The 72,089-nt window shown below is 29.4% G+C and overlaps 5 protein-coding genes and 1 pseudogene across 8 annotated transcripts in view; 5 read left to right on the plus strand and 1 right to left on the minus strand.

Moving 5' to 3' along the window:
- The window catches only part of LOC114177566 (HMG1/2-like protein), a 1,512-nt gene extending 652 nt beyond the window's left edge, over positions 1-860 (minus strand). Inside the window, exons 1-4 of the mRNA XM_028062960.1 lie at positions 591-860; positions 386-487; positions 223-280; positions 81-125 (exon numbers count right to left, since the gene is read on the minus strand). Of these exons, the coding sequence (XP_027918761.1) occupies positions 81-125; positions 223-280; positions 386-487; positions 591-631 (246 nt within the window). The 5' untranslated portion in view covers positions 632-860. The remainder of the gene's footprint in view (positions 1-80; positions 126-222; positions 281-385; positions 488-590) is intronic.
- Positions 861-6,519: 5,659 nt separating this feature from the next.
- LOC114179628 lies at positions 6,520-17,792 on the plus strand. Of its 2 annotated transcripts, none has more exons than XM_028066042.1 (9): positions 6,520-6,700; positions 8,698-8,734; positions 9,192-9,364; positions 10,667-10,746; positions 11,566-11,636; positions 13,466-13,524; positions 13,611-13,692; positions 14,617-14,666; positions 17,385-17,792. In XM_028066042.1, exons 3-9 carry the CDS (start codon positions 9,254-9,256, stop codon positions 17,457-17,459), a joined length of 528 nt encoding a protein of 175 aa, XP_027921843.1. In that variant the 5' UTR covers positions 6,520-6,700; positions 8,698-8,734; positions 9,192-9,253; the 3' UTR covers positions 17,460-17,792. The 2 variants fall into 2 exon arrangements, with proteins under 2 accessions (XP_027921843.1, XP_027921844.1); XM_028066043.1 differs by having other exon boundaries at positions 6,537-6,685.
- Positions 17,793-32,058: 14,266 nt separating this feature from the next.
- Positions 32,059-34,169, plus strand: LOC114178255 (heterogeneous nuclear ribonucleoprotein H3). 2 transcript variants are annotated; one of them, XM_028064063.1, is made up of 2 exons: positions 32,059-32,300; positions 33,231-34,169. In XM_028064063.1, the coding sequence occupies exons 1-2, from the start codon at positions 32,288-32,290 to the stop codon at positions 33,917-33,919; spliced, it is 702 nt and encodes a 233-aa protein (XP_027919864.1). In that variant the 5' UTR covers positions 32,059-32,287; the 3' UTR covers positions 33,920-34,169. The 2 variants fall into 2 exon arrangements, with proteins under 2 accessions (XP_027919864.1, XP_027919862.1); XM_028064061.1 differs by having other exon boundaries at positions 33,142-34,161.
- A 15,132-nt stretch (positions 34,170-49,301) lies between these two features.
- Positions 49,302-53,504, plus strand: LOC114179359 (probable serine/threonine-protein kinase PIX13). Its single transcript, XM_028065681.1, has 6 exons — positions 49,302-49,580; positions 49,659-50,005; positions 51,524-51,659; positions 51,747-51,889; positions 52,355-52,478; positions 52,770-53,504. The coding sequence occupies exons 1-6, from the start codon at positions 49,523-49,525 to the stop codon at positions 53,156-53,158; spliced, it is 1,197 nt and encodes a 398-aa protein (XP_027921482.1). The 5' UTR covers positions 49,302-49,522; the 3' UTR covers positions 53,159-53,504.
- Positions 53,505-58,548: 5,044 nt separating this feature from the next.
- Positions 58,549-61,546, plus strand: LOC114176729 (probable serine/threonine-protein kinase PIX13). Of its 2 annotated transcripts, XM_028061864.1 has the most exons (7): positions 58,549-58,689; positions 58,828-59,222; positions 59,538-59,673; positions 59,762-59,904; positions 60,244-60,367; positions 60,856-60,951; positions 61,169-61,546. In XM_028061864.1, the coding sequence occupies exons 1-7, from the start codon at positions 58,623-58,625 to the stop codon at positions 61,447-61,449; spliced, it is 1,242 nt and encodes a 413-aa protein (XP_027917665.1). In that variant the 5' UTR covers positions 58,549-58,622; the 3' UTR covers positions 61,450-61,546. The 2 variants fall into 2 exon arrangements, with proteins under 2 accessions (XP_027917665.1, XP_027917664.1); XM_028061863.1 differs by having other exon boundaries at positions 58,552-59,222.
- Positions 61,547-65,218: 3,672 nt separating this feature from the next.
- LOC114175736 lies at positions 65,219-68,625 on the plus strand (annotated as a pseudogene).
- Positions 68,626-72,089: the final 3,464 nt, after the last annotated feature.

A 72,089-nucleotide genomic window follows, 5' to 3' on the forward strand; every position in this document is an offset into this window, starting at 1 on the left:
CTTTGCATAATTATTAATTAGCGGTCCCAACCATTGCAGGCAAACAATCAACAAAATTCTCTTCAGAAATAAAGACTCACCGCGTCAGACAGAGATTTCCATTTGTCACCACCAGCTTTGCCAACCTAAATAGTTATTAAATAAGATGCACATAAGAAGTTAAAAATCAAGGAAAAATCAGTCATCTTCTAGTAACAAAACAGAAAAAACAAGGAAACTCACAACAGCAACAGATTTGTTGTTTGGGTGTTCCTTCTTGAACTGCTCTCTGAACTCAGACCTAAAACAATCAGAAAAACCTCAAGTTAGTATCACAAAAAAAAATACATCACAAATCAACACCGAACAAAATAAATCTATGAACAAAATTCAAAGAAAACCGCACATGAAAACGAAGAAAGCACTTGGAGGTCTCTTCGGCTTGTTAGGATCCTTAGCAGCCTTCTTCGATTGTTTCCTACCAGCGCCAGCGCCCTTGCGCTTCAACCTAAACGCATAGCAACAAACATTAAATCACAGAAAAAAAATCCAAAATAAGATCTAAAAAACCAGATCTCAAGCACAACAAGGAATAATCAACAACACGATACCTGTTATCAGCAGCTTTAGTATCAGCTTTGACTTTCGGCATGGCGAAAATTGATAGAAACGGAGAGTCTCGGTGTGGAATTAGCGAAGAGCGAAAGGAAGGGTTTCAAAGAGAGAGATGAAAAAGTGAAAGTGCACGTTGTGCTGTGAGGTTTGGGCGCGATGGGAGGGGATAAGAAGGGTTGTGGGGAGGGGCAGTGTAGAGAAAACGCAAGTGAAAATCGAATCGCGAAAAAATTGAAGTTGGGGTTTTACGCGGGATTTCGACGATCTTTTGCCACGTCAACGATCCGTGTGCTGCAAAATCATTCGCTCCCAACAACACCTTGAAATCAATGTGTTTCCTTTGTGTGTGTGATTTGGAGAGGAGAGGGGTTGCTTTAGAGTTTTAGCACTGTGCACTGTGTTTTGAGAATTTATTGGCACGCGTCACTGATTTATTATAATGACTATTTTACCCTCGTATCGGTCTGCAATATTACCAAGATGCCACGGGAATACGAGTATCACGCCACGTGAAGTTTGGAATGAGATATTTTGGGCTTCGCAGGGGTATGTTTGTAAAATCATGTTTCTTGTTTATAAAAAACAAATACTGATAAATTCATTATTAGATGGTTAATGATTGATGATTTGTATGTTCTGAATGAATTTCCACACTATTAAATGTAAAATAAAAAATATCAAAATATATAAAATAAGTAATGATTAAATTTCAAAAGCAATTATTATTAATTTAAATTAATGATTTGGTAACAGAACTTTTTAATTATTTAAAGAAATAATCACATAAAATAGAAAAAAATATATATTTAGTTTAATGTATGAATTATTATGTTACTATTCTTTGCACTAATCAGTGTCTTAAAATGAAACTTTCAACAAAAGTAATTTTTATTTATTTTATAACAATTAAATTCATAACAAATTAGTAGGAATACATGCACAATGCATGTAGATCCACATCTTTAACATCGAATAAAATAATTATTGGGAGAGGGAATAATTATAGGTAGATGTAGCTTATACATTTGTGTGTGAGGGAAGCATTATATTTTAATGATCTTCTATCTATTAGATAAGGTAAATTGATGAACGAACATGTGCCCTAAAATTTAATTATATTTCTTTGCTTATTATAATAAATTATAAATAAATATTTTAAATTATAAATTTTAATTATATTCTTTAATTTATGATGAATATTTTATACTATATATAATGTTACAGTTAACTACTGATCATTCATTTCTTAAAATAAAAAGAAATTAAGTTTTAGAATTAAATATATTGAAAAGGATAGATTAAAATAGACAACATAATAACATATCTGGAAATATTCTCATGAAAAAGTGTTAGTGCAAAATAAGTTCTAAATTAAGAAAACTGTAAAAAATAATTAAAATACAATCCATAATATGTGTGACTTATATAAATATATTTGTTTGGAATGCAATTTGTTTTAAGTAATTTGTTTGCATTTATTTGTATTCATCATTATCGATCTTATATATTATTTAGGTAAAAACAATTTTATATCTTATAGACAAATTATTATTATTTTTTAGATAAGATCAAAGGAAAACAAACAAATGTATCCCACCATGATATATTTAATTTTTTTAAGTTAGTATTTAAATTATCAAGACGTTATATGTTTTGATGTCATCTTTATATTTAAAGTTGTGACTATATTTTTATTAAATACCAATCACACCAAAAATTAATTTAGTATATGAGATACAACAAATATTTTAATTAATAATTTCATATTCTAACGGATCTGTGCATTAATAAATTTACAAAAATACTATATATTAAAACATTGAATATTAATGTTTTACGAGATATCAAACAATAATAAATAACTTATCATGTATTTAATATTAATAAAAAAAAATTGAAGAATTTCAAATCAACATGCCATCAACAAATTATTTTATTTTTTATTTTAACAAAAATTAAATATAAAAATTAAAAAGTAATTTAATAAAAAACAAAACTAATATCAACATTAAAAAAAAGAAGTAACTCACCACATTTTGTACAACAACTTATAAACATTTAAAATATTTTATTTTATATAATTAAATTTTAGTATTACGAGATATATTCAATATAGTATGTAACGAATAATATATTTAGTTATATTATTTTATAAGATGAATAAAATTACATAAATAAAAGTAAAAAAAGTTAATATATTTTATTTATAGAAAAAATATAATACATTCTTGTTTTAAAGTTTCAAAAACTCATAATATAAAAATGTTGGTTGCAAATGATCTATAAATCTAATATCATACAAATTTAAGCTTACAACGTTCTAAATTATAGTTCTTTAGAAAAAAGGTTTTCTTAAATATATTTTTTTAGAGTTAATCATGTTTTCAAACTTGATATTGTCATGCTAAAATAGTTTTAAAAAAATGTTTTCTAAATATCTATATATTTAATTCTTAATTAGAAGTAAGAGTAAGAACTTATATTATCTTGTAAATGGAAAACATGTCATAATATTAAATTAATGAGTTTGAGAATTATTTTGGTAACTTCATCTTCAATAAAATGCAAGTCAATTTTCAAATGTGTAGTTCTCTCTTGATAGTTAGAATTTGAAGCAATTTAAATGATAACCTTATTATCATAATAAACTAAAACAAAAGTAGAGGTGATGTGAAAGTTAAGAGATTCTTTAATAAGTCATTTTACTTGAAATGATTATCAAAACTTTTATATTCAAGTTTTGTGTCAATTAAAATTTGAAGCAAATATTTAAGTGACATCCAACGACACTTTTAGATGTGTGTCTGGCGGGGCATCGCAGACTAAAACTTTCTCTTTGTATTTTAATTGAGCAATTTGATTCTTTTTTAGTTACTTCCCATTGAATAAACTTCATAAATTTATAATATATAAATATTATAGTTAAAGAAGTGTCTAATCTAATCAATCAAATATCTCATAGAGGAGTTCTTATCAATAACAAAAACTCAGTTCTACAAAGACAAACACAATCTATACTACCAATTGAAATAAAGTTACAAATCTTTTGAAACCAAACACTCAACAAATAAGAATTCACACATAAAAGATATAACACAGCTCAAGTGAATGACAAGTTTATTCCTCTAGGTTTCAAATAGTATTTTCTTTACCTCTTTGCAGTTTATACCCAAATTCAACTTGTCAAATATACCACTTCAAACCCATAAAGACCTAGTTATCATTCATTAAGACCAACACCAACAATTAATGTTTTCTCATATACAACTCAATTGACATAATCAATTCATCTAAACGCAACATACATGGTTTCGACCCAGCTAATGCGCATCATACAACACATTCAATTCAACCAAATTACAAAATTTCCATAGTCATAAACCAAAGCACAATAGGTTTCAAATAAATAGCTTCTATTATTTTGGTTAAACTGTATTTGCTCTTATAGATGCTCGTCAGAGCTCCATTTCATACATAAAAACCTAACTTGACAACAAATACCCCAATTAGATACCTGAACATATTATTTAGATCATAAAACAATAGAGATTCACCAAGAGCACCTCTAAGACACATGTATAGCCCTAAAACCCACATACAACTCAAAGAACGAAATTGTCTCAAAAGGGGTAAATAGAAAACTTACTTTATCTGACTATTTGATAAGATGAATGAGTTGTGTTCCTCACCACGATTACTTTATCTGACTATTGGATAAGATGAATGAGTTGAGTTCCTCACCATGATTGATCTTGCCATCTTTAATCTTCAAGATGTAAAGGTGGAGAATAAGAATCTAGAGAGAAGGCAAAGGAAAATTTAGAATAAATTTGTAGAGAGATGATGGTTTTATAAAAGTGAATTTAAGTTATTTATTAGAAATCTATTTATAAATAAATATTTTTTATTAAAATATTAAAATATTATTATTTTTATATAAAAACTATTACTACTCTTAAATATTTTTTAAGTTCTCACAACTATATTTAAATTATCAAAACGTGTCTAACATTAATCCAAAAGAGTATTAAGTCGGCAAAATGAAAACTAAATATATTTATTATTAAGTATCTTTATTATTTATTTATAGATCAAACTATTACACAAGTGTACACCTTTTTTTTATAAGAAAATATGTTTTTTCTTTAATTTTATTTTCTCATTTTTTATGTAATTTTTCTTACAGATCTAATAATTAATAATTAAGATAAACAACATCTAATAATTAAAATAAAAAGAAGTGCAATTAACTCACATTTATATTTCTTATTTTCTTTAAGTATGAGAGAAAATAAATGAGAAATGAGAACATAAATAATAAATATTTTTTTTCTTTAGAAACAAAAGTAAACAATTGAGGGTGAGTGATGAGAATAATATGTGAAAAATAAAATAAAAAACATCTTAATAATATTTTTTGGGTTAAATATGTTTTTGGTCTCTTAAGTCTTAATAGAATTTGGAATTAGTCTATTTTCAAATTTTTTTACCAATTTAGTCATTTATCTTTAGAAATGTGTGAATTTAATTCTTTTAATCAAAATTCATTAAGTTTATGTTATGTTTCAAACACATTTCATAATAATATTTGATACATTTTCGCTTCAATATTAACTCAAATATTACTATGAAACGCATTTGTAACGTCAACTAAACTTAATAAAATTTGGTTAAAATGACTAAATTCACATATTTATAAAGTTTGAGGACTACATTACACTAAAAGTTTGAGGAGAAACTAATTTCAATTTTCACTTAAAGTTAAGAGACCAAAAACATATTTAACATTTTTTTGTTCATTATTATATTTAACTTTGTATTTTTATTTATTGACATTAAAAGTGTTGTGTTTTATAAAAATAAGTATTTAATTTAATTTTCACAAATTTTAAATAATTACATACAATTAAAAAAATTTAAACTACATATAATTTTAAAAAATTCAATTTTTTTACCACTATATATAATTTAAAATATATAATTTAAAATTTTTAAATTTTTTAAATGCATAAAATAAAAAAAAAAAGTTTGAGGATACCATGACCTCCTTGCCTCTTTTAAGATCTGCCACTACCTCCTTGATATTATGACAAATTGAAATCTGAATTTTTGTTTTCTTACAAAGTTCATTTTAATTCTCCTTTTTCTTCTGTTAGATAGATGTCTAAGTAGTCTGTAAATTAGTCGAATGATTGCGTGAAAACAAAGTTTGCATTATGTATTATATTTATAGTATTGTGATGATGGGGAGTGGGTACAACTGTTGTGATGCATTTACACTTATCTCGTTAAGTGAGTTCACGACTTCAATAAACTGAAATTGCCAATGAAGCCCACGATTTCATATTCAAATCGTTAAAAGTGGAAACAACTTCACTTTTAATGCATTTACGCAAGAGTCGCTAACTTCTGATATAACTTCATAATTATATTTTTAATTATCCTAATTTAAGTATTAACTAAACTTAATCCAGCCGACATGAAGTTAATTAATATTTTAATGAAGTCATACACGCTTTTGAAGAATTTTTCAAATCGAAGTCGTGCACACTTCGAACGATAATTTATTACGTAATTATTTTAAAATAAAATTCGTAATTTTGAAAGAAAATTAACCCACATTTGTAAATTTTATGTAAGGAGTAAAATAATAATATTAGTTCCCCATTTAATATGTGAGATAATCAAAATTTATAATTGTTTTTTTTTTAAATCCATACAATTCTTTTAAATATTATGTTTTCATGTTCTATAAATCGTTTAAATTCTAAAATACATTTTTTGTAATTTTTTAACAAATATTATATTTAAAAATGCATTTCATGTACGGTCTTCTCTTCTTACAAATCACTTTTAAAATATAAGTATGTAGAAAAATCTTTTATTGTTTTCTATTTATTTATTTATTTTTCATTTAAGTAAGAAAAAAAAAAGGAAAAAAGCAAGAAAAAAAAGTGAAATCTTGTACTGGGTACGCATTGTTCCAGAAGATTTGCAGGCTGATATAGTATTCAGATTTTGGGTGAGGGTGACCACGGAACCGTAGTCTTCCTCTCGCCATTGAAGCACATTCATCGATCTCGAAAAACATGTATAGTCTCTTAGGGTGTGTAAACCTACCTTCCTTCATCTTTCTCATTACTCGTTCTTCAAATTTCTTTCCCCTTTTGTTAATTTCTGGGGTCTTATTTTTGTGCGGGTGTGCTTATGATTATATATCGTGTGTGTGCTTATTTTTGTTCAGCGTTTTTAAGAGATATTTGCTATCATTATATGGTGATTGGGGTTGATCATTGTATGGAGTTATATTTGATTTCGATGTGTGCGCTTGGCTAGGTTGGGTTTGCCAAACAACATATTACCAGGTTTTAGGCCAGTCACCAAAATGCTTTCTGATTTCGCTCTCTACTTTGTGTGTATAGCATGCCTAATTTTCTTTTAACCTTGTGGCTGTGGTCAATTATGTATTGTTACAGCCCCGTAGCCTTTTGATTATATTTTAGTTCTTATAGTTTGTTAGTCTAGCATTAGGTGTATTGATTCACTAGTATTAACTTTTAACCATGAACTACTTTTGATTGTAATTTGTATGACTTTTCTAGCTTTGATGCTGTTTATACATGTCCTGCTTAATGGATTCTGTGCTGGATAAGAATATGTGGTGTTGCTATAGGAAAATTATCCAAGTATTTAGCCAAAAAGACTTAAAAAAATAATTTCACCCACGAAATTATAAGTTCCAAATACTCAGGAGATTAAACTCATAATGATAACTCTCCCATAATTCTTGTTGGTGTTGAAGATATTCTTTAAAGACATGTAGAGCCTGCTCAGCTTTGGGGCTTTTTAGTGCTGAAGTTTTTGGTTAATATTGTTGTCAATGCTACTGTCACGGTTTATTTCATCTATGAAGGTAGAAGAAAGAAAAGGACACTTCCTCTCCCATTGCTACTGTTCTTAATTAGCAGTGTTATTATTGAGATTCAATTATGCTTGAAAAAGGCTATATTCAAGCTCATGACAACTTCCAGTGAATTAGATTTTCTAAAATGAAATGCAGAAGACTTTAGATTACTTATTTATTCTCAACACAACCAAATTTAGAGATCAACACAATACAAAAGATTAAACAATAACTGAAGTTGAAGATAATATAACATTTGGAACCAGTAGGTTCTAGGCTATTACTTTAATTAAATAAATAAATCAGACCAAAACAAAAGTACTAATTAAGGTAAATGTCTAAATCACAATCTCTGTTTAGAAGAGCGTAGTTTTGGATGGGTATGAGGTTTGCTCAAATAGACAAAGGACGGTGGAATCCAATCCATACTTCGTAGTGAGCAGTGGGACAGATAGCCCTTATGGATATATGCTAGTGGCTTCTAGGCCCCTCCCTTTCTTGCGGTTTGTCTCGGGGACTCACCATTGACATCAACATTGAAATCATTAATTTTTTTGCTGGACTCACCATTGTCAATTGTTGTTGGTCAAAGAGGGGATGGTTCACAAACGAGCTATTTGTAGTCTTTATGGAGAAGCAATGTACTTAAGAGACACTTCTAATATAACTCCACAAATTGGAATCTTTAACCAAAATAAAAATGCACTTGAAATATAATTCTTCAAATAGGAACCACAATACCTAATTTTATATCATTACATGCTGTGAAAAGAACTAATTTTGTGAGTCTGTCAATCATCCATGGCTCCATTTTCATTGACTATAGTATTAATAACACATTTTCTATTAAAATTAATAATAAAATGTTATTTTATTGATTAAAATTTATTAAATTTATTGTTTATGCAACTTTTAAGAATGATAACTTCATGGTTTTATGTATGATATAAATTTTTTTAGCTATTACATTAGGGTCTTATATGATATGTCATGCATCACTAATTTATATAATATTCTTTCTGTTTATCTTATTCTATCATTATGATATGTAATAAATTATGTCCAAGAGTGATAAACACAAAAATTATTGTTGTGCAAATTGTTCTATGAATTAGTCTCCAAATAACATTTGTCATTTTTAATGACTTCGTTTTATGACTTTTTCCTCATTCTAACATAAACACTTGCTTTTGCCACAGCCCTAATCCTAATGCTCTTTGGTACCGCTGTTCCTAGGTATGATTTATCCGTTTTTTTCCAATTCTCTCAAGTACTGTCTTCTCTCTTAAATTTTGATTTTCAGTTTTGTATTTGTAACTTATTTGGAAATTTTGTTCACTAGAGTCAATTTTTTTTTTATTTTAGATTTATTCTCTTCTGTTTTTTTTCTGCATCTTTTTTGTGGGAATGGTGATGCCTATTATTTTCATCAGTGCTTTCTTCTTGGTTTTGATTTGGTTGTTACATATTTTTTTCTGTATTTACATTCAACGTGTTACTATATCATTTTGTAAATTCCTTTTTCTGCCCTCCCCTTCAATGTATTTTTAATAATTGCTTATGAATCTTGTGACTTTTGGACAAGAATTTTTGATTGATAGGTACTTGGTTTGATTTTTTTGTCTAAGTTTTTATCTTTGTGTGTATATATTCAGACTGCCATCTGGTTCAACCACTCTCTTATACTTTACAGGTTTGTGTTGGTTTGGTCTGTTTTCATAGCATCAATTTTTGAGCCTTTAAATTGAAGTGAGGATGGTAGACAAAGCAAGTGAAGAACATCAGACGTCACTAGCAGCTCCTTTCATATTTTTTGTTGTTCTAGCTTTTCACTTTGCTTCTCAGCGGATTGATCAATTCAAGAAGGTTATCTCCCTCTTTCATCTTTTCCTTTTTCATTATTCTAACAATTTAAAGGGATTCAGTTAGTGATGCTAGTATTGTTTGCTTTTGGATGTTTGGTTTGGGATATATCTGATTTGGCTTACATTTGCTTAATTGGAGCTTTGGTTATTTTATTTTTATGCTATTTCTTGATATGGTAATTGATATCCTTTTCACAATTATAATAGGATTCTGGGAACAGTTTGTTTATATGCACTCCTTATGTTTAAGTTTAACATTTTAAGAAGAATAGTTTTCGCATTTCAAAACTCTTTTGATTCCATGCTTTTATGCAGTTGTTTCCTTGAAAAAAATGTATAGGATGGGTAACTAGGTTCTGAATTTTCATGTTTGGTTTACTGATTTACCTTGTTTAGAGAAAATGAATAGTATGTCACGAAACCAGAAAAAAAATAAAATAATGGTACATGGCACAAAGCCAGAATACTCACAAAGGATGCAGAAGATGAATAAGATGGTGTCAGCAAATAGAATACCTTCAGCCCCCAGAGCTCTTGGTCCCAAGTTTGGTGATGTAATATACACAATTGCCTCTGTTACCCTTGTCTATCTCATGCTCCCATTAATCATTGATTTATTTCCTATTAACAAATGCCGCAGTGTATTTAACTGTCTTCTCCATGGACGTGCTGTTACATATCCCCTCCGCTCTTTTAGAGGAAACAGTCCAAACTCTGGGTTGGGCCATTGTGATTTTGGTCCAGCATTTGCTAATGAAACCTATAGTGGATCAGGATGACCCTGTAGTTTTGACTTTTTTTATCAAGCCTTGGAAATTTTCAATTTGAATTTCCTTCTTGATTTCCCATGGTCGAGATTGAAGAAAGCTGTCATGAAACTCCAGTAAGACAATTTTAGGCTGTTGTAGGATTGTTGTCTTTATTTGCAAAAAATGCTATACCCAAGGTATGGGTTGTTGTGTTTACAAACTAAGGCATTTAATGGTAAGTTTGTAAAGGCTCCAATTTAAATTGCTAGTTTTCATCCATATATGGTTTATAGTTTCATCATTTCTCGTGTTACTAAATCTTAAGATAGTGACAAGCACGCTTGAGCCAAGTGCCACTAATATTTCTATTAAAAGATTGTGAACTTTTCAGGTGCAAGAGAGAGCCTTTGCATGGTGCTCCGGTGATCTTGCAATTTGTTTCTACCATAAATTTTCTGTTTATTAGCTTTTCTTTGATTTACAAAAAACATATCTAACATATTGACTGTTACATTATGATATTAATTTCATTTAGTTTTATGCTTTTGCTTCAGGGTGGATCCGACAAAGAAGAAAAGGCTAAGTTACATAGAGAAATAAAAGAACTTTTGAAGGAGGCGAACTCATTGTCACAGTAAGTTACTCATGCTTTGGCCATTATTTCCTCCAATGAAAACAAATGGGTCTTTTATAGAATTCCAACTGTTAATGATCAGAATCATCTTTGTCCTTCCCTATTTTCATCTCAATTACATTTACAGGGGTGGGCATACTACATGAGCACGGAAGCTTGTAGCCACACCCCTTCTATCAATTTTTTTTTTCTGTACTCTTTGTTAGATTTATGAAAAAAAAATATAGATATATTACAGAGGTAATTGTTAGAATTTATGAAATATGTTATCATGTCTTAGTTTATCCTCTTGGATTAGTATTCGTATTCACTTATCCTATCTTAAGATTAGTTATCATATTTTTTATTATCATTATTGGTTTCCCTGACAATGGTTTATACTCTAGGTTTTTGAACATATGAACTCATCATTACATTGTAATAATCCACCTCAGTTAATACCAATTTAGTATCTCTTTTATCTTGTTTTATACCTAAAAACCCATAATTTCAATGAACAGTATGTTTTCAATTGACACAACGAAAGAAAACATGTAAATTTTCATGTTCGAGCCAACTGTGGGTTCCTTTACCTTCTCATTTATTGTATCTTGAACCAAATTATTTTGTTAAACCTGAAAGGCCATTTGTTTGTTTTTTCTATGCTTTTGTGTTTACTTCAAGTTTGTATTTTCTAACTAAGTTTCAGAGCAAATGTGAAGCTTTAAGGAAATTTTAAAATGAAATAGAAATATCCTACATTTAAATATAATATAAACTTTGCATATTTATGTTTTGTTTGTGAGAGTGCGCACATAAGTGATTTCATCGTTCTCTTAGGCCATCAACCTTTGCACAAGGTGCAAAACTCAAGAGGAAAGCTGCTGCGAAGGAGAAGGAACTTGCAAAGTGTAAGTTATTTACGGGAGCCGATTCTTGTTGCATATTGCATTCTATATAAATGTAGTGGGACATTACAAATCTACAACTTTTAGTTTACTTTGAGTATAATTTTTTTGCCTGGCTGCATTTAAAAGTGTAGGTAGGTGGTACATATGCTCTTTTCAACAGTATTTTGAAAAGAAAACTAATTTTAAAACACATCTGTGTTTTTCCCCAGTATTACATGATTGATTGTCAGAGTAAGTAATATTGAAAATCCTAGGGAATCAAAGCCTCTTTCAAGCTGATATTCTTCGTGATTTTGTCTGGAATGTTTCTCAGTCAATTATCTCAATATTCTTCATGGTTTTGTCTTTTATCCTTTTGCTGGCTTATGTTTGTTTTTGGGAGGATTTCTGATTCAGTCTCTGATTTTGGATAAGCAGCACAATAGGGGAAAAGGAAAAAGAATTGGGAAGAGAAAAATATAGAAAGAAGAATAGAAGTTTTTTTAAACTGAACTCAGGTTAGGCCAAATCAAAATTCTGAAGAAGCTACAATTGTATGAAAATAACAATTCTTATCTAGACGAAGCCAACTAGATAACCAAACAACTCACATTTCTAGAATTTTTAAGATATTTAATAAATTTCAGAACGATGAAACACAATTTCCAATTAATAATAATTTTGCTGCTGATTAGATATATTTCTCCTGTAATCTTTATCCTTAATATCACTTCTTCAAGTATTCTTATCCTAGTCACCATCACTTTGTATTTCCAATCCATCTATTCTATAAAGTTTTCTTATGCTTGTGAATTAATCTCTCCTATATGAAAATGTATACTTATCATATACATATTACCTTAATTATCAATTAATGGGATTAGGGGCACATATGCAATCATTGACAGAAAATAGAAGTGGTTACATAATATCAATTGTGTACATTGTTTAAGTGGTTTCAGTTATATAGTTCAGGAGCAGTTATTTTGTATAAGGTCTGATGATAGACAGCTATTTAGTGTTTTGGACAGAAGAACGTATTTTGAAGTTCTTTGGACAGAGTTATCCTCTGTAAGAGTTGTTACAACTATGGGAGAGTTTCAGCTGAAATTTTCTATTTAATTAGTGTGCCTAAATATAAAAAATTGCAAAGAGGACTTGGTGGTTGCTGGAAAGAAAAAATAACCAGAGGACCCGCCTTTGCTTAGTTAAAACATAGGAAGAGTACTCCCTTTCCAGACCCCCCTCTGGTAAAAGACTTAAAAAAAAACGTTTTAAATATGAAATATGGCTTTTAGAACAATTAAGTTTCCATATTTTATGATTGTTAAGTTTAAACACGTGTCAGCTTTCTAAATGTTGATTTAGGATTTAATTTCCTATATCAAAGTCTAAATATTAGGCATTTTGTTATGCATGCAATTTGCAAAATTATTGTGCTTGGCATCAAACGATGTATTGGTTAGAGTGAGTAACACACTTTTACACTCACTAAAGGGTCATGGAATGCATAGGATGAGGCAACCGCTTGTAGATAAATAATTTTGTTGCTAAATTTTATGAATATAAAAATTAGATAACAAAATTGTTTATAATATTTTTTATGAATATAAATCTCATCTATACAATTACAACACTGAATGATTGTTTATCAAAATATTGCAAGGGCCACTTATTCCATTTCAGAACAGATTAGATGAGACTGCTACTGAGTTAGCTATTTTTTTAAGTTGGATCCTTAAGTAGGTGGAACTAGATGTAGTAGCTACGTAACAATTTATATGCTATTTGTGCTGAGATCATAAGAAAGTAGCATTACCGGAAAACTTATACTTTAAACTAACATGCAGTTCAAAATTTAAACGACAAGGATAGTGCTTTGTATTCAAGATTTCTGCTTATCTCAAAGGTATTTCCTGATCTAGAAATTGTTTTCAGGTTTACATATTTTCTTCGCAAAGGCCCATAAGATACTAACATGGTTAAGTGATGCAGGTTTTAACATATCTAATTTTCCTCATGTGGTTTTGGAGTGTTCCTGTGGCCAGCATATCTCAACAACTTGTGCAACCTTTTGGTAATGCAATTATGATTAATACGTAAAATTTTACTAGATTATGCTGCAAACTCTCATTCATTTGTATTAAACTGTTGGGTTGCTTAAACTAATAAAATGTGTTTTTTTGTATTCTAATATCATCGGACTTATTGTAACTATTTAGTCACCTTTCATATTTAGGTATAGGCTATAGTTATAGGTATATTTACTGGCTATGATTATGGATATGTTAGGTTTACTTTTGGTTTTGATATGGGCGAAAAATGAACTGTAGTTATAAAATATTTATAGAATTTTTGGTTGAATAGACAAAATACTTGTATTAATTTCTTAAAGGTTTTTCCAATAAAACAAGTTTAGTTGCAAACTCTTCCATTTACTACAAAACCGCTTCATAGTGCTAAGATGTGACATTTATAGGTATAGTAATTGATATTATTGAATTATTAGGGTTTGTTTAGATTGGGTGAACTTCTTCATAAACATTTGTAAGGGAGAACAATAAGAAGACAAAAAATGAAATTAGCTTTCTTGTAAGTTAAAATTAGCTTATACACAAGTTAAAAACAAAAGTTTAGAGAGATTGTGTTAAGAGTTTCTACAACTAGCTTGTGTATAAGCTAACTTTTAGTTTATGGAGAAGTTAATTTCAATTTTCTTCTTATTTTTATTTGTATTTTTCTTTCTTCTAATCGAGTGCCATAACCTTTTTTTTTTCAATCATTTAAAGTCTGAATTGAATACCATGAGAACACTTTTTATAAATTTGATGCCATTTTATTATAAATTTTAATTTTCAACAGTGTAATTTTCATTTAAATTAAATGTGTCTAAAGTTAAAGCCATTTGTTGCACGGAAAATGTGGGCATAGGAGACGAATGCATTTCTCGTTGCCTTTTTTAATGGTTATGATCTGAAAATCATTTTACATATTTTTGCAGGGAGATTATTATCTTGGAGGACTGGAGGGATTGAAAATAACAATATTATGGTAAGCAATTTCTAGTATCTTTCGTTCTTATATTTGAAACTTCGAATTAAAAAAGAGATATCCAAAGCAAATCGTATTTAGGTTTTGATGAAAGACGAAAATTTTGATGCAAAAACTGCTGAAAATTGTATCTGGACTACACAATGAAGATCATTTATATAAGTTGATTATATATACAAATAGTTATAGGAAATTGTATGCGCATGTACATGACGTGATATGCATATACATCTGTTTCTAATAAAGTATTCCTATAATTATTAAAATTCTAATTAAATAAGGAAATCAATCATAAAATATAAAAGAAAAATAAATACTGAGAGATGCTCTGAACTATTTTATGCTATCAGTAGATATTTCTCATATTTCTAAGACTCCTTAAGCTAAAGCTCATTACAAGAAAATATTCATTTCCCAACAAATAAATAAACAAACATAAAAAATGACCTTCACCAAATAATAGTTGGAAAAACAACTCAGATGGTGAAGAAATTGTTACAAAGATAGCATAGCTAGAATGACCATCAATTTGAGATAACTTTCATGACATGAAAATCAAGGTTTGTTCTGAGCAAAACCAGACGTGGAAGTTGTAAATGGATAATATTTTTGGAAAAACCAAGTTACCGCTGGAATGAATGTCAGTTTGAAAGAAGTCAACATGATTTATGTGGGGAAAAAATTACCAAAAGAATGATCTTCGATTGGAAAGAAACCACCGCTAATTTAATTCATACACAATAAAACCACTTGAATAATCATAGGTGGGAATGAAATCACTACTAATATGTGACTGAAAAATTACCAAAAAAGTCATTATTGGTGAACAATGACTACTAAAAAATCACCACCGACAATAACTGTTGTTGGAAAAGTGTGCAGCGGGGGGGGAACTAGAGTGGAAAGCGGAATAATGAAACAAGCCCGTATTGTTGTTACATGACATGATAAGAAGAAGCGGCGTTGTGATGAAAATAATAGACAACGAAAGGGATGATTGATTGTAGTTTCTTTTCTTGTCGGAGTGACAAAGTGAATACAGTTACGTGGGATGATATCCTTCTGATACAATATATTGAAACAGAAAAAAGTAGACGCTAGAGATGCTCAAAACTATATCTATATCACACAACTTGATAATGTTATACGAGTTGGTAATATAAATACGAATATTTATAATGATTTTTGTTTATGTAATGCTTGGAAATGCTATAAATAAGATTCCAATAAATGTAATTATAAATAGATATTCCTATATTTATAATTAAATAAGAAAATTGATCATAAAACATAGAATACTACATTTTAAGAGAGATAGTCTCTAAGGTACTCTAAAATACTATAAGATCCTTCTCGTATTTATACTTCAATCATTGAATGTATTGTTGGTCTTGCTCTTTGAATTTGAATGAACGAGGATGTATTTAGTAATTTCCGACTGTCATCATGTCATGTTATGATAATTTCAAATATCGTCATTTAACAAACTTCATTGGTCAGATTTGAAAGATCGGAGCTTTCTGTTAGAAAAAGATGCTAGTGTCTCAGTATCTAATACACTCTTCATTCTTAGCTGAAATTTATACAGACTCACAAAAGTTCGTAGGCCTCGTTCCATTTAGTTCATATTTGGATTAAACTTTGCAAACATAAATTTGAATCAAAAGAATGTCTTAAAATGAGTTTACTGCAGTGCAATTTATGTTTTAATATTTTTTGTTCAAAGCATGTTGATAACATGAAATTTATTGTATAATATGAAGAAAGTATTTTTAGTAAACTTTGCTGTAATTGAATAAATACTGTCAATGGAAAATAATTTTCAAAAGCAACCAATTTGTTGCTTCTCATTCAAACTCTGTTTTGGGTGAACCGATGATGAAAATGTGACTTTTTGAGACAACAAACATAATGAAAAATTGAGTTAAGTGGTTCAAAAGTATGTTGGAAGAACCCATACGGTTATCCAAACATACCCTTAATGTATTCCAACTCCGTGATTTTGTTTTCAATAAATTTCAACTAGTAGAGTATGTTAGAAGGATTATTAGAAAATGTGCTAAACTCCTGAAAAGAACTCACAATCTCCCGATATTGAGATGTAATCATGAGTTGGTGTTTTCACTTGAGTATTTAAACAACTTGTGGATGAAATGTGCTTATCCAAAGTAGTGGAAAGTGAGTTTAGCTTGTAATCAGATTACATTAAGTTTAGCTCCTCCACCCCTCAGTTTTCCTTTTGAATTAGTAGTCGGTTTAGTACAAGTATTGACATATTTCATTTTTAATATAACAAGACAAAATTATAGTCTTAGTACAGAAACTTTAATTTTTTTTTTTTGAACTCCTTTAATGGTTAAGCTAATTGAGCACGTGTTTAGTCTTTAGTAATTGTCATATGTATTTATTAAAGTGAAAATTATTGATAATATGAGTAAAAGCAAAGGTTTTTTCAACATTAATTGTATATCACAGCAAATAATTTCTCCTTAGACTAAAAATGAAATATGTCAATATTTATTATAGCAAAACCGATTGTTTACTCTTTACGTTGCATCTTTATGTGAAAGTTGTTAATTCTTAGTACTTTTATAACCATGCTATGTACATTGCTATCCACTGTTGTTTTTACTCTTAAATAATGTAGTGTAAATAAAAGAAGACATGTGAAGCTGTTAATAGTTTGAGTGACATTCCAACTGTTTTATGCTATTTCAGGTTGGGATAATACCTTGGCTGATAGTGTCTACAAGGGTTAGCAGATACATTTGTAAACTCACCTATGGCAAATAGTTCGTGATATTCTTCATTTAGAATGACATAACATTGCTAGCTGCTTGGACTGGTTTGTGTCCTGCATTGAAAATGGAATGAAAGAGTTTTCTAGATTTGTACAACTTGAAATTTGTTCCTTCCCTTGTTGTCTGGTTCATAACCATTTTGTTTTAGTACAGATGACGTGTAAACTTCATTTTGCATATGCAAGCAAAATTTTCATATGCCTGTAATATGATAGAGTTGCAGCCCCCACCCTACCCCTTGTTTGGTCTCTTTAAGGTTTTTTGTCTTTAAATTCTTCTGGATTAATTATATTCATTTATTCAGTAGTATTTAGTGTTGAATTAATGGATTTGTGAATTTGAAGAACTGTTATTTGCAGTTTGGATTAGAGCTTTTTTATCTGCTTCCATTGCAACTAAAAATGAAAGTTTGGTGCAATTTGTAATTGACTAATAAGTCTACGTTTGATTTACTTGAATCACGAATTCCAAAACATTATGTTCTCAGAATACATTGCAGCTGAACATAATACAACAGAGATTCAAACAATGACCAAGTATTTTCTTACTTCTGTTTGTGTACCAGTACAATATCAATTTTATTTGGATATAAGCTTATTGAAACTTATTACAGTATCGAACTTATTGTAATCATTCTAATTAAAATAGAATCTAAATACTAAACTTGCAGACAAAAAAAATAAATAAATAGGAAAATGTTGCAGGAAGCATGGTGGGGGAAATAAATGGAAACAATGGATGAAGTGGATATATAAATAATTAGTTAATGGAATTATATAAATAAAATAATAGTATTATATATTTATATATACATATACCTTGGCCAATGTGGACATAAATAACTCTTCATATAAATAACTCTTCTTATGTTAGTAATGTTTTTCATAATAGTTTTGTGAATGTACTTTCAAACCGAAGGTCCTGACTAGTTGTTACTGTAGAAACATGGAGTAGATTAAACGGGTTTTAAAAAATATATTCATACCGGATAATACACCAGTGGTTAAAACGTTACACTAACAAATTCCATTACAAAAGTATATTGTATTTCTTAAATTTTCTTTTTATTTAATGACTTATATATTTTGATGAAAATCTATTCTTAAAGCCCTCTTCAAAAACATGCTTCCATGAATCCAAACTCTCCATTAACATTGTTCTCTAAACTCAATTCAGAAACAGCCTTGAAACTTCATTATTTTTATTTGGTAAATTAAAATCATATGAGAAATAATATGTATTATTTATGTTATACTTTAGATCGGCATAAATACTTTTCTATATTTAAAGTTAAATTAGTTTTAGAATTAATTCATTTTTAATCTTGATTCGCTTTTTGTTGTGAACGGATGTAGAATTATGTACTTTTATGTCCATTAATGAGGAACTAAAAGTACACTATAGTTTGAGTTTCACAGGTTCCTAAGTATGATGAGGGATATCAAATTGTTTATAAGGAGTAATAAGTAAGTATTGGATAACCTATTGAACAATTGATTGAACAATAAGTTCCTCTTCCATGATCGCCAACAGTTTCACAAATCATGAGTTAGAAGGAATTGAGTTTGTGATATAGTGGTATAAAAGATGGGATGGACCTTATGGTATCTAATAAGTCTTGAATTTTATTGAGTTGCACAATGGTGCACAATTCATTGAATGTATGAGTCTTTAAAACTAATAAATATTCACTCAAATAGAAGAATCAACTATAATGAAATGTTTTCTTCTCTGTCTAAGAAAGATTTTATTTGAATGATTCCAATATTAATAATTCATTTTAATTAAGTTACATTAGATAGTAAATAGAAGTGAAAACAACATCTTAATGCTGATTTAGAATGAGAGGTTTGTATAAACCATATTGAATGATACTTTTGTAGTTTTATAGTAATTATGAATATTTATTTTGCTGGATTAATAAATTCATATATGGATTAAAGAAGTTGGGATGGTATTTAAAATTTAAATAAAATATGTTTTTATTTAGTTTTGAAAGAAATATAGAAGATTGGTGGAGGTAAATTTTGTTTTCTTGTTTTACATGGGATGATATTTTACTTGTGACAATTTCTCTCAAAAAAAACTTTGATATAAAGAATATGGAAAATGTATCTTATGTTATAAGCATTAAGATCCTTTCATAAATATCTCAATAAATTTTTTATTTATCTTAATAAATTTATATTAACAAAATTTTGGAGAGCTTTAAAGATTAAATATTATTCATCCAATGTAATTTCAATGGTGAAAAACTAGTGATTAAGATTGAGTTAGTGCCCAAAAATGATCTTGACACATGTAAAATATTTCATATACTTCATTCATTTGTTGAAAGTCTTACTTGTACTCAAGTTTATATCATATCTAACATCTCAATATGCAATTAGAGTTTTAAGATGATAATAAAGTAATTCAGATGTTTATAATTGGAAAGTTACCAAAAAAGATAATGATATATCTTTAAGTAACGGAGAGTTTTATGCTCGTATACAGGCAAACAGATAGGTTAGAGGTGATAAAGTACTTTAGTTCAAATGTATCAATGTCATGAAATCTGTATTTAGTTATATTTTGAAAGTTGAGTTTCTATCTTATTTTAAGGTTATCTCATATGGTGAATTTGTATATTTGAGTAATAAAAAGAAAATCTTAACGAATCTGTATATTTGAGTAGTAGAAAAAAAAAATCTTAACTGTTACAAGTTGAGTTTTTATCTTATTTTGAGGTTATCTCACATGATGTATTGTTAAAATTTTTTATATATGATCTTAAAGTTGTGAACTTAATTGTTAGGCTATTTAAGTTATTTAAGTTATATTTGAACACTTTGTTGCAATATTTATGACAAATAATAACAATATGTGAAAGTAAATATGTTGACGTGTTTTTTTTTTTTTTTTTTTACGTGTATTAGAATTAAGCCGATGATTATTGATTTTTTAAGTAAATACATGTTGCACACGATCTTGTAACACAAATGAGACATGGCTCCATGGCATGACAATAATGGTAAGTACTTTTTGAAACTCTTATTTAGTTTGATGTTTTCTCATCTATGAACATATTTTTAGGGGTGACAAAATGGACTGGATCCAACAAGTGAGCCTGTCAGTCCGTGTTAAAAAGGATGGGTTGAGTTGAAGATCTCAACCTAGTCTGTTCTGGTATGTCCTGTCTAATCCGTCAATTTGACGAACCAAAATACGAGAGAGTTCGTCCTAGTCCATTGACCCATTTTAAAAAAATAATAATAAAAATAATTAAAAGTATTAATTTTTTATTTTATATTTTTTAAATGCATAAATATATAATAGTATTGTATTTTAAATCAATAACACATACAAATTAAGTCTCAATTATTAGTCATAATTAAATAATTTAATATGTAAATGTAATAATATTTTAATTTATCTAATTAAAAACATTAACTAATCAATTAAAATTAATTTTTTTATTAACTATGCTTTTAATATTAATTTAATGTATATATAAACAAATTTAAAAAATTAAAAAATATTTAAATATTTAAAAAGAAATTGAAAAAGTTAAAAATATTTAAAAAAGAAACTAACAGATCAACTCGACCCGATCCATTGGCCTATATTTTGATATTTGATTCATATGAGAAAACTCATTTAATTCTGATATAAAATAAACTTATGATTTATTCATTAAAGACGATAGATTATAATGGAACACGTGATATATTAGATATGGGAGATAGTACTTATTATTAAAAAATTTATCATAATGATTTATATAATTAGTTTCTTTTGATCGATGATCGAATAAATGGATGAAGGGAAAAAGTTTAGCATACACCATTGTACCAGAATCACAAGTAACACTTTCAAAATTTTCAGCAACATACCTCCCCTTTTTTTCTGCAACAAGTATATGTATGCACTGTAAGTTTTTCTCTTCGTACTGTTACGATGAATGTGATATTTTTTGATATTGATTCAATATGTTATTATCAATTATCTTATGTCACGATTTTCACATTTTTAACGTCCAAAACTTTATGATGGATAAAATTGTATAAATTAAGCACATTGTTAGTCACTGAGCCTGCTCTTTTCATAATACACCATCATGCATTGAGAGTAAGAGTTTGAAAAACAAAAGGGAGCAAACGAATGACAAACACGAGAGGTTTTTGTCCAACCTATTGTTTAATTATCCATACACCTCTCCATAACTTTGTTGTTTGTACATTTTCAAAATCTTCTATGTTTCACACTTAATCTTACTCTTCATCAATATTAATTTTTACTTTAACACGTACACACACTTCATTTATTGATTGTGAGCTTTTCTATTGAAATAATAATATTTTGACTCATCTTTTTTATACATTTTTAATTCATCACGTCAATCACTTTTTAATTATCTATTTTAATTTTTTTTTAGTGGTATGATGTAATGATCTAAGAGTGATTGGAGTTGTGAATTAAAAATTGGTAAAAAAATGGATAGAAATATCATTATCTTTTTCCATTGTTTCTTAACAAATTGTTCAAACTATTATCCTCCATTCACAAAATTGAGAATCTCAAAAGATTTAAAGCTCTAGTTGACAATGAATTTCCTTTTCACAAAATTGAGAATTTCAAAAGATTTAAAGCTCTAGTTGACAATGAATTTCCTTAATAAAAAGGTCAATGATTTGAGAAGCTCCGCTGGAGCACTTCTTGATAACTCTCTTGTCATTTTGATAGCCACGTTCATGAAATCATATCATTATCAATTCTTCTTTTAAATTCAATTTAAACCACATAAGTTTTTTTATCCACAAATAAGAATGACAAATGAACTTATCTTCATATATATTGTTGGAATACTTGTCCTAATTTTGATGGATAATGATATGAATAACATATATCCATTTTTTTTTTTAAAATAGGTCCGAGAACAAAGATGTTGATAATGTTGAATTTTACTATCATCTTAGTCATCTTTCATTAACAAAACCACCTATTCTCTTGGTTTTAAACCTTGTTATCTTCAATGTTAGTTTGCTTTTGTGAACATACATTTTGGGTTACACTAATCTAATTTTACCATTGATCCACATTCTCTTGTGCAAAATTTGTGTTAGGAAGCTTTTGTCTCAAACCACAATCATGAGAAGCATGAAGAAGCAATCAATAACCTAAATTAAAAGAAGTGCAGGGTGTCAAGCACATAGAAGCTAGGCCCAATGCCATAAGCTCATAAACCAATTTTGTTCAAGAGGTGGCCAACATCAAGTGCCAGCTACACAGGGTCGAGCGACAACAAGTCGGAGAGTCTAGAACATTCCAGGACTGGCCAACGTTGGGCGACAGTTACACAGGGTAGGACACCACTTATGTTGACATCACAATTTTGCCCTGTTTCTTCTTGGTTGCTCGAATGAAAGCTATTTTTGGCGGTTGGAAACATGAAAACACTCTTTGGGAGAGCTTGGAGGTCTATTAGGGCTTGTGGGAACCACCCCTTCTTCCTCTTTGTATCTCTTTCTTCTTCCATTTCTCCATTTGTAAGCTTGCGCTCTCCACGACAATGGAGAGCTAAACCCATTTTGTTGGGGGTAGATGTAACCACTAAACTCTCTTGTATTTTACAAATGCTTTTGAATATATATATGCCTCTTTCCATTAAATGTTAGTATTATTGTTTCCTCGCTTAATGCTTGGTTTGATCACCCATAGCTTGATATTTGGTTCATTAGGTGTTGGAAAATATCTTTTGAAACCTAGAAATGAAACAAGATACCCACGAAGCTTGTGTCTAGGAATGGAGTTTGACCCATTAGTTATTTTAAACCCTAGTTTATAAAGTGGTTTTGTTTGTTAATGGTTTAAGGGATTGACTTTTAATAAGGAAACATAAGTTCATTCTTATAAGGGATTAGGGTTTGAATAAATTTGTGGGTTGATATTAGTATATTAATGGATGGTGTGAGTTTTGATATGCATAAGAGTGAAGTCTGTGAAATCTAACCCCAACAATACCATTTCATATCATTTCTTGTCTTCTCCATTGTTTAAGCATTGTAACTATCAAAGTTCATCTTTACTTGTTTATGCCAAGATTTACTTTAATCTCAAATTATGGAAATATTCTTTAGTCTATATTAGTTATTAATTCTATGATTATTTGGTATTGTACGAGTCTCTTAAGAGAAACGATATTTTCGGTCTTGTCAATTACTACTTACACAATTTAGTACGCTTGCTAAACGTTAAGATAAGTGTATATGTATATTTGTTGTGTCCTTTTGCGAGCCAATATGTGTCTCTGACCTCTTTCTCGTCCTCTGAAACTACTAATAAATATCTTTAATTTATTATGTAATTTAACAAATTTATATTTGTTATAAAATAAAGGTAATAAGAGAGAGAAAAGGAGAAAAAGAATAGAGAATGAGAGAGTAGAAAGTAACTCCTGTTTTGTATGTGTGTCGTATTACTGATAGGACGAGTCCTATTTATAGATACAACATGATAACCCATAAAGGATATAAAATCAAATAGCAAATACAAAATATTACATAAAGAGTAATGAATTATATGATTATCAATCATATGAGTAATTGTATCAAATCAATGGACGACCATTAATTCATAACACTCCCTCTTGGGTGTCCATTGATGAAAGAATGTGTCTCGTTAAAATCTTACTAGGAAAAACCCTTTGGGATAAAAACCTAGTGAAGGAAAAAGAGTACATCATTCTATATAATATTGTTCTTTGCATCTTCTATTTCTCCCCCTCATGTAAACTTACATCATCAAGATGACAGAGTCTAATCTTGTGAACCAATTGCTCAAAAGTTCTCCTTGACAAAGACTTTGTAAATAAATCTGCTAGATTTTCACATGAACGAATCTTTTGGATCTCTACATCACCATTTCTTTGAAGATCATGAGTCAAAAAGAATTTTGGAAGAATATGTTTTGTTCTGTCTCCTTTAATATATCATTCTTTCAATTGAGCAATGCATGCACTATTGTCTTCATATATTATTGTTGGTTTCATTCTTCCCAAGGATAAACCACAAGTTTGTCGTACATGTTGAATTATAGACCTTAACCAAACACATTCACGACTTGCCTCATGTAATGCTAAAATTTCTACATGATTTGACGATGTTGTTGTTATTGTTTGTTTCACAGATCGCCATGAAACCGCTGTGCCACCACATGTGAACAAATATCTTGTTTGTGATCGACCATTATGAGGATCTGATAAATAACCTGCATCTGCATAACCCATTAGATCTAATTTTGAATCATTTGGGTAAAATAAGCCCATATTCATAGTGCCCTTAAGGTAACAGAGTATTTGTTTTACTTCATTCCAATGTCTTCTTATAGGTGAAGAACTATATCTTGCTAACAAATTTACAACAAATGCTATATCAGGTCAAGTATAATTAGCAAGATACATTAGTGCTCCTATAGCACTAAGATATGGTACTTCAGGACCAAGTAGTTCTTCATCTTTTTCTTGAGGTCTAAAAGGGTCTTTATCAACATCTAATGACCTCACCACCATTGGAGTGCATAATCAATGTAATTTGTCCATATAGAACTTTTTAAGCACTTTCGTTATATAAGCTTCTTGATGTATAAAAACACCTTTGTTGAAATACTCAATTTGTAATCCCAAATAAAACTTTGTCCTTCCAAGATCTTTCATCTCAAATTCTTTCTTTAAACAATCAATTGCCTTTGTGAGCTCATTAGGAGTTTCAACTATGTTTATGTCATCTACATAAACAACAAATATGACAAATTCATTCTCGGATCTTTTCATATAAATACAAGGACAAATAGGGTCATTTTTATACCCTTCCTTTAACAAGTACTCACTTAGACAGTTATACCACATACGTCCTGGTTGTTTCAATCCATAAAGGGACTTATTCAATTTTATTGAATAATCCTCTTTAAAATTTGCTTTGTTGGGCAAATTAAATCCTTCAGGGAGTTTCATATACATATCATTCTCCAAAGAGCCATACAAATAGGCTATAACAACATCCATGAGGTGCAAATTCAGACCTTCTTGTGCAACAAGGCTAATTAAATATCTAAATGTTGTTGCATCCAATACCGAAGAATATGTTTCCTCAAAATCAATACCAAGTCTTTGTGAAAAACCTTGAGCAACTAACCGTGCTTTGTATCTAACAATTTCACCATTCTCATTTCGTTTTTGTACAAAAACCCATCTGTACCCAATAGGTTTTACACCCTCAGGTGTGCGAACTATAGGTCCAAAAACCTTTCGTTTAACAATCGAATCTAATTCTGCTTGGATTGCATCTTTCCATTTTGTCCAATCATTTCTTTGTCGACAATCTTCAATTGTCATTGGTTCTTGATCTTCATTATCACTTATAACATCCTTTGCTACATTATATGCAAAAACCTTGTCAATATTGACTTTATTTCGATTCCATATTTTATGATTCATGACATAATTTATTGAGATCTCATCATTTTTAACAATTTCAGGTACCTGAGGTTCTTCTAGAACCAAATCATTAATTATGTCAAAAGAATCTTTTGGGACTTTTACCTCCTCGATTAGTCCATCTTGCCTTTTTTCCCTTTTTCTCACCTGAGGATTTTTATCTTTGGAACTGACAGGCCTACCACGCTTCAGGTGTGTTTGAGATTCATTTGCTATATTAGATTGTCCAACAGGAATATCAATTCTGATTGGAGCATTAGCATCGAGTATATGCGACTTAGTTACCCTTTTTGTGTCAGTAAAAGCATCTGGTAATTGGTTGGCCAATTTTTGTAAATGAATTATCTGTTGAGCTTCTAGTTCACATTCTTTTGTATGAGGATCAAGATGAGATAATGATAATTCATTCTAACCAATATCCTTTTCCAATTTCTGATTCATCAAAATGACTATCAGCAAATCGAGCTGTAAATAAGTCACCTGTTGATGGTTCAAGATATTTTATTATCGATGGAGAATCATATCCAACATATATTCCTAAACGTCTTTGAGGACCCATCATAGTCCTTTTTAGTGGAGAAATTGGGACATATATAGCACACCTAAAAATTCTTAAATGAGAAATATTAGGTTGCTGACCAAAAACCAACTGTAAAGGAGAGTATTTGTGATAGCTTATTGGTCTGATACGAATCAATACTATAGCATGCAGAATTGCATATCCCCAAGTAGTCATTGGAAGATTAGCTTTCATAAGTAAAGGTCTTGCAATCAATTTTAGACGTTTTATCAATGATTCTGCAAGTCCATTTTGAGTATGAACATGTGCTACTGAATGTTCAACTTCAATTCCAATTGACATACAATACTCATTAAAAGCATGAGATGTAAATTCACCAGCATTAGCAAGACAAATTTTCTTAATTGGATAATCTGAGAAGTGAGCTCTTAACTTGATCAATTGTGCTAATAACTTAGCAAATGCTTGATTTCGAGTTGATAGTAAACAAATAAGTGACCATCTAGTGGACGCATCAATTAATACCATGAAATATCTAAATGATCCACATGGTGGATGTACTGGACCACAAATATCACCTTGTATTCGTTCTAAAAATGAGATTGACTCATTTCTAATTTTTTCTGGTGATGGTCTTATTATCAACTTTCCCTGCGAACATGCAGTACATGAGAAATCATTGGACTGAAGAAGTTTTTGACTTTTAAGTGAATGTCCACATGAGTTTTTAGCTATTTTTCGCATCATGATATATCCAGGATGACCCAACCGATCATGCTAAACAAGAAATTCATTCTTATTTGTAAGCTTCTGGCTTACAATAATATGCGTTTCAATCGCATTAATATATGTGTAGTACAAGCCATAAGAAAAGGCTTATAATTTCTCCAATACACATTTTTTATTTGACTCAATTTGAGTGATATAAAGATATTCAATATCTCCTTCATTATTTGTCTCAATATGATATTCATTTAGACGAATATCCTTGAAACTTAATAAGTTTCTATTGGACTTAGGAGAATAAAATGCATTTTTAATATTCAATCTTGTACCTCTCGGTAGAAGTACAGTAGCTCTTCCAAAGCCTTCAATTATATTTGTAGTACCAGAAATAGTACTAACATTGACTTCTCGCATTACCAAACAAGAGAAAAATTTATTACTCTTGGAATTGTATGAGTTGTTGCACTATTAGCAAGGCACAGATCCTCATCATTGGTGTTAATGCCAATATTCATTCTTCATATAAACATAAATATCAATATTAGAGATTACTTTGTAAGAGGAGAAGAAGAAAAAATAGAGGATTTTATTCATAAAATCATAAAATCTTATACATATAAAAAAAAGCAACATGAATTAAATATAAAACATTGTCTTAAAATTTAATAACATAATATAAAATAAAATAAAACTATTTTCTAACACTCCCATCACCAATATGGTGATCAATACTTCCACCAGGTTTAGAAAAGAAATCACCAATATCAAGATGAGTAGTATCTATATGGCCATAATTAAAATCACCATCTTCATAAGCAAAATGTGTTTCTTTGTTCTTCTCATTATTTGTAAGATGCTTTGGTGTACAATAAGTACAACTCAAATGACTTTTACCACTGTAATGATAATATAACTTTGATCTTTCTTTTTGTCAATATTTTCACATTTCCCTTTTCCATTTTTCACAATATTGTGCCACTTCTGGTGACAAAATGTGTCTTTGAAATTTTCTTTATAACCATGTCCATAATCAATATCATGATCATGATCATGATCATGAAAATATAAATCAAATGTTGCTTCATTCACTTCTGGGAATGGAGCAGAACCAAGAACCTATTGGACATGCTTCATGATTTTCTATCAAAAGTTCATTGCTTTGTTCAACCATACAGAGGCATGAAATAAATTCATAATATTTATTGTTGCATTCACTTCTGGGAATGGAGCAAATTAGGCAGATCTCATGATTTTTCATCAAAATCTTTATTGCTTTGTCCAGCCATACAAATGTATGAAATAAATTCATAATATTTGTGAAATCTTTATTCACAATATTGTTCTCGTAGGAACAAATTAGTTGCTCAAATGCTTTATTTTTCTTTCTTTAATAGCATCACCCATACCCATTGTATCTAGATGAATTTCAGCATCTAAAATCCATGATAAATAATTCTTCCCCAAAATATCAAGGGTCGCAAATTCAAGCTTTGCAAGATTTGACATGTTTTAGAACTAGCACATAAAATATTAATATAATCAAATTTCATGTATGAAATTACTGAAATCAAATAATAATAATAAGACAGAGAAAAAAAAATTAAACAATTATCATCAAAAAAAAAATATAAGATAAAGTTTGTGAATGAGAAAAAGATTAGAAAGAACCTCGGTTGAGGAATGTAGAACGTTGTTCTTAGGTAGAAAAAAAAATGTCTTCACGCTCAATTGGATACGACACACATACAAAACAGGAGTTACTTCCTCCTCTCTCATTCTCTATTCTTCATCTCCTTTTCTCTCTCTTATTACCTTTAATTTTATAACAATATTACCTATTTAATTTTTTTATTATATTTTATAATTATTTATCTTTATCCAAATTTTATTTGATATTTTATTTTACATTTATACAATTATAACTTCTTTCATAATATTTGACATTGAATAAAAGATAATATGTATAATTTTTATATTGGATATTTAATAATATCTTATTTATTTTATTGTAATTTTTATTATTTTGTAAAATAATTATTTAATTAATATATAAAATAATTAAAAAATGAATTCGAATATTGATAAAGTGCATGTGAAATACCCATTAAATATTAAAGTGAAAATAAATTTGAATTTTTATTTAAAAAGTAAAAATTAGATAGTCAACAATCCCACTACCCTACAACAATCCCCTAGAACATTACACATGTTCTGTGTAATTCCCTTCCTTTTTTTTAAACATAAATAATATACACTAAAATTTAAACATTTTAAAAGAATTTAATAACGTGATCTCGATTTTTATAACGATGGAAATATTATTTTTGATAAAATCCAAAATTAAAATTGATTAATTTAATAAAAATAAAAGAATATATTAAGTATAAATGTCTTTCAATTTCTTAATCATGTGAAAAGTTTTGATTGATCACCACCGCATAAATACTAAGCTAAGTAATCCCCAATTTTTATAAATATGATTATAGAAACCCATTTTCCCGTTATGTAATCTCTCATATCTTGAAAAAATTCTTTTCTGTAAAATAACTTTTTTTATTATAAACATTGGGTTCATTTTTAAAAAGTATGTTTCAAAAATCAGTTTCTTACTAAAATTTTAATAAAAAGATAAAAAGATACACATACCAATAAACAGTACAAAGAAGAAAAAATGTTTCAAACAGTCATGGTTTCTATTCTCACTCCAAAAAAAACAGTAAGAAAGAGAAAGGAAAAAAAAACAAAAAATAAAGAAAAAAATTGAAATCATTTGTGCTAAATACACTAAAATTGAATGAAATTTTAATACTTTATTTATTATAAATAAATTTATATTTACACATTTAATTATAATTATAGTAAAATATCTATAACTAAATTATATGTTAAAAATATATAGAATTATCAACTATTTTTTCCAAATAATGAAAGGTATAATTAATTATACGAGAGAGAATGCTAATCGGCATCTACAGACTAAAAAGTAGTTAATATGCATTCTTCATATTATTTTTATATTCAAAATTAAAATAATTAAGTAGATTAATTAAAATAATAGAAATTTTAGAAATTCTGATAATTTAATAAAAATAAAAATATTTTTTTAAATTTTTAGACAACAATTTATTAATATAGAAAAAAGTTTTGGAATTTGTAAGATTTTTACTAAAAAATAAAAATAAATTTTTTTTCTTTTTTTGTAAATTTTTTAGATATTTAACACTATTTATTTTTTATTTTGTTAATTTATTTCTTTTTTATATTTAATTATATTAAATAATATTAAAATATAATTATTTAATTATTTTTTAATTTTTATTGATGAACATTAAATAAAATATCAAATATATCTGAATAAAAATATTTTTATTTTTTAAATAAAATAAAATTATATTAATAATTATTAAGTCAAATTTTATTTAATATCATATTTAATTATGCATTTTTATAAACTTGATACATATTAATTATCTTTAATTAGTAGTGAAAATCTTTAACTAGTTTTGCACTTTTTATACAAATTATCTTTAATTAGTAAGATCCTTAATTATTTTTGTACTTTTCATATAAATTTTTATGCAGTATAATCAATTTCACACAAATGATATTAATGATGACTTTGAAAACTTTGGGCCTCTCCCTTTCCTTTCTTCCTTGGATGCACTCTATCGCCATAACAAAAATATGTGTTATTTTCTGCCTGTCATGCGCAAAGGATTTTACATCCTGAAATTTATCTTATTTGAAAATTTTCCGATTTAAAATAGAAAAATGCTGACCTTAAAGAAAATTAATTTGCATTAATTTTTTTATTTTATATTGAAAGTTTAAATAACAATATATTAATTAAGATATTATAAATGTATATAACAAATTTTATAAAAATAAAAATATCCTTTTAAATTAATAACATATAAAATAATAACTTTAAAATTTATAAGTCTCTATTAAAAAGAAAAAAATATTTTTAGTGACACTTCAAGAGTTTTTTAAAGTGAAAATTTCAAATGTAAGACCGTCTAAAAAGTGTGTCTTTAAGTTTTACAAAAAAATTGATAGTTTAGTTGTTTTTTATAATTTTCTTTTATGTTTAACATTTTTTTTTCTGGTTGTTATGTCAATTTAAACTTTCTTATTTTATTATTATATTTATTTTTTAATTTTTATCGTTGAACATTAAATAAAATATGAAACCCACATATACTATATTTATGGACAATTTTGTTTTTTAAATTAAATAAAATTTCATTAATGATGATTAAGTCATATTTAATTTAATATTATACTTATCTTTCTATTTTTTATAAAATTTAAGGCATATTAATTACTTTAACAAGTATCTTAGAATACTAGTTAACGAGACCCTTTAAAATATTAAAAAGTGACCATTTTATCGATTTCTTTTTCTGCGAGGTTTATGTATTTGGTCTTGATTTGATGAAAAAAAAGTTTTTGAAAATTGAACATTTTGATTCTAATATATTCAGATTTTAGTAGATAAAAGAACCAAAAATCTATGTTTTGTTATACATAAAAAATATCCTGATTTATTTATTAAACGTACAAAAAAGATAATTACATTTTATTAATAATTTAATAACAAATGATATTTGAAATTCAAACATTATAATTAACTTGTAAAATAGTCTAATAAAAATTAAAACCAGAAAATCATTCTTTCACTAATAAAATAGTTTATTCTTTCAGAAATTTAGCTATTACTGGTTAACCAAAATATAATTTATTTATACATATTTCCTATATTACCCTTTCATCCAACGCTCAGGATCCACAGAGGAGAGCAATTTTGTCATTGAAGTCCAATTCGGCACTATATAATATATGTCTAGTAACAACACGGTTAAAAAAAAAAACTTGAATAAATTAGAAACAAGGTAAAGGGGGAAAACACTAAAACCGAAAACCTTGAAGGGGGTGCGCAGTGTGTTGGGCGAAGAAGTAGAAGCGTGTAACCCTAGTTAGGGTTTGCAGTTCAATTTACGATTCCTCTCTCGTCTGATTGTAGCGCTGGATCCGTATCGTCTTCCTCCGTCCACGGAAGCGCCTTTCGCTCGATCTTTCGGCGATCTTGGTAACATGTATGGTCCCCGAGGGTATGTCAACCTAACTTCATCTTTTTTATTCTGTGTGCCTTTTCCTTCCAATTTCTTTGTTCTTTTAGTAATTTATGGGGTTTTATTTCCGTGTGGTGGTGCTTATGATTAGAAATCGTGTTTGCATTTAATTTTCTTTGATTTTATTGTTTATATGGATATGTGCTTTGGTTATAGGGTGATTGGGGTTGTTTGTTGCATGAAATTGTATTGACTTCCTATGTGTGAGCTTTGCTGGGTTGGGTTCGCCAAACAACATATCTATCAGGTCTCAGGCCACGAATATGCTTTCTTTTCTCTCTTAATTTTTTGTGTTTTTTTATTTTGAATAATTTAATATCCTATAGTATGCCTCATATGATATGGAGTCTCTGAGCATGTCTAATTTTCTTTCAACCTACTGGTCAAGGTCAATAACGTGTTGTTGCAATCAATCACATTGTGCTTATTTTGTGTTTACATGATTTTTTAAATCAATTAGCCTTTTAAGCCGTGTTAGTGTAACATTTGGTATATTACTTCACTATTAAGTATTAATCTTGCACAGCTTATGATTGAATTTGTGCAAACTTTTCTATCTTTTGATTTTTTATATATGTCCTGCATAATGAATGTGTTGAATATAATTTTTTGTGGTCTTGGTGTGGTTCTCTCTGTTTCTAATGGTGGTCTGATTGATCTGTTGTTATTTTTTTTCTCTCCGATGTTTGGCTGTGGGTGTTGTGATGAATATTATGAGTAATAGGAATTAAAATTAAGTGTCAGGGAAAAGAGGGTTGGGTTTGGCTTTATTAACATGTTGAGTGGGGGATTGTTTTTTTTTGGGTATGGAAATTTGAAGGGCAATGTTGGGAAGCGGGGGGGTTTCGGACGGGTACGAGGTTGGCTCAAAGAGACAAAGAATGATGGAATCAAATCCATACTTCGCAGTGAGCAGCGGGACAGGCAGCTTACCTTATGGATATGCTGGTGGCTTTCAGCCCCCTCCCTTTCCTGTGGTTCGTCTCAGGGGGCTTCCATTCAACTGTACCGACATTGACATCTTGAAGTTTTTTGCTGGACTGACCATTGTCGATGTGTTGCTGGTCAACAAGAGTGGACGGTTCTCAGGAGAGGCCTTCGTGGTATTTGCAGGAGCAATGCAAGTTGAGTTTGCTTTGCAGAGAGATCGCCAGAACATGGGTCGCCGTTATGTAGAAGTGTTCAGGTGTAAGAAGCAGGATTATTATAATGCTGTTGCTGCTGAGATCAATTACGAAGGAATATATGATAACGATTACCATGGTAGTAGTCCTCCACCCTCCCGGTCAAAGAGGTTCAGTGATAAAGATCAAATGGAGTACACTGAGATATTGAAGATGCGTGGCCTTCCCTTCCAAGTGACAAAATCTCAAATTGTTGAATTCTTTAAAGATTTCAATCTGATAGAAGACAGGGTACACATTGCATGTCGCCCTGATGGGAAAGCCACTGGAGAGGCATATGTGGAGTTTGTTTCTGCTGAGGAGGCCAAGAGGGCAATGTCCAAGGATAAAATGACCATAGGATCAAGGTATGTGGAGCTGTTCCCTTCTACTCCAGACGAAGCTAGACGGGCAGAGTCAAGATCAAGGCAGTGATCGTGGTATTTTATCTTGTTTTAGGACTTTTACCCTGTTCCTTCTTTTGCTGCTATAATGTTTTCAACTTTAGATGTACTTTATTATTAGTAGTTAAACTTTTTATACTTGCTTGTCTTAAATGGATGCATTAATTGATTAATAGAAAGGGCCTTGGAATAATATATGGCTCTGGGATGTGAAAATGTGTAATATTTCAAAATCCTTCCTTTCAGTTATGGTAGATTCGTGTCAGATTTTAATATTGTTATATGCCGTGAAGGTAATTAATACTAGGCTGGGCTTTAATGATATTGTCATTTCCAAAGTTCAATAAATTCGTATGGTTATTACATCGAGGGAAGTTTCTTCCTGCACGTCCATGAATTTTCTCCTGCACCCCAAAATAAAATAAAAAATTGCTTTTGCCCTTTTGGGATTTGTGCAATCTCGAAGTCAAGAGGGATTTTTGTGCAATTTAGAAGGCAAAAAATATTTTTGGATTATGTAATATGAAATTAATGTTTTTTCCCCTTAAAGTAAGAAAGTAAGATTTTTGGATTGTATAATGACTTTTGAATTGTACAGTGTAGGAGCTATTTTTTCTTAATATTTCCAACTTTGATAAGATATTTTTTATTTCACTCCAAAAATGTCAAAAACGGTTTCTTTTTAATATGTAGGTGCCTACATAAGAAAGGGGAAGTTTTGGATCAAGTGTCTTTTTAGGTCAAAGAACTCAGTTTGGGTGGGTTAGCTTGTGGGAATGGTTCCTCTATTGGGCTTCGTGTCTCAACGTAATCTGTGCTGTACATGATGGTGTGTTTGGTTCAGTACTAGAGACCCCAGGGTCAAAACAATGCAAAAACATGAAGTGATGTGTTTAGTTTTTTGTGTGAACAGATGTAATGATGGAGTTTAATTATAAGTTCCCTAGCCATTTTATAACCTTATTGTTCAGCAATTATTTGAGATAAGAAAAAGTCTTATTATTTAGATATGAAACGCATGAAAGTTGGAACAGAGATAAAATAGTCGTGCTTCATTAGTGGAGGGTATACATTGTATTTTTTAAATTTCATATCATATTGGTGGAGGATTGTATTTTTTGAAATTTCAATTTATATTTAATTTAAATTTAATCCAAATGTAATAAAATAAATTGATTTAAGGCGAAAATTTTGATTTTTTTTTTCAGTTTTATAAAATGGGTAAGTTTCTGAATGGGCTGAATTTTTTTTATAAACTCAATTGGTTTTGCCTAATCTCCACAGGCAATTTTTTTGTTTCACTGGGTACAAACAAAGAACCACACTTCCCACCAGAAACTGATTCACTCACTTATTATCTTTTGTACCATCAAATTTGTTCAATGGTGCAACTGAAGGTCAATTCCAACATCATGCATTAATATCATAACACATAGGAAAACAAACAAAATCTATTATGAGATGCTTAAGATTTGTCACCACACTAAATATATGCCAAACCAGCAATCAATAATAAGCCTCAAGGTTGTACTTTAAGCTTGACCTAAACTATATTGATCCTCAGGTGTCCAAACACATCGCTTCACATGAACATAATACTCATTCAGATCACTGAATATGCATGTTACACATACCATGATTGTAGTACCATGCTCTCGGGTACTGTTACAAAATAAACAAAAATCCTAACATAAATCAGATCTTCATCGATTCATTGCAGGTTCACCAAATTAGGGTGAATCGAAAAAGGGAAGGGAATCGAATCTATCGTGGGTAAGTTTCGTTATCATTGGTGACCTTCATACCTGTGGAGTCTTGCTTTCCAAATGGAGTCGCGTAGTGGGAAGAAGAAACTTAACAAAACCATAAATTAAGGCGCAATGAAGAACAAAAACAAAATTGAAAAAAAGAAACGAATTTGGTCCAATCCAACTCGCTTTGTGGCCTAGCGAGCCAGATGTATCAAACTGTATCAGATTGATGAGCTGAAATATCTGACTTAGCTCGCTTGTTTGTTGTTGGCGGGTCAGCTGACACTCTTACTTATATCATAATTATTATCATTAATTTCAATCATTATAAGTTTTTTATTTTTTCTTTCAATCCAACATAACTAAATTTTTAACTTCACTTGCAATCTCTGATGCAACTCACCACAAAGGATAACGCTTTTACCACATTTCTTCCTTTCACCCTCCGAACCACATTGATACTTTAGATGTTTTTACTTTTGCAAAACCAACTTCTCAGTTCGATCCCTACCTCTGTGTTATACATTGTGCACCTATGAAGTGTGAAACTCAAGTTCAATTTTTTATGGGTTTTTTTTTTCTTTTGTCACAAAGTAGGGATTGCAACAATGTTTTGGAGGTTTTAAATGTTAAAGATAATTACATTTTTTTAGCTATTGAATCACATGACAATATTGTTGAATGTCCCTAACCTTTCTCGAAACTTCTTTATTGATTATTTGTCAATGGAGAGATGGTTGGAAATTTTTTGTTCAAGAAATTGCGAGTGGGGTTAAGAATCTATTTATGCTAAATTGTAAAAAAAAATTAGAAATTGTAGTTACAGAAATTGGTGATGAAAATAAAATTACAAAATTATAAAATTGTAAAATTATAAAACTATAAAATAACATATAATAACAAGTGACTATGTAACAATGTAAGATAACTATTATATCATTAAGTCAATAAAAAAATTAAATTGCAAGAACTGAATTGAAAAATATAATTTTTCTTTGACATCACCAAATTTTACTAAGAACTCAAATGAACATAGCCAAATTTATAATAAACTTAAAATTTAATTAAATTCTTTTAAAATAATTACGTACATTTTGTTAATTTTTATTTATTTATTTTAATATTAGCCTTAAAAAAAGACTTTTTGTGATTGATAATGTGTGTGTCGATGTTTACAAGAAAGGCTTCACTGGGTTTGGATGAACACCACACACCAAAGCACTGATATTTAGAGAGTGTTTGGAGGAGAGACTAAAAGTAAATAAATTCACTTATTATATACATGACACAATATATAGATCATATTACCCCAACAATAATCCACTTAAATAAGTAAATAAATCAAATTATAATGAGTTTGTACAAAGTAATTGAAGACATAAAAAAAAATCATAATTTGTACATAATAAAAGTATAAGAGTGAATCATGAATTACTCATAATAAATCTATCACCTAATCCATATAAATTACATTCTTCTAATATTCTTCGAAGAAAAAACAAGAAGAAAGACGCATAAAGTGGATGAAGGACTTCAATTCACAAAGAGAGAGATAAATTGGAGAGACAAACTTCATTTTAGTTTGGTTTAATTAATAGTATAGTACCCAGTTTGGGGCTAGTGTGTAAAATAGGTATCCGATTTTAAAAAGTGTCAATTGCATTCCAACTTTTGGAAAATGCTCCAATTAGCTCCCTTTCAAACAGAGTTGACTAACGCCGTTAGTCAACGTGCCACGTGTCAATCTGTGGTTTTTTTGATTTTTTTTAAAAAAAATTAATTTTTTTTTAAAAAAATAAATAAAAATGTCACGTGTCAAGTCCCTGTGTGACACGTGGCATTGTCAGTGCCACGTGGCATTGCAATGCCACATGTCAGTATCACTATCAGATGTCATTGTGTTGATTTCGATTTAGTCTCCATTTATGTTTTTTCGTTTCAATTTAGTACCTACTTATGTGTGTTTGATTCAATTTTGACCTAATATTTTTTAATAATTAAAATATTTTTTTTATAAAATTAAAAGTAATTAAGTATAAAAGTTTTACAAAAATTAAGTATTTGATATTTATATTAAAATTTAGTGGTAAAAGTAATTTTATTAAGTCACTTTTAATAAAAAAAATTAGTATTACATTCATACCAATAGAAATTTTGATTTAAAATTAGTAGGACACAATATTGTTCTATTTTGAAAAAAAAAATAAAAATTAACAAAACATGAGTACTTAATAAAAAAGTAATTAATAAAGTAATATGTTAAAAAATTGTTTTTAATAAAAAATATTAGTATAACATTTATACAAATAATAAATTTGGTATGAAATTGAGAGAAACATTATAAATATTAGTACTTAATTTTGTAAAAATATTTATACTTAATTATTTTTAATCATATAAAAAATGCATTACAAAAATATTTTAATTATTAAAAAAAAAATGGGACAAAATTAAATCAGATATACATACTTAGGTACTAAATTGAAACAAAAAGAAATATATGGGGACTAAATCGAAATCAACATAATGACATCTGATAGTGATACTGACACGTGGCATTGCAATGCCACGTGGGACTAACAATGCCATGTGTCACACAAAGAGACTTGACACATGGCATTTTTATTTTATTTTTTTTAAAAAATTTAAAAAAAAATTAAAAAATTAAAAAAAAATTAATTTTTTTTTTAAAAATAAAAAAAACCACAGATTGACACGTGGCACGTTGACTAACGGCGTTAGTCAACTCTGTCTGAAAGGAACCTAATTGAAGCATTTTTTCAAAAGTTAAGATGCAATTGACACTTTTTTAAAACCGGATACCTATTTGACACACTAGCCTCAAACTGAGTACTATACGATTAATTAAACCTTTTAGTTTTGTATATTCAATTACTTAAATTTATGTGTACCATGTAGCATTTGAAGTTTCTTTTAAATTGTCCCACCACCTACTTTAATTAATGCTTAATTGGTAAACTCTTTAAATGAAGGAAGAATATCGATGGACACCATTTCACGACTATTTGACAACTTGTATAAAGGTAAAATAGTCTTAACAAAAATTAACTTTTATATTTTTAGAAGAGAAAGTAAATATTTATGAGGGATATTATCAAATGATAATAAAGAAAAAATGGTGTCAAAATATCAGTGTCCATAAATGAAATCATTCATAGTTTGTGTTCTCTATTTTTCATGGGAGTCCATATATAAAGTCTTTGTTCTTCACTATTCTTTTCTTTAATACTTTTGGCAAGGGGCATTGACTTATATGGAACGAATTTGAGGACAAAGTTGGATGCATTTCAATGAGAAACTGGTCAGGTTTGTTGGAGAATGAAAAGAAAAGATATATAGGAAACCCATATATGTGACACTGTCTCCATCATAGGGTAATTTATACCTAATTGTGGTATCTTACAATAATAATGGTTAGAATAACAAAACTACAATTTCAAACTTGTATTTTGACATACATTACTTTGCTTCCAATTGTCAAGTTAACCTTTTTGAATGCACTACATAATTTTTGACTTTATTAGTGAACCTAACTTAACATCACAATCTAAAGTATCTTTCTTGTCCACTTTTACTTTCCTCCATTTTCATTGTGCTTTCCTTCTGTAAGACTTTGCACTCATTGCACACAATCAGAATGGTAGCCATCTTTGAACAAATTTAGTTAGAAAACAGTAAGAAATATTGTTTGGCTATATGAAAGTGTAGAAATAAAAAAACAAGTTCCAATGTAATTTATTCACTATTTTATTTTAAATGCTTTTAAAAGTGATGTGTGTAAAGTGATAGTATTAATAGATGTTCAAATATTAAAATGAATTCATTTGATATATTATAAATTTATTTTGAAATTCCTTATTTTTCATTAGTAAAAATTAAAATTAATTCATGAAACTTTGGTCAAACCATAAAATAATTGGTATAATATTGGTATATATGAAAGCGTTTCTTAACTAAAGTGGCAGCCCTTTGTATTAAGTAAGGTTGTTTAATTGAAATGTATTATAGTGTAAATGTGTCTTACATTGTTATCCAATCATAAATTGTGACATGTTTAAATTATTAACTTTTAAAAGCGATTTTTAAAATAACTTTTAAAAGCCACATAGTTTGAACTATCCAATTCCTTGGTTGTGCGAGATAGGCCCCATGTATTATAAGTGCGTTTTATTTTATGTGCCTTTTTAGCACTTTCCAAAGACTAAAAAAAGCCAACCATTTTCACAATAATTTCATCGTTGAACATTTTTGCCCTCCACATTATCTCTCACAAATAAAATTTCTCACTATTGCAGTCTAACTTTTTGTCAACGACTATACCTTTGAATTTATTTCTCAAACATAAAAAATAGAGAGCAAAACGAAAATAAGTGCTTCCCTTCCACCTTTTGACAATCAACTAGGTCGGAACAATCATGGAAATTCCCCTACACATACTACTAACACAATGAGATTATACTATATTTCACTTTTTGAAACTGTTTTTTAGAGATTAAATCAGATTTAAAGTTTTATCTTTTCTAAAAATATTAAAGTTCATTAGACTTATCATTTTATTTGTTAATGTCTTCATCGGGGACAATGTATTAAATATCTCACACGCTTGTTTGCTAGATATATATATATATATATATATATATATATATATATATATATATATATATATATATATATATATATATATATATATATATATATTGTTAACCAGACTTGAAAGTCTATTTTTTAAGAGTTTTCAATTTTTGAATTGAATTAGATTTGGATATGTACTTCAGAACTTTAAATATTTGAAGTGAATTAGATTTTAATATATATATTTCTAAACTTATAAAATACAAAAGAAAAGGTATTTGTTAATAAAGTTGTTTACCTTGATAAAACAGATTCAAGTCTCGTTCATTCGACCAACTTTGTCGGTGTTGTCTCTCATTTATGAACATTGTTACTTGTTTTGGTTTGAAGTGTTTGTACTATATGTATGGGAACACGCTTATCCGTCTATTTTATACAGTTGGAATGACCGGAGTTTATATGTTACTTTTTGTTGAACTTTTCATATATTATCAAATGTTGAGAAGGTTCCGTCTTCGGCTACTCCTTCTCGGATTATGCTTTTGGCATCACTTGGCATTAACCTCAATAAAAAGTAGTTACTATAAGTGGGAAAATGTGATATTTTTAAATATTAGAAGAATTTCATAACTATTAAATTAATTCATAGTTAAATCGGTGAATCATGGTTGGTTCAGATTTAGTTTAATGATTTGATGGTACATTGAGGGAAGGTCAATTTGTTATCCTCTCTTAAAAAAAGTGTTAATATTCTAACTTTTAAAATTGGCCTCGCCTCGATTAGATATTTTTAGAAAAAAAAAAAATTATTAACGATGTTAATGGCGCATCACGTGTTAATATTTATTTATTTATAATCTGTTTTTGCAAAATTAGTGTCATGTAACATGATAATGTCACATGTACCAAATATCATTGTTTTGATTTTAATTTAGTTTTTATATATATTTTATTGATTCAATTTAGTTTCAACTTTTGTGTTTTTATTTTATTTTGTCCCATTTTTTAATGATTGAAATATATTTTTATAATGCATTTTTTATAAGATTAAGACTAATTAAGTATAAATATTTTTACAAAATTGAGTACTGATATTTTGCTTAAAATTTAGTGGTAAAAGAAATGATTAACAAAATATGAGTTAATTATACAATAATGCAATATGTTAAAAAGTCATGTTTAATAAAAAATATTAGTATAATATTCATACAAATAATAAATTTGGTCTCAAATTGGAGAAAGACAATATTACTCTATTTTGAAGAAAAAAAAAATTAGGTGACTATACTGCTCTATTAGTATAACATCTTTTTTATCACTAAATTTTAATATAAATATCAGTAGTTAATTTTGTAAAAATCTTTATGCTTAATTAGTTTTAATCTTATAAAAAAATGGATTAAAAAATATATTTCAATTATTAAAAAAAAATTGGGACAAAATTGAACCAAAGATACAAATGTGGGGACTAAATTGAATTAAGCAAACATATATGAGGACTAAATTGAAATCAAAACAATGACATCTGGCACACATAGCATTGTCCTGCCACGTGGTACTGACATTGCCACATGGCACACATGCAACAACTTTTTTTTTTTTTTGCAAAAAACAATATTAAAAAATTATAAAAAATCAAAAAGTGATATTGGTGCATTGTTAACACCCTAATAATTTCTTTCTAAAAGGAACTATTTAAAAGAGACCTATTTAAGACAATTTATAGAAATTAAGACATAATTAACACTTTTATAAAAGTGGCTACCAAATTGACATGTCCCTATCAAAGTAGGAACCATCCAAGTAATTAAACCTCCGTAATTTTATGACCCTCTAAAAACTAGAGTTGTCAAAATGGGTTGGAACCCGCGAGTCAATCCGACTCACCATGGGTTCGGGCCGGGTTGGGTTGAAACTTTTTTACAAATTTCAATACGGGTTGATTTTTGACCTGACTCATTTAGAATTCGGCTCATCTAGGTTGAACCCATGGTGAGTCGGGTTAGCTCACCAACCCGCAGATAAAATGATCACACAAGTGTTTTTATTATTTTTATTAAGTTGGGCTTTACATTTGGGTCATGTTAAGTTATTTTTTTATCCAACACATAAATAATTTGTATATTTTTTTTATTTTGGTTTGTATTTGGATTGTATTAAAGTTTATTTAGATTTTAATTAGAATTACAATTTAGTTTTGACTGAAAAAATAATAAAAAAATAATATTTTTTTTAATTAAGTGAATTCGTGAGCCAACCCGTTTAACCCGCGAACCCGTGATGAGCCAGGCCGGATTCGAATTTTTTTGACTCATTAAAAAGTAAGTTGGGTTAGATTGGCTCACTAAATCATCAACTCGTGGTGAGTTGAGCCGGATTGAGCCGAATTACCCGTTTTCACAGCTCTACTAAAAATTCTCGATTAATGTCTTATCTTTGGAAAAAAGTAATAACTCTCTCTTTTTCATTGTCACAAAAAGAAAGAAATATATAATTACAAATATAATCTCGTCTGACTTAAATTCAATTATGATTTGAGAACTAATTAATTTTTACATATTCTTGGAGAAAGAGAGATATAAAACATATACATGTATAATTTACAATTTTAACATTTTATTATCGTACATTTATATTTTCTTATTATTTGTAGGAAGAAATAAAAGTTTATTTTTCTATAATTCCTTTCTTTAATAATACTTTCAAGTTTCCATACATAGTTGGTAAAAACATATTCATGAGAGGAGTCGGAGAAGATAGAACGTGACTAGTATCTGTCCTTCCAAAATAATAAACAACACGATGACAAAAGGTTGAGAGACCTGTCTCACAATGTGACGGAATTGTCAACAATATTTTTGTTTCAGTGGCACAGAAAAACTTGCGGTGATCATAGATGAGGATGAATATTAGACAATTTAACCTATTTAACATGATATTTTTGAATTTATTTTTCATGTACAAACAACAAGGAGGGAAGTGACTATCATGTAAAATTATACCCTACCAAAATAATAAATAAATACTTTTTTAAATTAACATATTCCATGTTATTTTAAATTACAAATATTTGAATTAAAGCTTGTAGTGACTAATTGGAATAGATGAATTTTATTATGATCAACATAATAATACAATGATATCTTTGAGTAATCTTTACCCATTCAAACCCAATATCATATCTCCAACTACAATGTTATCACATATTTACTTACTAATGTATAATTATATTTTAAATTCATGATATATTTGAAAATAAATTTTTTATGGTACATTGAGTATTTAATAAATTTAAATATTTTAATTGTTGTTAGATTTGTTTTCTGATAATTTAGTGATGTAGTTGTTAAATGTGTGACATTATTTTGTCATATTACATTGCCGAGCGGTTGTAATTTTACTATTTTACTATTTTTAAAATTTTATAATTTATAATTTTAAAAATTTATAATTTTACAATTTTATAAGTTTGTTGTTATATCATCATATCATTGTATGGTCATATTGTTATATCATCACATTGTTATATCGTCATATCGTTATATTGTTATATCGTCACCTCGTTATATCGTTATATTGTCATATTGTGCTATCGTTATATTGTCATATAACGTTATATCATCATATTATTATATCGTCATATTGTTATATCGTAATATCGTCATATCGTGTTATCATTATATCGTCATATTCTTATATTATCATATCGTTATATCGTCATATTGTTATATCATAATATTGTCATATCATTATATCATCATATTGTATATATGTTGTCGTCATATTATCATATCTTCATATTGTTGTATTGTTATATCGTCATATTATTATATTGTTATATCACCATATTATTATATCGTCATATCATCATGTTGTTATATCATTATATCATCACATCATCATATCGTCATACTATCATATCGTTATATCATGTTACCGTCAGTGACAGAACTTGGACTAAAAATGTATGGGGGCCAAATTAGATTTTTTATATATAATTTTTCTTTAGAAGAAAAACTCTTCATTTTTTCTCTTTATTTCCTCTCCTTAAAACAAACACACATAATAGTAGAATTCAAAGAAATATTACTATCATTCGCTATTATATCATGATACCAAAACATGAATACCATTTTAGATTAGTCATCAATTTGATTTGGTGGTATTGTCAAATTTGATGTCGTTTTTCCCATGATATGTAACTCTGAGAACTTTAGAGATTTGTTTTTTATTGTCTTAAATTCTTGGTTCTTATTAAATTTCTCAAGTTTAGTTAACGTAAATGCATTTTTTTCGTCTTTATCACAAACCTTCCTCTTAGAAAAAAGGAATCAATTTTTTTACTTTTTATCATAATTTTTCTAATATAAATTTATCACCTCTCGTCTATTTAGAAAAACTAAAATTTATATTCACAAATCACAATTATCACAATGCAAAACATAACAAAACTCATACTACTTTAATTAAATAAGCAATATTGTATAAATTCAAAACTTAAAAAAAAATTACCATAGGTAGCGAAAAACGCAAAATCCCTAAATTTCATAATTAAGGGTTATAATAATTTAGGAAGAATTATAATTAGGATTCATACCAATTGCATAAAAGAATCCCTAAAATCATATTTATGGTTAATTATATTAATTTGGGATAAACTTAATTTGGAAGAAACATCCTAAAAAGAATCATAAACTAATATACATAAATCATAATAAAATACTAACCTTGATTTGTGAGAGATCATGCAAGAATGTATACACAATCTCAATCTATATGTTTCCAACCTCTATTTCCCAATTTATCTCTTTGTATTTATCTCTCTTCACACACTTTCATGATAATTTACATGGTGGAAAGATTTTATAGTCAGAAAAAAAAAATTTAATCTCTTTTATAAATTAATGTCTCCATTAAAAATTTTTATTTATCTTTTATTATAATTTTCCATAATATAATCTTAATATAAATAATATATAATATAATTTTAAAAAATATATAAATATATGTAAAAAAAATTTTTAAAAAAATGGGGGAGCCGTGGCTCCCCCTGTCATAACCTAGTTCCGCCAATGGTTACTGTTATCATATTTTTATATTGTCACGTCGTTGTATCCTCATATTTATAAGATTATAATGTTTAAAATTTTTAAATCATAAATTATAAAATTATAATTTATTAAATTTTAAAAAATAAAATAATAAAATTACATTTAATAACAATTGAGTAAAGTGACATGGTAAGATAATAACTACGTCAGCCACTTAATAGCTACGTAACTAAGTTAGAAAAAGAAGTTAACAACGGAAATTCAATTGGAAATATTAAATTTACTCAACAGTCAATAGACTATAAAAGTTTAGTAGGAATTCAATTAAAAGTTCTTAAACTTATCATAGATTTAAAGCATAACTAAACCTAAATTTTATTATTCTTCAAAAATAATTTATATTAATTTTATTATATTTATTTTCTTTCCATAAAAAAATAAAATAAAAAGGTTAAAACCATTGTATCGTCTCGATTGTTAGCTCGTGAATTGTTTTTTAATTTTTAATTGTTTTCATTCTTTTTTTAAATAAGTTTGTCACATGTATATTTAGAGTTCCACCACGTGTCACCTCATATATTTTTTTTGTAAGTTTTATTTTATTTTTTATTTTTTAATTTAAAAAAAGTTGTCATGTGTTAAATTAGGATTACCATGTGTTATTGTTGATGTGAAAAAATCTCAATTTGACATTTGTATTTGTTATTTTGTCTCAATTTAGTGTCATTTTTTCTAAATTGGAGCAATTTTATCTCTTCTAAATTGTGACTAAATTTAATTTTTATATAAATATTACAATTATATTTTTATTATAATAGATATTTTTAAACAAATTAAGTTTATTTGAATTTATATTTTGAATTGAACTTCATTTAAAGTTTGTTTTAAATATTTATATATCAATAATTTATAGATAAATTTTAGAGTTGGTGTAAAAATAACAACTTTATAAATTCAAATATAAAATTTTAAAACAGTTTTATATTAATCACAAAAAGTAAAATTCAAATGTTTGTAATTGTTATAAAACTGTTTTAAAAATTTACATTTGAATCTATAAAGTTGTTATTTTTACGCTAACTTTTACTATGTGTTTGGGTGAAACATTTCAACAATGCTGAAAAATTGAAATGTATTACATTTGAAGTACTTGCAATTAAATTTCTTTCATCTTCTAAACAACTTGTTTGGATAAAAAAATTAAAATACCTTATATTTCTAAATCATGTTTGGATAAAGCTTTTCATTTTAACCATATCTAGTTTAGGCTTAATTATGTTTTGAGTCCCTAATAATTTTGAAAACTTTCGATTGAATCTCTAATCAATTTTTGTATTTGATTGAGTCCTTGAAATTTTAAAACTTTTCTATTGAACGCTATAGTTAGGTGTATTTATTAACTTTGTGACGTGACACTTATACTGTTACCCTCCATAAATATCACCACTTAAGATTTTGTTACAAGGACCCTAATGATAAGATCTTGTCTGAATATTTACTGTATTTAATGAAAATTATTATTAAATTTAATTAAAATTATAAATTATAACATTAAAAAAAATACAAACTTACAAAAATAACATAGCTGTAAAATCATGAAAATAAAATTATAAAATAAAAATTATTATTGTATATTTTATAATTTTGTAATTATATATTTTTATAATTTTGTAATTTGTTAAATTTTGTAGTTTGTATTTGTTAACTTTTAAATTTGATTTATAATTTTTCAGTTACATGTTTTATATTTTGTAATATTTTATATTTTTTAATTTTAATTAAATTTAAAAATTATTTAAGTGTTAAATATAGTAAATATTTGAAAAAGATCTCGTCATCACCATCTTTTGTAATATTAACAAATATTAGTTGACGATATTTACTGTGGAGAGTGATAGTGCAAGATAATTGTCACATCATAAAGTTTCCGGTCACACGTAACTTAACTATAGGTATTCAATTGAAAAGTTTTAAAATTTTAAGGACAGATCATAAAAAATTATTAGGGACTCAATTGAAAGTTTCTAAATTTATCAAGAACTTAAAACATAATTAAGTCTTTATTTTAAAGTATAAATTTTTTAAATTAAATTTTAAAAAATATTAGTCAACTTACAATATTCAAATAATTTATACTGTTTAGGTCCAGAGAGTCCAGAGTGTGAGTTCGTGAGTGAGAAGAACTTTAAATTCCATCTATATTCAGGGTATTTGAATTTCTACTAATTTAGCTAATTGAAATACTTTAAAAAAATGCTTTCATTTTAAATTATTTTTAATTTCTCTTTCCAAACAAAAAATTTCATTACAAAGAAATCAAATTTTTTTTAAAAAATGAATTGCTTCATTAAAATACTTTATCCAAATATGCCATAAACATTTGTCTATAAATTATTGATGTATAAATATTTTAAAAAAATAAAAAAAATTTCAATGCAAAATATAAATTTAAATAAAATTAATTTGGTTAAAAATATCTATTATAATAAAAATATTATTATAATAGATATTCAAATAGCTAAATTAGTCAACTTACAATATTCAAATAATTTATACTGTTTAGGTCCAGAGAGTCCAGAGTGTGAGTTCGTGAGTGAGAAGAACTTTAAATTCCATCTATATTCAGGGTATTTGAATTTCTACTAATTTAGCTAATTGAAATACTTTAAAAAAATGCTTTCATTTTAAATTATTTTTAATTTCTCTTTCCAAACAAAAAATTTCATTACAAAGAAATCAATTTTTTTAAAAAAAATGAATTGCTTCATTAAAATACTTTATCCAAATATGCCATAAACATTTGTCTATAAATGATTGATGTATAAATATTTTAAAAAAATAAAAAAAATTTCAATGCAAAATATAAATTTAAATAAAATTAATTTGGTTAAAAATATTATTGTAATATTTATATAAAAGTTAAATTTGGATAAAATTGCTCTAACTTAAAAAGAAAATTTGGATTAAATAAAATTGCTCTAACTTAAAAAGAAAATTTGGATTAAATTGAGACAAAATAACAAGTACAAGACCAAATTGATGTTTTTTACATCAACAATGACATGTGACATGTGACAGAAATTTAATTTGACACGTGACAGTTTAAAAAAAATAAAAACAAGCTGACACGTGATACATAGTTAACATCTCAATATTACACGATGAAAAAGATCAAACTAAAACACAATTTGAAAGATGAGGACCCATTCGAGACGACGTAAAATCTGATGACGCAATTGAAATTTCTGAACAAAAATAAAGACAAAAGTTTTAACCTATAAAAAATGTTAACCCGAAAATATAAATACATAATCAAATATAAATTTAAATAAATAATTAAATAAACTTAAAGTAATATAAATAAATAGAATTAATGTATAATTCAACAGAAATATAAACAAATAAAAATATTCAGTAATTAAAGATAAATATAAATAAACATGACACTGCATAGTTGAAGATAAATATATAGAAACTTATTTATTCGTAATAATAAAGAGAATTATTTTTATAACAGTATAATTTTTTTTTTTTTACATTTCTTACCGATTTTAATGAAAAAGAAAACTCATTTCATTACAAACTCATAGTCTAAGTGAACACATTTTTAGTTTATAGGTTAATGCAGGCAATCATGTTTTTTTGCATTTTTTTTTTCCATTTCCTCTTACTTCACTATAGTTTTGAAGAAATAAATGAAATAAAAATATATTACACATAACAAGCAAAAATATAATTTATTAAATTGAAAGATTTCCCCACACTAATCATTTTTTGAAATTATTATTAAAAATTGTAATCTATATCTTTTTAAAATTTGCTGGTTTTAATATTTTCTTAATATTTTAAAGTGAAAAATAAGGTGAAATGAAAATAAATTATAAAAATACTAGAGTAAAATATTAGTAAACATTCTGCCCTGTCTGTTTGGCATGTTTATCATCAAACCAATGTATTTGTAAAGAAAAAGCGATGTCTTAACATTGAAATTTCTACAAAAAGGCAACATAGCCTAAAAGAAAACCACGTATGGTTTGAATGCATAAAATCACAGCCTCTTTCTTATCAATAAAAAACTTAACAGAACAGACAAAGACACTTCTTTCTCTCTCTAACATCCGATGAACCAAACCCGAAACTAATCGCAACATCAACCCATATTTTCTCTCTGAAATTGGTGGTTGATCAAGTAATTAGTGGCAACCGCGCCAAACAGAAGAACAACAACTTCCTCAACACATGGGTCTCTGCTTCTCCTCCTCTTCCTCCCCTCCGCCCAACCCTCCTAACTACTCAGGCAAGTCTTCAACTTTCACACTCCTTTCCCTTTCCCTGCAATCCAAATTCCCCTAACCAGTTGGGTTTTCATTTTCAGGTTCAACCAGTAACGTGGGGTTCTCCGCCACCACGAGCAGCTTTGGGAAGAGCCAATTCTCGGAGATTGCGAGTGGGAGCATCGACAGCGAAGGCTCTCTTCCATTTTGTTCCCCCGACGGCCAGATTCTGGAACGGCCCAACTTGAAGGAGTTCAGTTTCGGGGACCTCAAATCCGCGGCCAAGAGTTTCAAGGGGGACACATTGCTGGGTGAAGGTGGGTTTGGCAGAGTCTACAAGGGGTGGTTGGATGAGAAGAACCTCACCCCTGCCAAACCAGGCTCTGGCATGGTCGTCGCCATCAAAAAACTGAACCCCGAAAGCACCCAAGGATTTCAAGAATGGAAGGTAACCTTTCCTTCATCTCTTTACCTTACTTTTTAACATCTACGCTTACAAAAATAATATATGCACCCATCATCTAAAATTTACATGATTATACATTTGCAAACTGGTATACACTGTTTGTTTGATAAATTGTATTAGACTTTTTCTTGTTAATAATTAATGGGGTTATCGTTTTTTCATAGAAGTGATCTTGCCGAGTTAATAATGCGATATTTATCCACGGGTCTTTCCTCCTTTTTCCCTACTTGCCTAATTTGCACTAATATACTTTTTTTCCTTCTTTGTTTGTGGTTGGAAAAGAATTTCCAGTTTTTACAAAAGAGAAAGAATTTTCAAATTGAAGTTTTTTTAGACAGTAATAAATGCTCTTCCGACCGGTGATATTTAATTTTTAATAGTTTACGGTTTGTAACGCTATGTCCTCCTTGCATCATCATCATCATCATCTGGTGGTCTGTTTTTTGTTCTTGTTTTGACTGAAGACTTGAAAGGATATTTAGAATGGTGGTGTTAATAAATATGGTGATGGTGATCTTGATTAATGTGGAGTCACAGCTGTGTGTCGTTGATGCCAGGGTTTGATATTCCACAGGAAATATATTATTATTAAAAAAAATCGGAGTCTGCAAGGTGGTCGAGGAATGTGGTTGGAAATTTTGTTGCGGGCCCACTTACATGACCTGTTTTTCTTCCATTCATTGGTTATCCACGAGTGAAGATGGGTTATTAAAATACGGTGCCTTAAATTCCACACTATTGAACGCTTGACTCATGATCTATTCAAAATGGGCGTTTACCTTTCAGTTTTTAAATTTTGATCCTTTTGGCTGTTTCTGCGATTTTCCCTTGACTTTTTCCTTCAAATAAGGGGAAAAAATTATTCATATCTGCCATTTTGTTTGAAAAGTATGATGCCATCACATAACTACTTTGCAAAGGGAACTATTTTTTAAGTTATTATAAACCACCTTAACAATTCCTTATGAAAAGTAGTTAATAATAGTATGTTTTGGACAATGCTAATGAATCTGAAATACACAGCGGAGGTGCTTAGAGTAACATTACCTAATAAATGATGTTGGTGTTATTTATAGGAATTGAATTCTTTAATAATATGTATGGGGTCTGAGATCTCTTAAAGGCAATATGCTTGTGTTTTGATCTCGTCTTAGAATTCTTAATCTTAGACGTTTGATCTGTAATCCAGTTTCTGGATTGAGGTAATCCATTATGTGATTGGCCTTGAGCCGAATCTAGAGCAAAGATGCGTTATAGAAAATTAAAACTTTTCCAGACATTGTCGATAAAATTAGGTGAACTTTTTTCGTTCTAAAGGACATGCTAAATCTTAACAAGACATTCCTAAATGTTTTCCTTCTCCATGTTTCTATTTTCAGCTGTCATATTGCATTTAATCTTACAGTGTAATCATCAACAAATCAGGGTACCTTCCGTGTGATAATTTCATTTTAGCTATATGGTTATCTAACACGTTTTTCTATTAATTGGAAAATGCAGTCAGAAGTGAACTTTTTGGGTAGGCTTTCCCACCCCAACCTCGTCAAGTTATTGGGCTACTGTTGGGACGAGGATGAACTTCTTCTTGTGTACGAGTTCATGCCTAAGGGAAGCTTGGAGAATCATCTCTTTCGAAGTATGAATCGAACATTAATAAAATAGTGAAAGAAAACTCCTCGTGAATTTGAGTTTAACTATTTTTCTTTGTCATGTTTCTGAGCAGGAAATCCTAACATAGAACCACTTTCTTGGAACACCCGGCTTAAAATAGCTATTGGTGCTGCTCGTGGACTCGCTTTCCTGCACGCCTCGGAAAAGCAAGTCATATACAGAGATTTCAAGGCCTCAAATATACTTCTTGATGGGGTCAGTAACTTTTTGTTACTTGATTTTATTATTTTATTTGTTAGTCCTTATTTTTAGAGATGGAAGCTAAAACATTTATCGTGTTAAATTGAGATGAACACAGATTTTACAAATTTGGACCCAATTGTTAGTTTTACTAGCCAAACTAATGCTGAAAATACTAACTTAATCTTTTAACATAAATATCATTTAACATAAATATCATTAGAAAAGCACTGTAAATAGTGGACTTGTATAGTAGTTGAAGACTATTTAAGTCTTATATTGAGTAGAAATGAGAAAGTTGAACAATATTATGAAAGAAAAGACCCACAAACCTGGTGTCATAGTTTCCTTTATTATAGCCAAGGTCATGAAGTGAGTAACCTAGCACGCATAATCATATTTCTGAAGTAAGAAAAAGTATATTTATTTGATGCTAAATTCTTGATATAATTTTTATAACCATTGTTTTGTATCTTACAGAATTACAATGCAAAAATATCAGATTTTGGCTTGGCTAAATTAGGACCATCTGGGGGACAATCACATGTAACTACCAGGGTCATGGGCACCTATGGTTATGCTGCTCCAGAATATATCGCTACAGGTAACTATATCTGGTTTATTTGGTTTGAGGAAGTACTTTTGTTTTTATTTCACATATTCACAAGTAATTACTTAAATGACACCTGACTTGTTGATTTCAAAGAAACTTAACAGGGAAAAAAGGCATTGTCTTGTGAAAATAAGTCAAAGACAAGAAAACAGAAAGTTTCCTTAAAACAAACAGACCTTAATGTAGTAATAGCAAAGAATGAATGTTTTGTGGAAGACGAAGTCTAATGCTTTGACCCACCACAGACTAAGATGTGTTTGGATTGTATGAATATTTGAACAGGGCACTTGTATGTGAAGAGTGATGTGTATGGATTTGGTGTAGTGCTTCTTGAAATACTGACAGGCATGAGGGCACTTGACACAAGAAGGCCAACAGGGCAGCAGAACCTGGTTGAATGGACCAAACCCTGTCTCTCTTCCAAAAAGAAGTTGAAAACAATTATGGATGCTAAGATACAGGGTCAATATTCTCCCAAAGCTGCATTCCAAGCAGCACAACTTACTCTAAAATGCCTAGAGCATGACCCTAAACAACGTCCTTCAATGAAAGAAGTTCTTGAGGGATTGGAAGCTATTGAAACCATCCATGAAAAATCCAAGGAATCCAAAACCCGCAATTCTCACCACATTTCTCATCAGCATCCCCGGCAGAGAGTTGTGAGGGTATAAATAAATTTGTATACAGAAAATCCACTAGAAACTCAGATGAGTAGTTGTATGGTCCATTGACCGGGGTTTTGGATCAGTCACTTGATACAACTGGTTTCTTTCCTAGTTTTTCTTGCTGGTTGGAAGGGGAGAAATTTTACAAGCCTTTTTTTACATGTATGATTTTTTTGTTGAATTATTTATGCTTTTAGTGGGAACATATTTTTTTACGCGCGAGAAGGGGACGTAGCTTTGACTATAGTTTGCTAATATGTCACATTTTCAGGACTTTTTCTTTCAATGGAAAATTGATCAGCTTATGTACATCACGAACAGTAATGATATGAAGATTTTTATTTATCCTACACTATTGATAGTTGTGTTTCTTTTTTGTTATTCTTTTTATCATGTTATGGGCATTGTTATAAATAGAGGTGGACAAAAAAAATTCAATCTACTTTTTTTTACTTTTTTTTACGATCCAATCAATTTAAAATTCATTTTGTTAAAAATTCAATTCATTTAAAATCTATTTTATTAAATTTGGATTTTAATCTATTCTACATTTTATATTTGATATTTATTATTTGAATCCAGATTTTTAAATTTGGAAAATCTAAAATATTTAATATAAATTTTTAATCTAAAATTTTAGTTGGGTAGGACTGAAAATTGAGATGGGTTGGTCCAACTCAAATGTTAAGATGGGTTGGTACAGGTAAAAGGTCACAATGGATCGTCTTGAACACAAGGTCAAACTAGGTCGGTACAAGATGAAGGTTGAGTTGGGCAAGTCGGGTTCAAGGTTAAGACGGATCGACCCTGGTTGAAGATTGACTAAAATTTGGTCGAGTCGACCCTAACTGAAATTTGGCAGAATTTGGTAGAGTTTATCGAGTCGACCCCAAGCGAATTACAACAGTATTTGGTCAAGTCAGACCTGAACGAAATTCGGTAGAGTTGGTCGCATATGAAATTTGGTCAAGTAAGTCCCAATAGAAATTCGGACGACTTCGGTCATGTCGGTCTTGTTCAAAATTTAGCTGAGTTCTGTCTAGTCAGTCTAGGTAGAAATTCGGTCAATATTCAGCCGAATTCGGTCGAGTCGGACCTGACCAAATTCGGTTGAGTCGCCCTGGCCGAAATTCAGTGGCATTTAGTCGAGTTGGGCCCTTAAAGAAATTTAGTCGACTTCGGCTAAGTCAGGATCAATCAAAATACTGCTAAATTTGATTAAGTTGGCCTTGCTCGATATTCGTTCAAGTTTGTCGTGGCCAAAATTTAGACAAATTTGATTGAGTTGGTCTTGTTGAAATTCTACCAAGTCTACCTTGACTAAAATTCGACCGAATTTGGTTGAGTCGACCTTGGCCAAAATTTAGCCGAATTCGACCAAGTTGACCTTGACCGAAATTGTGCCTAGTTGGCCCACTCAAAATTGGGTTGAGTCGGGCCCTGCCAAAATTGGGTCGAGTTTGGCCTTGCCAAAATTTGGATGAGTCGGCTCGTTAGAAATTCGTCCAACTTTGGCCTAGTCACCCCCGACTAAAATATGGTCGAATTCGATCGAGTTGATCTCGGCTGAAATTTGATCGAATTTGACCTAGTCGATCCAACCAAAATTTGGCCGAGTTTGTCATAGTTGAAATTTTGTCAAATTTGGCCGAGTCAGTACCGACCGAAATTCGTTCGAATTTAACCTTAACCAAATTTTAGCCTACGTGGCTAGATCAAAATTGGGGAGACTCGATCCCTACCAAAATTCGGTCGAGTCGACCTCAGCCGAAATTTAGTTGAATTCAATCAAATCAGTCTCGACGGCACAAATTTTAGAAAATTTATTTTAAATTTCTTTTATAGAAAATAGATTTTGAATTTTGAATTTGATACAAATATTTGTACCTGAATTTAAATTTTGATCCTTAGATTTAAATTTAAAAAAAAAAAAACTTGTAACAAAAATGGATTTAGATCCAAAATTTGATATAATTATTTGGATCTAACAGATCTTGATTCATGATCACCCCTAATTATATCACCTCTTTTCCGTGTTAGATATTGATTCCATCAATTTTATCGTGTTCAAATTATGTTGAAAAGGCTAAGAAAATAAAATAGAAAACATTATTAAGTGATGCCAACTAATAAGCGTGTTGAACAAGATATATGTTTAATGTATTTGACGTTTTGTTTCAATGAAACAAAATACGTGTAGATCGGTTTTCTTTATTGAAAAATATGTTTTTGTTTTATTGTTTTACAAGTTTTGATCCATTTCAAAATTACACTGGCATGCCAGGATGCTGAATTGGCCTGAAAGAATTGCTCCTGTGTATCTTAATTTTAGAAGTCTTACACCGTTAAATAAATTTATGCACTTAACCTAAACATTCATTTTCTGTTAAAGTTGTTAAAACAAATGTTTAACCTAAATTTGTAACTTTTACTATTTATCCTGTATTAATACCTAAAACATACACTCCGTTAATTTATCACTATACTTTTTTCTTAATTAAAACAATACTTACATAAATGATGTCACGTTATTTAGTCCAAAAACAAATTTTAAATGACAAATTTTGTTAATTTTAAACCGTATTTATGAGTCACTTCATTGTAGATTGTATAATAAAAGGCTAACAAGCAAAAAGGGAAAAGAAAAAAAAAAAGGTTGTACACAACTTTGTAACAAGAATATTTTTAACACATGTTTTTATGGAAACATTGAGGTTTAGAATTTTTTTTTTCTTTCTAAAACTATTGTCAGTTTTGATTCTTGTTTATATACATGGCTGTGATGTGACTCGAGACTTTTTGGATAGGAATGCGAAATTTTCAAGATTTCCAAGAAGTTCCTTTTTATGTCTAGCATGCCTTTAAATTTCTAAACATTGACTCATCAAATCACCGACCACTTGAGTTTTTATTTTCTTCTACCAACGTTATTTCTGGAATTTAGATTGTGGGGCTTCTTTTGTTTATCTCAAACGTGACTTTTGGTTGTTTGAATAGGATGGTGCATTTATGTACTTTGTTAGATTGGGAGTGTGATATTAGATTAAAATGTATGTGTGTTATGGATCCTAAGACTTTGAAGTTCTCTCATGGCAAGTCATGTGGTTGAAAGTCATTCGATTATATATCTTTACAAAAATATATAACCTAACAAAATATTAAATTAAACATATACAAAGTAAATGTATATATAATTATAATCTTTTACAAAAATAAAATCACAAGAATTTTTTTTAATATATTTTAGGTATTGTTTTTGCATTTGTACATGAACCGTTACCATAAATTGTAAAACAAAAAAACACATGTAAAAGTAAGATATTAAAATATTTTTTCAACTTAAAATAATATACATAAAGTAAATAATGCAATTTATAACACCTCCTGGCCCATCCCAGCAATGTCAGTGTTAGGTCTGCAAGCTGGTGATATCTCTCTTGTTGAGAGGGTGTTAAAGGTCAGGTTGGGAGTTCAATACCCATTGACAACAACTCACCTGCGATGAGGGAATCTCAGAATAAGGGGTTGGGGTGTATTTTCTAAAAAGTCTATATATTAAGTATGAACCATCAAAGATTAATATATGTTATAGTACATAAGAATTCTCCCCTTAGTTTCTCACTATCTGGTTGAAAGTCATCCATTCATAGGGAATTAGGTTTGAACTCTTACACAGCTAATTATGTTCAACAATGACATACTTACGTCGCCATAAATTGTTGTCTATTAAAATAAAATATAATTATATATTTATTTAATTTCTTGATATTATATATAATTAATTAATTGGATTATGAGTTTTTTTTATAAATTTTTTAACTCTACGAAACTTAGATTCATATTTAAATTCTCAATCATTCCTCCTTAAAAATGAGTTCCTTTTATACTGATACTTTTCTTTGTCAAAGAAAAACATTCTTAATCACTAAAACCGTAATGATAACCTTTTTACCGTAACAACTAAAAGTACCAAAATATGCGGTGAAAACAATTTTTCTATGTGGTGGTTTTGCTTGACTTTGTTCTCATATCTTCACAACAATTTTACTTATTTAAACAATTCTACATATGGGTACCATAAATAAATATTTATTGGACCCACAAATTCAATAAAAAAGTTTTATTTTGTTTGATTTTGTTTCACAACTATTCCACTCTGATCCTAAATTAAAAGGAAAAAGTAGATTGTAACATATTTTAAATATATATACTTCTATATCTCTGTAATAACAAGCTTTTAGCAAGCAAACCCCCCTCTGTCTCTTTGCCAAGAAAAGATCTAAAATCAGTAGGAATGAACTGCTACGTATTTAAGCGGTGGCAATCTGACAAATGTATAAAGTTGCGTAAGTAATAAAAATGATAAGTCCAAGTATATTTTTTTATGGGAATTGTGTTTGTTTAGTTAATTAGGTGTACTTACTAATTTAAATGTTGAATATAACCATAGATTAATTCGAAACAAGTGAAAACATAAAGATTTCTAAACTTTAAAGTGATAAAATACCAAGGCAAAGACTTATTGGGGTTGGAATTCATGATCAAAACTCTAAGCAAACATCTCACAATATATATCTCTCATCTACTCAAGCATTGACATCAAAGGTATACAATCCCTAATCCCTTAGGAGTATGTTTTGAACTTTTATGTAAAAATACTAATTCCTTAGATTTTTAAACACAAAAGACACATTAAAAACGATGTCTAGAATGACCAAATGCTGTGGTCTATGTCTAAAACCAAACCTTTAGGTTGTTCTATCCATGTCTAGGGTTCCAAAACACTTTCCAATGATTAGATACCATCGAAAACACATAAATATTCCATCATGCACGAAAATGTAGATAGAACACAAAAACAGTGAAAGAGATTCTATTGCATAGATGAAACTATAATGAGTTTAAGTACATTACATCCAATCCCAATAAAATGGAGTTTAGCTACTCCTATACATCTAGAGCACAAATGGAGTTGGAATGGTAGAATGGATGAAGAAAGATGAATCCTTTAAGAAGTGTCTCTGCCTTCGTCTTGAGTTCCAGCAGTGTTCCTCCCACCAAAACTCCCTTTTCTGTTTGAGTCTCGACACTTTAACGTCTAAGCAAAAAGTGAAACTCGCTAGACTAACAAGCCTTCCTCACTAGGCTAGTGAGTCTAGGTAGCTGGCGAGTACGTCCAGCTAGTTGGACAAGTGACTCCGGAGAGCAACTAGTGATTTTTCTCCTCTTCCATTCTTTTTTACAAAAGTCTACAAACATCAAAATAAACATGTTTTTGAAATAAAATAACAAAATCCTAAATTCTTTTATGAGATTAACACAAAAATACATGAATAAAAAAAAATTAAAAGGTTCTAAGAAGTCTAAATGATAAGGAATTATCACACCTGTCATAATCCAAAACACACATTTTAGCGGGAATCTGGTTACCAAGTGTCAACCAGAAACAAAGGTTCCTGACTGTCATAAGATGGGTCTATGCTTCTCCGGTGCTCCATCACTTCACTCCTCTTCGCTCAACAACACTCACTGTTCAGGCAAGTTATCAAATTTTCCGTGTCCTTTCGGTATCAAATTCTCCTTTCCTTTTATATTCCTCCCAAAAGAGGAATTGAGTCGTCCCTTTTTCCTTCGATTCGAATCTTGCCATGAGGGTTGGGTTCCTCTGTTTTCAGGTTCATCAGACATTCACGGCAGCAAAGTGGAGTCCTCCGCAATCACCACAATCAGAGAGACTCAGTCTTCCGTGATTACCAGAGGAAGCATCGACAGCCTATGCTCTCGTTCTCCTCCTCCTCCTCTTTCTCGTTTCATTCCTCCTTCTCTTCTTTCTTTTCCCCGTAGACGGATTCTGAAATCGCCCGAGTTGAAGGTGTTCAGTTTTGAGGAGCTGAAATCTGTCACAAGGAATTTCTGGTCCGACAGATTGCTCGGTGAAGGAAAGTTTGCCCGAGTTTACAAGGGATGGGTGGATGAGAACACCCTCACCCCCGTCAAACCAGGCTCTGGAGTGGTAGTTGCCATCAAAATGTTAAACCCGGAAAGTTCTAAAGGCTTTCAACTGTGGCAGGTCGCTTTATTCTCATCTCTTTCAACTACATTTTTTAAACCTTGACCTAAATTTCTAATGAACTGAAACACTTCCAGCTTTAGATTAAAGTAATTGCTATAATGTTATGCATGTTAGCAATTGAATACAAACTTTTCTTTACAATGTTGGTAAAGTTAGATGAACTTGTCCTGTTCCAGGACATGCCAAAACATAACTGTCTAAATGTTTATCATTCTATATCATGTTGTGATTTTACTTGTGATATTTCATTTCATTTTACAGTGTAACCTGCAACACGATTAAACATGATTTTGTGTTGGTTGCAAAATGCAGTCTGAGGTAACCATTTTAGGAAGGCTTTCTCACCCCAACTTGGTGAGGTTATTGGGTTATTGTTGGGATGAGAATCAGTTTCTTCTTGTGTATGAGTTCATGTCAAAGGGAAGCTTAGAGTGGCATCTATTCGGAAGTATGAATTGAAGACAGTTAAAACAGGTTAAAGACAACTTCTCTTGACTTTGAGTTTAATTCATATTATTTGTCTTGTTTATGAGCAGGAAATCGTAGGAGGGAATCACTTTCTTGGAACACCCGGATTAAAATAGCTATCGGTGCAGCTCGGGGATTAACTTTCTTACAAGGCAACGAAAATAAAGTCATATTCGGAGACTTCAGGACCTCAAGTATACTTCTCGACGGGGTCAGTACTTTGTTGTTAATTGATTTTCGCATGTCGTATGTCGTGGTAAGCGAAAGCAAATACAGTCTCAAGTTTTGATGAATGGGCAGTTACGAATTTCGGCCCATCATTTGTTTTACTAGCCAAATTTATTTTGAGATAGTTTAACTCCGGCTGTTAACATATAACTTGAAAAATGCAATATCTTGATTCTCATTGTTTCTTTCTTAGTGCTGTCAATACTATATATCCTGAGTCTAGTTGAAGAATATTACATGTTATTATGTGTGCATAATATTTTTAAATTTGAGTGCTAAATTCCTCATATAATTTTGCAAGCGATTGCTTTGTATCGTACAGAATTACAATGCAAAATTATCAGATTTTGGATCGGCTAAATTGTGGCCTCCTGGAGGACAATCACACGTAGATACCAGGGTCTTTGGCACCATTGGCTATGCTGCTCCAGAAATTTTCACAACAGGTAACTGTATCTGCACATAATTGACAATTAAAGCAGCTTTAAATCTATGTTTTTACTTTATTAATGTTTGGGAAAGCATATTGTGCACCAAGATTTACATGCTATGCTTTGCAAGAAGGAAATGGAAGCAAAATGTAGGGAGAATGAACGGTTTTTTTGGTTCGAGGAAGTATCAAGTATTTTTATTTCACTTTTTTACGTGTAATTTTACTTAAATGATACCTTACTTCTTACTTCTTGATTTCAAAGACCCTTAACAAGGGAAAAAAAGGGCAATGTTTTTTGTGAAAGTTAGCCAAAGACAAGAAAACAGATAAATTTTTCCTTAAAAGAAACAGACCATAAATAATATAGTAGTAGTATAAAGCAATGAATGTTTGGTGGAAGATGAAGTTGGGAAGGTAGACCAAAAATAAGGAATAATGAAGTCTAATGCTTTGACCCACCACAGACTAAAATGTGTTTGGATTGTATAAATATTTGAACAGGTCAATTGTATGTGACGAGTGATGTGTATGGATTTGGTGTAGTGCTTCTTGAAATACTCACAGGCATGAGGGCACTTGACAAAAGAAGGCCAACAGGTGTTAAAGATAGTTTTGATATCTTCTTTTGATTTTCTGTTTGTTTTTTTATTATAATTTTCTATTTTGTATTATGATTTTCTGTTACTTGAAATTTTCTTTTATATTTAAGCATATTTCACTCAGGTAAATAACTCACTTCTCATATTTTTAATGAAAAGATTTTTCTGCAAGTTTTCTTTCACTTATATCTTATCTATCAAATTACTCACAACAGGGCAGGAGAATCTAGTTGAATGGACCAAGCCTTTTCTCTCTTCCGGAGAAAAGTTGAAAAACATAATGGATGGTGGGATAGAGGGTCAATATTCACAAAAGGAAGCATTTGAAGCAGCACAACTTGCTCTAAAATGCCTAAAGCCTGACCCTAGACAACGTCCTTCAATGAAACAAGTACTTGAGCGATTGGAAGCCATTGAAACCATCCATGAAAATTCCAAAGAATCCAAAACCCGCAATTCTCATCAACATTCCCGGCAGAGAGTTATGAGGGTATAAATAAATTTGTATACAAAAAAATCCACTAGAAACTGTGATGAATAGTAATATGGTCTTTGATGTTGGATCAATCGCTCAATGCAACTGATTTTTTTTTCATACTTTTTCTTGCTGGTCGGAAGGGAAGAAGTTTTATAAGCCTTTATACATGTATGATTTTTTTTTTCTTGATTTATTTATGTTTTTAGTGGGAACATATTTTTTACGTGCGATAACGGAAAATAGCTCTGACTATAGTTGCTATTATTATGTCACATTTTCAAGACTTTTTCTTTCAATGGAAAATTCATCAACTTATGTACATCACGAATAGTAATGATATGGATATTGTTATTTATCATAAACTATTCATTGTTGTGATTTTTTTTGTATTCTCTTTATCAAATTCTTTAGTCGATGTAGGATTTCTAACACTAGGATATACTTTTTGTTAAACAATAGCTTTGATACTATTTTAGAAGTGGATTTTAAGCCTAACTCAATTCCACAAAATCGAGCTTGTAAGGACATTCCCTCATGCTAAGGTATAGACATCCTGTGCGTGAGACTAGAAATTAATGGATGGTCCGTTAGCGGTCCGATAACGGATAGAACAGAATGTCCAAGAAAACTTGTTAGAATAGACTCTAACCTGGTTCTGATACCATGTTAAAAAGTGAGCTTTAAGTCTAACTCAACCCTCACAAAACTGCCTTGTAAGATGAAGTTTACACCTCACTTATACACTATGAAGTTATTACCTTATCTCTAGTCGGTATAGAACTTCCAACAATTATGTCTTCGTTTATATCACCTTTTACCTCGTTTTCCGTGTTAGATATTGATTCAGCCAATTTTATCCTATGCATGTTACGTTGAAAAGGCTACAAAAAATAGAAAACATCATTAAATGATGTCAACTAATAAGCACGTTGAACAAAAAATATGTTTAATGTCTTTAACATTTGGTTCAATGAAACAAAATACGTGTACATCGGTTTTCTGTATTGAAAAATATGTTTTTTTTTTTATTGTTTTACAGGTTTAATCCATTTCAAAATAACACTGGCATGCTAGGATGCTGAATTGGCCTGAAAGAATGTGAATACCTAGATATTGTGTATCTTAATTTTATAAGTCTTACGCCATCAAATAAATTTAAGCACTTAACCTAAACATTCATTTTCTGTTAAAGTTGTTAAAACAAATTTGTTTAACCTAAATTTGTAAGTCTTACAATTTATCCTGTATTAATACCTAAAACATACACTCCGTTAATTTATCAGTATACTTTTTTCTTAATTAAAACAATACTTACATAAATGATGTCACGTTATTTAGTCCAAAAATAAATTTTAAATGACAAATTTTGTTAATTTTAAACCGTATTTATGAGTCACTTCATTGTAGATTGTATAATAAAAGGCTAACAAGCAAAAAGGGAAAAGAAAAAAAAAGGTTGTACACAACTTTGTAACAAGAATATTTTTAACACATGTTTTTATGGAAACATTGAGGTTTAGATTTTTTTTTTCTTTCTAAAACTATAGTCAGTTTTGATTCTTGTTTATATACATGGCTGTGATGTGACTCGATTTTTTTGGATAGGAATGCGAAATTTTCAAGATTTCCAAGAAGTTCCTTTTTATCTCTAGCATGCATGCCTCTAAATTTCTAAACATTGACTCATCAAATCACCGACCACTTGAGTTTTTATTTTCTTCTACCAACGTTATTTCTGGAATTTAGATTGTGGGGTTTCTTTTGTTTGTCTCGAACGTGGCTTTTGGGTTGTTTGAATAGGATGGTGCATTGATGTATTTTGTTAGATTGGGAGTGTGATATTAGATGAAAATGTCTGTGTGTTATGGATCATTAGACTTTGAAGTTCTTTCACGGCAAGTCATGTGGTTGAAAGTCATTCAATTATATATCTTTACAAAAGTATATAACCTAATAAAATATAAACTTAAACATATACAAAGTAAATGTATATAATTATAATCTTTTACAAAAATAAAATCACAAGAAAATTTGTAATATATTTTAGGTATTGTTCTTGCATATGTACTTATATATGTACTTATATAAGGTTACCATAACCTATAAAAAAACATATGTAAGAATAAAAATATTGAAATAATTTTTCAACTTAAGAAAATATATATATATATATATATATATATATATATATATATATATATATATATATATATATATATATATATAACCCAAAACTAATTCAACACTAAAATATCGACATAAAAAAATAATAAAATCACATATGAATTTATATATTAAAAATATTCAACAAATGAAATATCGATTATCTTCTACAATATTTATATTAAATATGTACCACCAGATACTAATTTATAATCCAAACTAATACTTAAATTAACAAGTAAACCTAAGAATAATGAATTAGGATATGTTTATTCGAACATAAACATACATTACGATGTATAAGAATTCTTCACTCAGCTTTTCACTATCCAGTGAAAAATCAAAGAAGGATCGTTATAATATTTAGTCTGGAAAATGATATTAACGCCACACACGCTTACCTTGTTACAATTTCATTTCAGTCACTAACCCTGCCTTTGACATCCCATCCTTACGATTACGATAACGACTTCAGGCATAACCAGCTTCCATAGTATGACAAACAATGCGTACAAAGCTCACGAACAAATTTTCCACCTTATGGCTAACCCACGATTACTATGAAAAGATGAATAATATAAGTCATAGGCTGATAAGATCTTTAAGTACATTCGTTCTTGAATGTCATAACAGATAACATAATACCATGATCAAAGATCATCTTTTTTTTTAGTTTTCTAATCTAGAACTAGAATATGTGCACACACTATTAATTGATTAAGGCCAAATAATAGGTTGTTGGAACTTCTCGCTAAAAGCTCTCCCTCGAATGATTGACTAGACAAAATAATAATATCTACATAAAAATATCATCTTTATTATTATATTTTCCTTCCTCTTTCTGGTCACTTCTTTTTTGTTTATTTCTATTTTTTTTCTTGAATTTCTATTTCTCTCAACTCCTTTCCTTTAATTTTTTTTTTCTCTCGACGCCTTTTCTTCCATTTCCTTTTCTCTAAACTTCTCTAAAATCTCTTTCTCTGTCAACTACTTTTCTTTAATGTTTTTTTCTCTCAACTCCTCTTTGCATTCTTTCTCTTCACTAGTTGTCTTTTCTATATTTTTCTTTTTCTCTTTCATTATAGTTTGAACATGTCTTTTTCAATATTCAATAAATATTTTCTCTTTATCTTTATACATTTGCTCATTCTTTTCTTTTCCTTTTCTCTTCTCGAAATTCTTCTTTAATTTTTTTCCCATATGTGAATCAAAGTCGTCAACAAACAATTTGTTACAGACGTTAAGTTGAGAAATACTTTTAGCACTTGTATTGCCATAATATTAAAATACAAAAAATTATATATATATATATATATATATATATATATATATATATAGATATATAAAGATTTATTTGTTGAAATTAAACATTGTTTTGAAAACGTCATGAGGCAAACACAAGTGCTCGTCTTCAAAGTTTGAAATATTGTTTAAAATTTAAGGCAGAGCTTGAAATGTAAAAAATTTTGCTCATATATTTAGTATTGATTTCTTCCTTCACAATATGACCGTTTAAGATATTTTATAATTGTTCGTTTGGGTAAGCTAATATGATAGTTCTAGAATGCGAAATTATTATCTAATCTAAAAACATTAGGATGAAACGCTTCAAATTTAAGTGCCGGCCGTCCAAAACACTCTATTTTAGTGGACAATAATCTGGTTGACCAAGTTACGACTGCCATAACATGGGTCTCTGCTTCTCCGGTGCACCGTCACTTCATCACTCTTCACTTAACCGCCCTCACAATTCAGGCAAGTTATCAAATTTTCCGTCCCATCTAAATTAATCTGAAAGAAAGAAATAAGTTGTTCCTTTTTTTCCTCGAATTCGAAATTCTCCCGTGATGGGTTCCTCTGTTTTCAGGTTCATCAGACATTCACGGCAGCAACGTGGAGTTCTCCGTAACCACCACAGACACCATGATCACGATCAGAAAGAGTCAGTTTTTCGTGAGAGAAAGCATCGGCAGGAAATGCTCTCCTCCTCCTCTTCCTTTCCCCGGTGGCAAAATTCTGAAATGGCCTGAACTGAACGTGTTCAGTTTTGAGGAGCTGAAATCTGCCACAAGTAATTTCAGTACCGACAGATTGCTCGCTGATGGTGGGTTTGGCAGAGTTTACAAGGGATGGTTGGATGAGAACACCCTCACCCCCGCCCAACCAGGCTCTGGAGTTGAAGTTGCCATCAAAATATTAAACCCGGAAAGTTCTCAAGGCTTTCCAGAGTGGCAGGTCGCTTTATTTTCATCTCTTTCATTTGTATTTTTTTAACTTTTGACTTTAATTTTTTTATTGAACTGAAGCACTTCAACCCTTGTTGGATAAAGTGATTGTGAACATGTTATTATGCATGTTAGCAATTGAATACAAACTTTTCTTTATAATGTAGGTAAATTTAAATGAACTTAAGAGGTAAATTTCTTGAGCTTACGCGTGATTATTCCATGTCTTGAAAATAACATAGTCAAGGCTAAGTGTTAATGACTATATAATGAATAATGAACTTAAAGTCTATAATGTTCCTTTTCCAAAGTCAAAAATATTTTGAGTCGGTGTTTGACTTTTCTTATTTTATTGTAGTAGAAGGTTATGAAGTTTGGGTTAACTTCTTGCTCTGAAAAGTGTGGGTGTACTTGAGATCAAAGGGTTGAGAGTGTTTTATATGTGTTGCACAAATTTGCACATAACGATTATTCTTTATGATTGTGGTTTTTTTCCGTATTTGGAGTTTCCACGTTATTATTCTTATTATTCTTGTGTTCTCTGGCTTAATATTATTTCTGTTAATAGGATGGTTCTTAGGGATAAAATTACGGTTCGATATGATTTTTTCTTAATACGCTCTACAGTTGCAGCGTAGTAGTCTGATCTTCCACATCAGAAAAGATTAATTCCTTATTGTTGTAGAATCATCCTTGGTTGCTGAAGTTGCAATGAGAAATTTGATGGAAGGATCACTGTCAGTGTTGTGTTGACACGGTGAATCTTCAATTGGGTTCGTGAAGGTTCAAAAATTGTGAGTTGTGCTGGATGTGCAGTGGAGTTCATCTGTGGCGAGATGCTCCTATATCTGCGAAGACATCGCAGTTGAGGGTGCTTGCATGGTCTGGTGAGTGATGTACGATGGAGATCTTATTTGTGTGAGTCACAGTTTGCGGCATGTGTGTGGAGAAAGTGCTATGCGATTTACAGATCTGCTTCGACGAGAGTCAATGGTGGTGCTATGTCAACATGCGTTACATCAACAGGTGTTGCATCTCCGGTGAGGGAGTCAGATGACACGGTGACTGTGAAATGCAAATGTTCGATTTGTGACTTTTCGCAATGTTTGATCGGTGGTTTTGCATTGTGGGTTGCGGCATAGTTCCAACGAATGATGTATGATGTTTATGCGCAAGCATGGGCTAATATCTATGCAAGGTGTGTGGTAATTATACACGTGCATTGGTTAGCATTGATGCAGGGTGCATGAAAATTCTTGGGATGACTTAATTTGAAGTGGAAATTCTTAGGATGGTTTGATTCCAATTGTATGGTGTTTATGTGCGAGCATTGGCTAATATCTATGCAAGGTGTGCGGTGATTATACACGTGCATTGATTAACATTGATGCAGGGTGCATGGAAATTCTTGAGATGACTTAATTTGAAGTGCAAATTCTTTGGATGGTTTGTTTCCAAATGAAATTCTTGGGATGGTTTGATTCCAAGTGAAAATTTTTCGAATGGTTTGATTCCAAGTGAAAATTCTTGGGCTTGTTTGATTCCAAGTAAAAGTATTTGGGATGGTTTGATTCTAGGTGGATATATTTGGGATAGTTTGATTCCAAGTGGAGATTCTCAAGACGACTTGATTCCAATTGATACTCCTTATGGTGGAGAATGTTGGACTGATGAAAATAACATTGATTATTTCATGTCTTGAAAATAACATGGTCTAGAATAACCAAGAGGGTAATTGTTAGTGAGTATATAATTGGGATCAAATGGCTGAGAGTGTATGTTGTATTGCATTTAATTTTTTAGTGTAACCTTCAACACAATTAGAGTAGTGATTCCTACTTTTTGCATAACTTGAGTCGCTAGTTAAACATGATTTTGTGTTTGGAAAATGCAGTCTGAGGTAAACATTTTAGGAAGGCTTTCTCACCCCCAACTTGGTGAGGTTATTGGGATACTGTTGGGACGAGAATCAGTTTCTTCTCGTGTATGAATCCATGTCGCAGGGAAGCTTGGAGTGGCATCTTTTCCGAAGTATGAATTGAAGATAATTTAAACAGGTTAAAGAAAACTTCTCTTAACTTTGAGTTTAATTCATATTATATTGTCTTGTTTCTGAGCAGGAAATCATAGGATGAAACCACTTTCTTGGAACAACCGGCTTAAAATAGCTACCGGTGCAGCTCGGGGATTAGCTTTCTTGCACGCCAACGAAAACAAAGTCATATTCAGAGCTTTCAAGACCTCAAATATACTTCTCGACGAGGTCAGTTATTTATTGTTCGTTGATTTTCGTATGTCGTATTGGAGACCAAAGCAAATACAGGATTAAGTTGTAATCAATGCACAGTTATCTTTTTGAGATAGTTTAACTCCATCTTTTTGATTCTCATAGTCTCTTTCTTAGCGCTGTCAATACTATAGACCGGTGACTAGTTGAAGAATATTATTACATGATGTTATGAGTGTATGAGTGATGTGTATGGATTTGGTGTAGTGCTTCTTGAAATACTCACATGCATGACTCGACAAGGCCATGGGAACAGCAGAACCTGGTTGAATGGAGAAAAGCTTGTATCTCTTCCAAAAAGAAGTTGAAAAGAATTATGGATGGCAGGATGAAGGGTCAATATTCACCCAAGGCTGCATTACAAACAGCACAACTTACTCTGAAATGCCTGGAGAATGACCTCAAGCAACATCCTTCAATGGAACAAGTACTTGAGGCATTGGAAGCCATTGAAGATATTCATTCAAGATACCCAACTTAGATGTGTAATTTTTTTTCCCTTTCTTAATTTTTACTAGATTTGTTTTAAGCTAAAATACAAAAATAATTTTTGTTTAAGACAAGGAAAGATAATCATTTAAATTTGTTATTTTATTTTTGAAAAAATATTTTTTGACAAATTTTCTTTTTGATAAACTTGACAGAGTTTTCATAAATAAAATTAAATAGATTAATTTTTTATCTTTTAATTAAAATGAAGTAATAAAGTGGTTTTTTTTACCTAAATTGATACTTTGTCAAAGTTTGTCAATTTTTTTTTGTCAAATTATCAGTTTCTTATATTTTTATTTGAGTTGAATAAATTTTACAAGTTCTAAAAAACTGTTGAGTAATGGTTTCTGAAAAATTAATTTGGGAATTTTTGTGTTTATGGAATGTTTTGGTGTGGGTGGATGGAACAACAAGACTGGAAATATGTTAATATTGGGTGATTGTGATGAAATTGTTTGTGAATATATGCTATTATGCAAAAATTTGAAAGAGGTTGTGAGGATGAGAAGTAATGCATTGTTATACAAATGTGGGTTGTTGTGTTTTTCATGTTTAAAGTTTGAATTTTGTAGAAATTACCAAAAAAATGAATAGAAATTATGAGAATTGAAATTTTGATAACATGATGATTTATTTGGCTGACTTTTTTATATGATGAAAGAAAATTTTTAATTTATGTTTTGCTGCTATAGATTTTTTTTCTGTGTTACTTTTGAATATATTGCCCCTATAAGTGGTATATATTTGGTAAAAGGAGCGATCGATGATAATTAGGAATCTAGAGTTGAGAAATAGAAGATAACGAATTGTAAGTTTTAATTTTTTAACAAATCAAGAAACTAGTCTATTATACAGGAACTTTTACAAGAATTTTTAGAAATTATAGTTCTCATAATTATATTATTAAAAGAGTTTAAGCACTTACCTCGATCTATTGCAAAATTCTCTTAATGAATGTTTTCCCTTCTTCTTTTACTTTCTGTAATGACTTTTTGATGATATAAAATTATCAAGTACAAAGTCTTTTTCTGACAAAGTCACTTTTCTGTTACGTTCTATTCTGAAACGTAATCCTCTTCAACTTTTTAGGAGCCATTTAACTTCTAGTATTTTAAAATCTTTAATAAAATATATACTATAATACTCCTATTAAGTGAGAAGTGAGGGAATTAATTTAATAATTCCAAAATAATTCCTATAACTTTAATACATTTATATTCCACTAATCATCACATTAGAATCTTTACATTAAAGTTATTCTTTAAATTACATGAACCAAATATTAAATTAATATAATTTAACATTTTCCCATTTGGTTCATGTGATGACTTGAAGATCCAATACTAAACTTTAAGTGTGCACCATTCATTGGAATTATCAAGTCAACTTTCTTTAATAATTGAATTAGATGATGGATCATGGCGATTGCAAGCTATTCAACCACATGGTTCCTTCCATGTATCACAAATCATCTAACTCAATTTCACTTTAATTATACCATAATATGTATCTTTATTTTCTTTTCAAAGATACATCCTGCCATTCCACATAAACAAAATAATGTATACCTTTATTTGTGAATGACAAATAAATGAACAGAAACGTAACTGTAACTGAATTCACAAGTGTCAAACAAAGAGAGCATTATTACAATATATATATATATATATATATATATATATATATATAGCATATTACATTTATAACAATGACTTGTTCATAACACCCATCCTTTCAACATGACTAATAAATGTTTTGGGTGCTACAAATTCAGCCTCAAAGCATGAATATTAGCCTCAAAGCGTGCTACAAATTCAGCCTCCATGGTGGAAGTAGCAATAACTGATTATTTTACACTTTTACAAGAAATTGCTCCTCCAACCAATAGATAAACATATCCAAATGTGGACTTTCTTGAATCCACACATCTTGGATAGTCTGAATCCGAGTAACCAATCACTTTAAGATGACCTGACTTCCTGTAGGTGAGCATATAGTTCTTGGTGCCTTATAAGTACCTAAGAACTTTCTTTGCAGCTTTTCAGTGGTCTATACCGAGATTACTTTGATATCGGTCTAACATACCAACAACAAAATTGATATCTGGGCGAGTACAAGTTTGAGCATACATCAAATTCTCAACCATTGATGCATAAGGAATTGACTCCATGGCCTTTCATTCCAAAACATTATTAGAACGTTGCATTTGACTAAACTTATCCCCTTTCTGAATTGGAACTATTTCAGCAAAGTATTTATCCATTCTAAATCTCTCTAATACCTTGTTAATATATGATTTCTGAGACAATCCCAATAATCCTTGTGATCTATTATCACAAAATTTCTATTCCTATCACATATGATTCCTCACCCATATCTTTCATTTTAAACTTATTAGAGAGAAACTTCTTTACATCATTTAACATGACAACATTATTAGTAGCAAGCAGAATATCATCAACATATAAGACTAAAATTACTTCCCATTAACCTTCATGTAGATACACCGATCAACGGTGTTTTCTACAAAACCATATGACATGATAGTATCGTTAAACTTGAGATACCATTGTCTAGAAACTTGTTTTAGTCCATATATTGACTTCTTTAATTTACACACCATATTTTCCTTTCTTATGGAAACAAAACCTTCAAGTTGATCCATATATTTCTTCCTATAAGTCACCATTTAGAAACTTTAGGTTGAACAAAAATAACAAATATAGAGACTAAATTGAATATTAAACTTTGACTATGACACATGGTACGCTGCTGGGTTGACACGCAGGCATTTAAAAAATTCAAAAAAGAAAAACATGAAATGACACGTGACAATCACTGTTCATGACCGTTGATGATTTAAACGGTATGAACAAAAGATGACCAAATTGAACAAAATTGACGAAAATTGAGATCTATTTGAACACAAAAACAAAATTAGGACTGATTTGACAAAACTTATGAAAATTATGACTAAAAAGGTATTTTAACCTTTCTTTTAATACATGTTGCATTTTTTATTTTTCTTTTGTAGTTAATTCTAATTTTCTTGCCTTGTATTTATAGGTATTAGACTATAAGAATATATACTTTTTAGTTTTTAATGATGCGAAATATTTTATTTTATAATGTTATTAATTTATTAATTAATATACTTATGGAATTTTACATAATGTATTTTTATTTATTTTAATTTTCAAATAAGTTCATCTTGAAATTGCTTTTCTTTAAATGAAGGATTTATTAAAAAAGAAAAAAAAATATGATTTTAATCCTTGAAGTATTATGTAAAATTATAAATGGTATCTAGTTGAAATTTTTATATGTTTGGTCTCTATACTTTCAAAAGCATAGTATTGGTTTTTATCTCTAATAAGTGTTTAGTTTTAGTAACATTTTATATCATTTAAACACTTATTTTACTTAAATTCAATGTGAAAATCATTAAAAAAGTCTCTTTTGCATTAAAATACAGAACGAAGAGTGAAAAA

The sequence above is a fragment of the Vigna unguiculata genome, chromosome 3, assembly GCF_004118075.2.
Source record: "Vigna unguiculata cultivar IT97K-499-35 chromosome 3, ASM411807v1, whole genome shotgun sequence".
Classification (NCBI taxonomy): Eukaryota; Viridiplantae; Streptophyta; class Magnoliopsida; order Fabales; family Fabaceae; genus Vigna; species Vigna unguiculata.

Bases quoted from the DNA above. Each gene is read 5' to 3' on its own strand.
- LOC114179359 (XM_028065681.1), top strand. From the start codon at position 49,523: ATGGGTCTCTGCTTCTCCTCCTCTTCCTCCCCTCCGCCCAACCCTCCT. The intron at 49,581-49,658 runs GCAAGTCTTCAA...TTTCATTTTCAG, and splicing joins CAACCCTCCTAACTACTCAG to GTTCAACCAGTAACGTGGGG. The intron at 51,660-51,746 runs GTATGAATCGAA...GTTTCTGAGCAG, and splicing joins GGAGAATCATCTCTTTCGAA to GAAATCCTAACATAGAACCA.
- LOC114179628 (XM_028066042.1), top strand. From the start codon at position 9,254: ATGGTAGACAAAGCAAGTGAAGAACATCAGACGTCACTAGCAGCTCCT. The intron at 11,637-13,465 runs GTAAGTTATTTA...ACTAACATGCAG, and splicing joins GGAGAAGGAACTTGCAAAGT to TTCAAAATTTAAACGACAAG. The intron at 13,693-14,616 runs GTAATGCAATTA...ATATTTTTGCAG, and splicing joins ACAACTTGTGCAACCTTTTG to GGAGATTATTATCTTGGAGG.
- LOC114176729 (XM_028061863.1), top strand. From the start codon at position 58,623: ATGGGTCTATGCTTCTCCGGTGCTCCATCACTTCACTCCTCTTCGCTC. The intron at 59,674-59,761 runs GTATGAATTGAA...GTTTATGAGCAG, and splicing joins AGAGTGGCATCTATTCGGAA to GAAATCGTAGGAGGGAATCA. The intron at 60,952-61,168 runs GTGTTAAAGATA...TACTCACAACAG, and splicing joins TGACAAAAGAAGGCCAACAG to GGCAGGAGAATCTAGTTGAA.